At 38.9% G+C, this 67,860-nt stretch overlaps 1 long non-coding RNA gene across 1 annotated transcript; it reads left to right on the top strand.

Annotated features, from left to right (window-relative positions):
* The first annotated feature begins 25,317 nt into the window (after positions 1-25,317).
* Positions 25,318-30,324, top strand: LOC128649707 (uncharacterized). Its single transcript, XR_008400687.1, has 3 exons — positions 25,318-25,430; positions 29,215-29,315; positions 29,909-30,324. It is a non-coding gene; the product is annotated as an uncharacterized LOC128649707 (long non-coding RNA).
* Positions 30,325-67,860: the final 37,536 nt, after the last annotated feature.

Genomic DNA, 67,860 nt, shown 5'->3' with positions numbered 1-67,860 from the left:
CTAAATTCAATTATTAACCCCTAATCTGCCGACTGGAGCTCACCGCTATTCTAATAAATGTATTAACCCCTAAAGCTAAGTCTAACCCTAACACTAACACCCCCCTAAGTTAAATATAATTTACATCTAACGAAATGAATTATCTCTTATTAAATAAATTATTCCTATTTAAAGCTAAATACTTACCTGTAAAATAAATCCTAATATAGCTACAATATAAATTATAATTATATTATAGCTATTTTAGGATTAATATTTATTTTACAGGCAACTTTGTAATTATTTTAACCAGGTACAATAGCTATTAAATAGTTAAGAACTATTTAATAGCTACCTAGTTAAAATAATTACAAAATTACCTGTAAAATAAATCCTAACCTAAGTTACAATTAAACCTAACACTATACTATCATTAAATTAATTAAATACAATACCTACAATTACCTACAATTAAACCTAACACTACACTATCAATAAATAAATTAAATACAATTCCTACAAATAACTACAATGAAATAAACTAACTAAAGTACAAAAAATAAAAAAGAACTAAGTTACAAAAAATAAAAAAATATTTACAAACATAAGAAAAATATTACAACAATTTTAAACTAATTACACCTACTCTAAGCCCCCTAATAAAATAACAAAGACCCCCAAAATAAAAAATGCCCTACCCTATTGTAAATTACTACAGTTCAAAGCTCTTTTACCTTACCAGCCCTGAACAGGGCCCTTTGCGGGGCATGCCCCAAAGAATTCAGCTCTTTTGCCTGTAAAAAAATAAACATACAATCGGAATTAAGTTAGGAATATTCTGATTGGCTGATGGAATCAGCCAATCAGAATCAAGTTCAATCCGATTGGCTGATCCAATCAGCCAATCAGATTGAGCTCGCATTCAATTGGCTGTTCCGATCAGCCAATAGAATGCGAGCTCAATCTGATTGGCTGATTGGATCAGCCAATCGGATTGAACTTGATTCTGATCAGAATATTCCTACCTTAATTCCGATTGGCTGATAGAATCCTATCAGCCAATCGGAATTCGAGGGACGCCATCTTGGATGAAGTCCCTTAAAGGAACCGTCATTCGGCTAGTAGGCGTCGGGAGAAGAGGATGTTCCGCGTCGGAGGTCTGCAAGATGGATCCGGAAGAAAGAAGATTGAAGATGCCGTTGATAGAAGACTTCATCCGGATCATGGACCTCTTCAGCTCCCGCTTGGATGAAGACTTCATCCGGATCATGGACATCTTCAGCTCCCGCTTGGATGAAGACTTCAGCCGGATCATGGACCTCTTCAGCCCCCCGCTTGGGCTTGGATCAGGACATCGGAGGAGCTCTTCAGGACGGATCGGTGAACCTGGTATGGTGAAGATAAGGTGGGAAGATCTTCAGGGGCTTAGTGTTAGGTTTATTTAAGGGGGGTTTGGGTTAGATTAGGGGTATGTGGGTGGTGGATTGTAATGTTGGGGGGGGGGGTATTGTATGTTTATTTTTTTACAGGCAAAAGAGCTGAATTCTTTGGGGCATGCCCCGCAAAGGGCCCTGTTCAGGGCTGGTAAGGTAAAAGAGCTTTGAACTGTAGTAATTTAGAATAGGGTAGGGCATTTTTTATTTTGGGGGTCTTTGTTATTTTATTAGGGGGCTTAGAGTAGGTGTAATTAGTTTAAAATTGTTGTAATATTTTTCTTATGTTTGTAAATATTTTTTTATTTTTTGTAACTTAGTTCTTTTTTATTTTTTGTACTTTAGTTAGTTTATTTCATTGTAGTTATTTGTAGGAATTGTATTTAATTAATTTATTGATAGTGTAGTGTTAGGTTAATTGTAGGTAATTGTAGGTAGTTTATTTAATTAATTTATTGATAGTGTAGTGTTAGGTTTAATTGTAACTTAGGTTAGGATTTATTTTACAGGTAATTTTGTAATTATTTTAACTATTTTAGCTATTAAATAGTTCTTAACTATTTAATAGCTATTGTACCTGGTTAAAATAAATACAAAGTTACCTGTAAAATAAATATTAATCCTAAAATAGCTATAATATAATTATAATTTATATTGTAGCTATATTAGGATTTATTTTACAGGTAAGTATTTAGCTTTAAATAGGAATAATTTATTTAATAAGAGTTAATTAATTTCGTTAGATTTAAATTATATTTAACTTAGGGGGGTGTTAGTGTTAGGGTTAGACTTAGCTTTAGGGGTTAATCCAGTCGGCAGATTAGGGGTTAATGTTTGAAGTTAGGTGTCGGCGATGTTAGGGAGGGCAGATTAGGGGTTAATACTATTTATTATAGGGTTAGTGAGGCGGATTAGGGGTTAATAACTTTATAATAATAGCGGTGCGGTCCGGTCGGCAGATTAGGGGTTAATAAGTGTAGGCAGGTGAAGGCAACGTTGAGGGGGGGCAGCTAAGGGGTTAATAAATATAATATAGGAGTCGGCGGTGTTAGGGGCAGCAGATTAGGGGTACATAAGGATAACGTAGGTGGCGGCGCTTTGCGGTCGGCAGATTAGGGGTTAATTATTGTAGGTAGCTGGCTGCGACGTTGTGGGGGGCAGGTTAGGGGTTAATAAATATAATCTTAAAACGTGTGTATGGTAGACCGAGCGCTAGTATTTTACAGCCTTATGCTCACTGGCAAAAGTCCCCTAGTGGACTTGGGATGTGACTACAATTGTGTGATATAGTGAGCGCTGGGAAGCTTAAAAGGACTGTGAGGTATGGATATGTTAAAAATTGAATGTATTTATTACAGTTAATATACAATGAAAATACAATATAATACATACAAATTAAAAAGCTTCTAAAATTCTTCCTAAAATCTCTATGGATCCATGAGATATAAGTCTTAAGGATATAGTGTTACCTATATCTGTGGTGTTGGAACAAATATTACATTAGCTCCGACAACAGTCTAAGACCATAGTATTATGGTCTATAAAGTGCAGTTTAAGCACAGATATTTACAAACAGCAGATGTGATGTAAATGGACAAAGTTGGCGTAGTACAATGTCAATAATACAGATGTCAACAATACAGATGCAGTATAAAAGTATAAGTGATAGAAATACAATATAAATAAAAGTGTAGGAGCAATCCAATTGTGTATAATTGGAAATAAAATTTGTTGAAAAAATGAAGAAATTTATGTCTCTCAAATAGTTTCTTAAAAAATGTCTCTTTGGAAAATCACAGTGTTCCAAAAAAAAAAAAAAAAAATATATATATATATATATCAGAGTGTTCCACAAAAATTGCAAAAGTGTTCCACAAAAATTGTAAAAAATTATAAAAAATTGTAAAAAATTGTAAAAAATTAAAAAATTAATCCACAAATAAATATCAAAGTGTTCAAAAAATATGGTGGGTAAGTACGTTCAAAGAAATCCTAGATGATTAACTTCCAAAATAAACTCCAATAGCTGTGGTAGACGTGAAGGAGATTATAAGAATGCAGAATATAAAAAATATATAAAAATGTAGATTATAAAAATGCAGAAGAAAAAAAGTACAATAATGTGGCGGGTAGGTCCAAAGTCCTCCTCCTAATCTGTGGGTGAAATAAAGTGCAATAGTGTAATAACGTCTATATGTGGTATAATAAAATCAGAAATTTGCTCACCAGTATGTCGACGCGTTTCGGCCCTCCTAGGCCTTTCTCAAGACAATCTTGTCTTGAGAAAGGCCTAGGAGGGCTGAAACGCGTCGACATACTGGTGAGCAAATTTCTGATTTTATTATACCACATATAGACGTTATTACACTATTGCACTTTATTTCACCCACAGATTAGGAGGAGGACTTTGGACCTACCCACCACATTATTGTACTGTTTTTCTTCTGCATTTTTATAATCTACATTTTTATATATTTTTTATATTCTGCATTCTTATAATCTCCTTCACGTCTACCACAGCTATTGGAGTTTATTTTGGAAGTTAATCATCTAGGATTTCTTTGAACGTACTTACCCACCATATTTTTTGAACACTTTGATATTTATTTGTGGATTAATTTTTTAATTTTTTACAATTTTTTATAATTTTTTACAATTTTTGTGGAACACTTTTGCAATTTTTGTGGAACACTCTGATATATATATATATATATTATTTTTTTTTGGAACACTGTGATTTTCCAAAGAGACATTTTTTAAGAAACTATTTGAGAGACATAAATTTCTTCATTTTTTCAACAAATTTTATTTCCAATTATACACAATTGGATTGCTCCTACACTTTTATTTATATTGTATTTCTATCACTTATACTTTTATACTGCATCTGTATTGTTGACATCTGTATTATTGACATTGTACTACGCCAACTTTGTCCATTTACATCACATCTGCTGTTTGTAAATATCTGTGCTTAAACTGCACTTTATAGACCATAATACTATGGTCTTAGACTGTTGTCGGAGCTAATGTAATATTTGTTCCAACACCACAGATATAGGTAACACTATATCCTTAAGACTTATATCTCATGGATCCATAGAGATTTTAGGAAGAATTTTAGAAGCTTTTTAATTTGTATGTATTATATTGTATTTTCATTGTATATTAACTGTAATAAATACATTCAATTTTTAACATATCCATACCTCACAGTCCTTTTAAGCTTCCCAGCGCTCACTATATCACACAATTAAAGTTAATAAATATAATATAGGGGTCGGCAGTGTTAGGGGCAGCAGATTAGGGGTACATAAGGATAACGTAGGTGGCGGCGCTTTGTGGTCGGCAGATTAGGGGTTAATTATTGTAGGTAGCTGGCTGCGACGTTGTGGGGGGCAGGTTAGGGGTTAATAAATATAATATAGGGGTCGGCGGTGTTAGGGGCAGCAGATTAGGGGTACATAAGGATAACGTAGGTGGCGGCGCTTTGAGGTAGGCAGATTAGGGGTTAATTATTGTAGGTAGCTGGCTGCGACATTGTGGGTGGCAGGTTAGGGGTTAATAAATATAGGGGTCGGCGGTGTTAGGGGCAGCAGATTAGGGGTACATAAGTATAATGTAGGTGGCGGTCGGCAGATTAGGGGTTAAAAAAATTTAATTGAGTGGCGGCGATGTGGGGGGACCTCGATTTAGGGGTACATAGGTAGTTTATGGGTGTTAGTGTACTTTAGAGCACAGTAGTTAAGAGCTTTATAAACCGGCGTTAGCCCAGAAAGCTCTTAACTACTGACTTTTTTCCTGCGGTTGGAGTTTTGTCGTTAGATGTCTAACGCTCACTTCAGACATGACTCTAAATACCGGAGTTAGAAAGATCCCATTGAAAAGATAGGATACGCAATTTACGTAAGGGGATCTGCGGTATGGAAAAGTCGCGGCTGAAAAGTGAGCGTTAGACCCTATTTTGAGTGACTCCAAATACCGGAGGTAGCCTAAAACCAGCGTTAGGAGCCTCTAACGCTGGTTTTCACGGCTAGCGCCAAACTCCAAATCTAAGCCTAAGAAAAGGGAAGGAACCTAGAAATACCAGAGATATGAGAGATGCCTTTCATAGAAAGTAATGAAGCTCTCTGGGATAGAAAATTTCACATGGAAGAGAGAAGGTAACTGGAGAACCACTGAGACCTTTATAAAAGCTCAGTTTAAATTAATTCTAAATTAAACTGAAATATTTTCACTACAATTTAACTTGCTTTTTGTCTATATTTTAGTATATATTACTTTTCTGTTAGTTAAAATAAATGTATTTTGAATTTTGAGCAAACCTCACCTGTATACAGCTGGTGAGACAAATTAATGAGACCAGCTTTTTTAAAATGCTTAGAACATTTCACAAGACTGGTGAGAAAACCTATGAATATCAGGGCCATATAGAGAAAGACAAAACAGAGAGATATAAATGAGAGAATAAGAGATTGTGAAGAGGGGTGTGAGAAAGAGAACAGCGGGAGAGAGAGAACAGAGGGAGAGAGAGAACAGAGGGAGAAAGAGAACAGAGGGAGCGAGAGAACAGAGGGAGAGAGAGAACAGCGGGAGAAAGAGAACAGAGGGAGAAAGAGAACAGAGGGAGAGAGAGAACAGAGGGAGAGAGACAACAGAGGGAGAGAGAGAACAGCGGGAGAAAGAGAACAGAGGGAGAGAGAGAACAGAGGGAGAGAGAGAACAGAGGGAGAGAGAGAACAGAGGGAGAGAGAGAACAGAAGGAGAAAGAGAACAGAGGGAGAGAGAGAACAGAGGGAGAGAGAAAACAGAGGGAGAGAGAGAACAGAGGGAGAGAGAGAACAGAGGGAGAGAGAGAACAGAGGGAGAGAGAAAACAGAGGGAGAGAGGGAACAGAGGGGGAGAGAGAGAACAGAGGGAGAGAGAGAACAGCGGTAGAAAGAGAACAGAAGGAGAAAGAGAACAGAAGGAGAAAGAGAACAGAGGGAGAGAGAGAACAGAGGGAGTTAGAAAACAGAGGGAGAGAGAGAACAGAGGGAGAGAGAGAACAGAGGGAGAGAGAGAACAGAGGGAGAGAGAGAACAGAGGGAGAGAGAGAACAGAGGGAGGGAGAGAACAGAGGGAGAGAGAAAACATAGGGAGAGAGAGAACAGAGGGAGAGAGAGAACAGCGGGAGAGAGAGAACAGCGGGAGAAAGAGAACAGAAGTAGAAAGAGAACAGAGGGAGAGAGAGAACAGAGGGAGGGAGAGAACAGAGGGAGAGAGAGAACAGAGGGAGAGAGAGAACAGAGGGAGGGAGAGAACAGAGGGAGAGAGAGAACAGAGGGAGAGAGAAAACAGAGGGAGAGAGAGAACAGAGGGAGAGAGAGAACAGAGGAGGAAGATCAGAGAGAGAAAACAGAAGGGAGATGGGAGAGAACAGAGAAAGATGTGACAGGGAAGAGAGAAATGAGAAAGGGGAGGGAGAGATGAGAAAGGGGAAGGAGGGAGAGGTGAAATGAGATAGGGAGGGAAGAGGTAGAGAAAAAAAGAGAGGGAGAGATGGGAGAGAGGAGAGAGAGGACAGATAAAGAGAAAGAGATGAAAATATGTAAATAGTGGGAGAGAGGAGGAGAGAAAGAAGGGGGAGAGATAGGGAGCACAGTTCTTACAACAGCATCTCTGCCGTGCTCCATCTATCTATTCCCTCTTTTCGTCACTGAAACTGTGTTGTGCAAACGTGTAACCAGCACATGCAATAAATGCTGTTTACACAAAAAAAATCAATCCTTGAGAAACTTGATGCAGTTTTATCCAGACCTGGCTGCTATGGGCCCCCTAGCTTTCGAGTACCGGTGCCGCTGCACCTGCAGTAGTTTCCCCCCTGTATCTAAAGAACTTGCTAGTTTTGAAACTGCACTATAATGCTGCCTGTACTAACTGCACAACTGAACTAAGCTGTTCTTTTTACAGTCCCCCGTACCAGCTTTGAGTATTTTGCTATCTGCCTCTACCCTTGAAAAAACATTCCAAACAAGGAGAAAATAAAAAGTTTTATATTTATATAAATAAGCATTTATTTTAACTGAAAACATATACTAAAAGTAATTATGTGAAAAGTATAATTTAACACAATTTATTGGAGCAATATTTCGAATTATGTACAGTATGCAGCATCTTATAGGCACCTTTAGACTTGATGATATCTCAAAGTTTAAAATTTCAATATTTCAAATGGCCAAAATTAGCTTTACCTACCATCTTTTATCTTTGCATCAGTTAATGAGTTGATCAGTGCTTTATCAAGATAACAATACAAAGCCATCAAAACGAAGTAATAGCAATAAAACCAGTGCAACTTGAGGAATAAATAAAAAGTCCAACACGGACTTAAAGGGACTAAATTATACTTGTGTGATTTAGATAGAACATGTCATTTAAAGACACTTTTAAATTCACTTTTATTTTCAAAATTAATTTGTTCTATTGGTATCCTTTGTTGAAAAAGAATATGTACATTACATACACTGCTGGGAGATTGGTATGAATCATATAGTTATATTGACTGTTATTTCTGATTGTCAAAAACTATGGGGTTTTTAAAGAAGCTAAAACACAAAAATGCTGACATTATCTTCTAGCCAGTGCACGGCTAGGACTCTTGTGATCTTCCTCTCTGTATTTGCCATGCTGTTTCCTATTCATGGAAGTCTGCAGCCAGGAATTTTGATGTGCCACTTGCAGATTTAGATCAGCTAGGATATGCAGCCACTCCACTCTTCTCTCTGCAGCCAGGGACTGCAAAACTCTGAAGATTCTGTTTTACTTCACTGCAGTAGGTAAGGTGGTCAGAGGTGCCAGGGGAAAAAACTTGGGTAGCTTTACCTCACACAAGTTGAACCAGAATGACTTCCCTACAGGTTCTCCTCCTATAGCCCTACCAAAGGCCACACTCAGTGGCCAGTAGCCCACCACCATTACCACATATTCCTCAGCCTAACAAGACCCCACTCCCCATATAGTCCACCAGTATGGAGCCACATTAACTGCATCTCTTACAGTCCTTTCCTACAAATTGAGAGGTGAATATAATAAAAATATTCCTATCTATGCTAGCATTTATTTTTTTCTGCTTATTATCTAGGGATCAATAATAGGACAGCTAAGCATGAGCCGTAAGATCAGGTCAACAAACTATTAAAACTGCACTATAAGGCTTTGTATGACTTGTAAGTGGATAATTTATGCATATGTAGTATACAGCTCTTTTAAATGTAGAGTGCCAAGACCCTAGCACTAACAAGCGATCACCATTTCATTGGCTATTGCTTGAAAACATCACCAGCAATAATACCTTTTTTTTTACTGGGGAGTGGCCATACAGAGATGGAGACACAGCACATAAGAAGGTAACAGAGGAAGAGAAAAAAAACAACAGAAAGGAGGAACAACAGGGCAAACGTGCAAAAAATATTACGTCATTTAAATTACTGGAAAATATATTATTTAAAGGGACATTAAACACTAAATACATTTTATAAGGATAGTACTGAGGTTATTCTTCGCCTCCCTTTAGTCATGGTGCCACCATGTTGAAATCTGTCTTTCACTACATTCAAGTGCTGACCTGTTTGAAGGAGAGCTTCTGCACATAGGCAGATACCTGCACTGCAACCAAGGTTTAAAAATGCCAGCACCCATTATTAGATGGAGGAGTATGACATTTATTAAGGGCCAGATTACGAATAGAGCGCTAAATAAAAAAGCGATATTTGTGCTCCTCTGTGTAATACCAGAGCATGCTAATGTGCTGGTATTACAAGTTGTCAGCAAAGTGAATGAAAGCTTGCGTTCGCATTTCTGGAAACCATTGCACTCACGAGATTGCGCTTCCGTAGGCTCGAATGCGCAGCAAAGCATATGTACAATGAAGGGGGTAAGTAGCACAGTGATGGCAGCAAATATAAATATATACTGTATGTATATGATACCAATATTAACACACATATATATATATATGTATATAAGCATATACATACTGTATATATTTACTGTGAACACACAGTTCTCATAGACCGCAATGTAAAGGCACTTTTCAGTGCCGTTTTTTTCTAACACCCCTCTCCCACCAACTTTACCCCCAAAATACTTTCTAGTGCAGTCATTTATTAAAAAAAATAAAATACACTACACTGTATTTTGGAAGCATTTGTTGCTGTGAGCTTGCGGTAGCAATAACCAGTCACTTGTAATTTTCCCGATTGAAGGCGCGTGATAATTTAGCACTCCCCTTGTAATCTAGCTCTTAGTGTTTAGTGTCCCTTTAAGAAAGACTAAAAATGTTGATGTGCGATTAACTTTTTAGCAAGTCTGCAAGAAAAAAATACTTCTAAAATGATGACTTGTATACTGTGTTTTCCCATACTAGAATATCTAAAAGTGTAATATTTGTTGCCAGACATGGAGTGAAACATATTTGTTTAACTAACCAAGAAAAATACAAAACTTGGCAGACGATAAAGGTAAGTTCTTCTACAGTCTTCCAGACAACGACTGCTGTAAAACGTTATATTCACTTTAATGCATTGGCGAATTTTATACACAGGTTGTAGCCATATGTTTATCTGGTGCACGGGTTTTCCTTGCTCTCTTATTCTTTACTGCTTCTGCAAAAAGACTGTTCCATGAATCCAACAGTGACATTTTCCTTTTATAGAGCACAAATCTGCCAGAACAAAAAAGTATCCATCTGTTCAAAACAGTTTTATTCTTTGAGTGGAAACTGAATGTGTTTTGCACGAAGAGGTTTGAGTAATGTCAGTTGAATAAATATCAGTTCATTTATAAAATGTAATGATGAATTTTGATTTTTAACGCTGTATTATCATCTCAGACTCAGTAATGATTTAAAGGGATGTCAAACTCATAGCATATACCAGCAAATCAATGGTTTAAAATAATTTAACACTGTAATTTTATCAGCACAACGTTTTGTATATCAAGAGCAATTCAGGGATCTAGGCCAGTGGCTTTCATGTTCCTGTGACCTTTTAGTGTAGCCAGTTAGTGACATGTAAATAAGCTTGTGCTCTGAGCTAACTGATCACTGTGAGGAATAGTGCAGGCTCAGGTAAGGGCATTAAACACTTCTTGCTTTAGTCTTAGGTTAAAAAGAAAATGTTATTTCCTGTAAATATTGCACATCAAACAGTGGTTTCTGCAATTTGCAACATTTTGAAACCCTAGGTAACAGATTTTGCTTTTAGGTATCACGAAACAAAGCACAATTTTTACACTAAGTCAAATAGTATTTAATGTCCCTATAAAACTATACATTTTAAAACAACTTTCTAATTTACTTCCATATCAAAATGTGCACAGTCTTTTTATATGCACAAATGCTAAAGCACCAGCTCCTACTGAGCATGTGCAAGAGTTCACAGTGTATACGTGTATGTATTTTGTGATTGGCTGATGGCTGTCACATGATGCAGGGGGAAGGAAAATGGAACAAACTTTAAAATTTGTCAGAAAAAATCTACTACTTCAAAGCTGCTTTGGAGCCCTTGCGGGGCAGGTTCCCACATGTGAGCATGCTTCCCGCAATGTAAGAAGCAGTGGTCATTAGACAGCTGCTTCTTACACTCTCCGCCACCTCCGAGTTGAGGGAGAGATATCACCCCAAACTTCCTCGCTCAGGTTGATTGAAAGGCCCTTCCCCTTGACAATGAAGGGGCGGCATTACATGCAAGCTTGGTACGGATGATCAGGGTCAGCTGTTCATATGCCACAAAACCGTGCGGACCAGCTCTTAAGTTGAGAATCTTATCTGCACTCACTTTAATACATGGGGTTCTAAGTGCTTTTGCAATGTCTTTTTATTATGTGCTTGTTGATTATGCAGCACTGTGGTATTTAAAGGTTCTTCAATGTTACACAATAGTAATAAATGTCAAATATGCACTTATTTCTGCTCATTATTACATAACTGCTCCTGGCTTTGAACCACTGACCTTTACCTCGCTGGTCTATATTGAGTGATGATTAAGAGTGCAGCCTACCAAGCTGAAAGTTTGCCTTGAAACATTCCTGTAATAATGGACAAAAGACAATTTCACAAAAATGTTTGGGAAATGTGATCTCTTGGGTTTGAGGATAATACAAGTTGGGTGTCTGTCTACTTTCCCAGAGTTGGAATGCTTATACACAATGTCATCTGATGAAGAGGCTCCAAATAATGAGCTAGGTTCTGTAAAGCTCGCTGACAGCTCACAGACCTAGCAGAGGCAATCCTAACTGACAGATTAAAGAAAAGGGTTATCCTATAGATCAGGGATGGTCAACTGGCAGCCCAAGGGCCACATGCATGCAGCCCTTTGAACTAGCTCTTTTGTGGCCCCTGTGAAAAAGTAGAACTAAGACAATGTGCCATAGATTTTGTGGCCCCAGGAAAAAAATGGAAATAAAAATGTGTGTTTTGGGTGGCGAGATCAGCAGATAATGTGTACCTTGCAACCATACTTAAATCAGGCCTTCTGCCAATGAACATTTTTAGGATAATTATTATTATTTGTGTGTTTTACACTTATATGCAGCCCTTAAGGCTTCTAAAATATCAGAAAGTTGTCTATCACTGTTTTAGATCATTGCTATAGTACATAATAGACTGCTCTTTTACCCAGTATCTGTGTTGTAAGCTTTAACATGAGATCACATAGCGCTGCTGAAGATGCCCCTTTTGAAGGGAACAAAAAAGGAAAAAAAACAAGCATGCATTCTAATTTATAATATATTAGTCTTGTAAATATACTGTATATATAACTGTTGTTCTATTTAGTAATTTCTGTATTTACTGGCGACCTTCCCAACATGCACCTGAGAAGATACATAAATGAGTCCTGCAGAGTTAAAAAGATATAAAACAGTCTGTTTCGTGTAATAAAAAAACAGTAAATAGTGGATTATGGTTAATAGAGGTCATTGTGATATGTATTATTCATCAGTTTAAAATTATTTTACCATTTATTGATTCAATTTTGTAACTCTATTTGTGAAGGGTCTATTACTTCCTGTCACAGACCTCAAGGGGGCTGTTGTCTATAAAGGAAGACTATAGGGCCGACTTACGAAGGGCGGAATGGCCCCTGATGCCCCTGTTTCCACGCGAGCCTTCAGGCTTGCCGGAAACTGCAGTTATGAAGCAGCGGTCTTTAGACTGCTGCTCCTTAACTTGACCGCTGCCTCTGAGGCTGTGGACATCAATCAGCCCGATCGTGTACGATCAGGTTGATTGACACCACCTGCTAGCAGTCGATTAGCCGCGAATCTGCAGGGGGCGGCATTGCACAAGCAGTTCAATAGAACTGCTTGTGCAATGTTAAATACTGAAAGTGTATGCTGTCGGCATTCAGTGGCCTGGCGGACATGATACTCTACAGACTTTGATAAATCGGCCCCTATGGAGCAGCTTTTCCTTGAAGTGTTGCTAGGAGTCATCTATAATAGCTGCAGTCAGTTTATTGACCATTGCTGCAAAAATCATGTGACAGTAGAACTTTATTTCTGTAATGGTAGCTCACTTATCTAGGTGCAGACAGAGGCTACATTGACTACAATGAGAAGTGTTCGTTAGCAAGAAAACAAGTTAATTGCTAATTTTTGTTTTTAACACAATCTCTTTTTAAGTTTACTTTGATTGAAGAATACTATTAGTGGTAAGAAAAAAAATCAGTGCTGACTCATAAATAACTCTACGGGAGTAAGCACGATGTTATCTATATGACACACATGAATTAGGGCTATCTAGCTGTGAAAAACTGTCAAAACTGCACTCAGATATGAGGTGGCCTTCAAGGGCATAGAAATTAGCAAATGAGCCTACTTAGGTTTAGCTTTCAACAAAGAATACCAAGAGAACAAAGCAAATTTGATGATATAAGTAAATTAGAAAGTTGATTAAAATTGCATGCTTTATCTGAATCACAAAAGTTTAATTTTGACTAGACTGACCCTTTAACTGAAATCTTATAAGATTTCACAGTGAACATCCTTAAACTGAGGAGGGAAGTAACATAACTGTGCCTGCACATGCCAGATGCACGCTCCAATGCAAGTCCCGGGACTGGTATCCTGATTGACTGCTTAAAGGGACAATCTAGACTTAATACATAATTTTGATTACTTATTGTTACATACCAGAGAAGAATCCTGCAACTGATCCCACATGTATAAGCTTGTAAAAGTACATGAAACATTTAAATATTCATTCGGCTAGATTACGAGTTTTGCGTTAGGCTTAAAAAGCAGCATTGGCCGGTCCTAATGCTGCTTTTTAACGCCCGCTGGTATTAGGAGTCTTGCAGGTACAGGTGTACCACTCACTTTTTTGGCCAGACTTGGCAATACCGCAAATCCACTTACGTAAATTGCGTATCTTTTTTCAATGGGACTTGCATAGCGCTGGTATTACGACTCTGCCAAAAAGTGAGTGGTAGACCCTCTCCTGTCAAGACTGGTAACCAGTGGCGGCTGGTGAATTTTTAGGATGGGGGTGCACAAGACCCTCCCCCTATTAGAAAGACACACCCTTTGAAAAACCACGCCCTTTTTAAAAACACGCCCATTTAACAAGCCACACCCATTGAAAAGCCACACCCCTTTGTGAAAGTCACGCCCCTCAAATGGCCCCGCCCATTTGAACCAGCAGTGTTTTTGGTCATCGTCTTCTTGAAATATCCAGCCCCGGCCTGGGGGTAACTTCAGCTGAAGTTTGTGACTGATTCCTCAACATTATTCTCAAGTATCTGCTGATATTGAGTGGAATCCATGAGACCCTCAACAATATTCCCAGTAGTACAGGTCTTTGGAGGTGGTCTGTCGGCTGTTTTTGACCGTTCTCACCATCCTTTGCCTTTGCCTCTGGCCCTCTCTGATATTTTACTTGCCCTGACACTTCTGGCCTTAACAAGAACTGTGCCTGTGGTCTTCCATATCCTCACCATGCATTGCTCACTGTGTTCCTCATAGTGGACACAGACATCTTAAATCTATGAATGCATACTCTTCAGTACAGCCATGTTCACGTGCGACAGTGCACAAATGGAGGAGCCTACACTACCTGCTCAGTTAAATTATATAATAACATATATATATTAACCAAATGATTAATTAAAGCTGCAAAATAATAAGAATGTTGAATGTACATTTATGAAAACATATATATTCCTGGATTTAAAGAACCTTCCACTTTATAGAGAAATACAACCACATTTCAATTACTGTTGCCCCAGCCCCCAGTGTTCGATATTAGGCAATGCAGCCAAAGGCCTTGGCAACATGAAGATAAATACACCCACATTTTACTTTCTACAAAAGAAGATTATTTCTATTACACTAGTGCTTAATAATTACCTTCAACAGTAAAGATTAAAACAGAATGTTGATAACTCAAGTACAATTTTTGTAAATTAAGTCAATCCGCCTGTCTTTTTTTGAGGCAAATAAATCAATAACATTTTCGGTGAATGTAGGCATGTCATTGATCAATTGTTTTTCAATTGTGAGCATGGCTAGAGCAGTCAGTCTTTCCTCAGTCATGATGCTCCTTAGAAATGTCTTAACTCGTTTTAAAGTTGAGAAACATCTCTCAGCCTCAGCAGTTGTCACAGTTTGTAGGTCTCCGAGAAAGTACTGTCCAAGTTATTTTCTATTACAAACTGTAGAAGACTGATAGCACCATTCATATTTCGGAAATCTGGTCTTCTGTAAATTACTCCTAGTTCAGTTTTCAGGCGATCTTTCTGTAATGTGTGATAAACCGCTGATGTTTGTTCAAGAAGCTGATTTGGAAAAATTTTCTCGTAATCAGCAAATGTTTCCGCTTGGAGGAGAGAAACAGCCAAGTAGTGAGTTATAAAAGAAAATCTATCTTTTACTTGATTTGTGATAACATCGCATATCTCTTTAGCTGCCACAGTCTGAGCAATGTGAATATTTTCTCTCTTCCTTTTCCTAGATGTTTCCTCTGTTTCTGATATCGTCATGGTCACTGTGTCCATTCTATTCCTTTCGTTTTCCATTGTCTGCTGGAAAGTGTTAATATGTTTTCGAATAAGTGCCGCATCTGTTTGTGTTTTCTGAAGTTGGTTGTATAACACATCTACATGTGGCATAATATTGTGAAAAACTGTAAGCCAAAACACGAATACCGAGTCTTGTAACATACGCCGAATAGCCCCCGCTTGATTTATAGCTATTTCTTTTTTCGATGTTGACTCTATTTTTTCCATGCATTCAATTAACTGTTCCCTGTTTTCAAAAACTGTATTGACGGTTCGACTCTTGAAATTCCACCTAGTGGCAGAACCATGAGGTATCCTTCTTCTAACAGTTTCATCTAGAATAGCTATCCTTTGTGGCGAGTTACTAAAAAAGTTAGTAATGTCACTTAGATTTGAAAAAAATACTCGAACTTGTTGATTTTGACTGCTTGCTTGGCTGACAATTAAATTGAGCTGATGTGCATAGCAATGCACAAAATGTGCATTCTTGTAGGTACGTTTAATTATAGCCTGAACACCTGCATGCTGACCACTCATCACGCTTGCACCGTCGTAACTCTGCGATATCAGTTTCTCTGGGTTGTCTATAACTTTTTCCAAAGTAGCTTGAATACACGTAGCTAAAGATTCTGCATCATGTCCAGCTGGATTAGTGAATTCCCAGAATCTCTCAACTGGTTGACCGTTACCTATAATGTATCGAAAAACAACAACCAATTGGAAGGCAGATGAAGCATCAGTAGTTTCATCTGCTATCACTGCTACAAAACTTGCTTTTGAGATTTCCTTTTTCATTTGGTTCTGGCAAACAGTAAGCATACAGTCTAATAAATCGTTTTGAATTTCTTTTGACGTTCCTTTAAAAACAGTGGCACTAGCGAGATGTTCTTTTAGAGATGCATCAAGCTCTGCTGAGAAGTTTATAAGACCTCTGAAAATGCCTGGATTTAATGAATCCTCGCGTTCGTCATGTCCTCGAAGTGCAAGTTCAAATGCGCCGCAAAATAAAATACAATTAATTATTTTCGAAAGAACATAACGATTTTTCGTTACTTGCTCATTATGTTTTCTAATATTTAAACGATATGCACTGTCAAGTTGTTGTCGAATATCAACCCTTCCTAGCAAATTAAACTCTAATGTGGAGTTTAAATGTGATTGTGAACAATTATGTTTATTTATTTTTTGATTTAAATGTGATAAATCGGCGACACCAGAACTCACCCAGCTTGCTTCACCACTTTGTTTTGCAAACAGGAGACAATAAAAACAAAAGAGTCTGTTAGATAATTCACAGCCACAAATCCATGCATATTTATCATATACCTCGGGTTTGAATTCTCTTTTGAAATCTCTAGTTTTACATTTTGTCACCTGGATAAGGTTAAGCATAGGTGTTGGCCTGCGCATTTTAATTTCAATTTTTCTTTCCATGGGTAACGTTGAAAAATGTAATTGCTTTAGCTCAGACACACTGATTTTACTAAGTGCCATCTTAACTGTTAGTTTACACACAAAGAACAGTACTTTGCTGTTATAAAATATATAACTTTAACTAGGTAAGTAGCCTTGCGGCTCTTATAAAATATACAACTTGTAGGTTAGTTGTTTTGCTGTTATAATATAGATATATATATATATAACTTTGAGACAAGTAGTTTTGCTGTTATAATATATAAATAGTAGTATTGCTGTTATAAAATATAAAACATGACTTAATAGGCAAGTCAAGTTGGTAATTAGCTTTGCAGCTGTTATAAATTATACAACTTGTAGTAGGTAAGTAGCTGTGAAGCTGTTATAAAATATATAATTGTTTTAAAAACTCTGAGACTCTCTGCAAACAGCTAATAATTCTAAACTAAAATAGTGTTTTAAGTAGTATAATTACAGCAGGCAGCAGCCGTGACAGCCGTCAACTGGGAAGGTGAACTACAGTCTAAAACTAGTAGGCAAGTAGTTTTGCGGTTGTTCTAAAATATATAACTTGTAGGACTGTAGGTAAGTAGCTGTGAAGCTGTTATAAAATATATAATTGTTTTAAAAACTATGAGACTCTCTGCAAACTGCTAATAATTCTAAACTAAAATAGTGTTTTAACTTTAAGTAGTATAATTACAGCAGGCAGCAGCCGTGACAGCCGTCAACGGACAAGGTGACCTACAGTCTAAAACTAGTAGGCAAGTAGATTTTTGGTTGTTCTAAAATATATAACTTGTAGGACTGTAGGTAAGTAGCTGTGAAGCTGTTATAAAATATATAATTGTTTTATAAACTCAGAGACTCTCTGCAATCTGCTAATAATTCTAAATTAAAATAGTGTTTTAACTTTAAGTAGTATAATTACAGCAGGCAGCAGCCGTGACAGCCGTCAACGGGCAAGGTGAACTACAGTCCAGTGATGTGCGGTGACTTCAGAGGCTGGTGAGGCAGTGTCTAGGAATCGGATACGCCTTCATTCTTTAGATATCCTTTGTTGAAGAAATAGCAATTGCACATGGGCGAGCCAATATCTATATGCAGCCACCATTCAGTATCTACTGAGCATATTTAGATATGATTTTCAACAAAGGATATCTGGTTTTCTTCATTCTTTTGATATCCTTTGTTGAAAAGCATATATAAATATGCTTAGAAGCTATTGAGCATATTTAGATATGAATTACAACAAAGGATATCAAAAGAATGAAGAAAACCAGATATCCTTTGTTGAAAATCATATCTAAATACTGAGCATATTTAGATATGCTTTTCAACAAAGGATATCAAAAGAATGAAGAAAACCAGATATCCTTTGTAGAAAATCATATCTAAATATGCTCAGTAGCTACTGAGCATATTTAGATATGCTTTTCAACAAAGGATATCAAAAGAATGAAGAAAACCAGATATCCTTTGATGAAAATCATATCTAAATATGCTCACTAGCTACTGAGGATATTTAGATATGCTTTTCAACAAAGGATATCAAAAGAATGAAGAAAAACAGATATCCTTTGTTGAAATTCATATCTAAATAAGCTCAGTAGCTTCTAAGCATATTTAGATATGCTTTTCATCAAAGGATATCAAAAGAATGAAAAAAAATCAGATATTAGATGTAAATTTGAAAGTTATTTAAAATTGCATGCTCTTTCTAAATCATGAAAGAAAACATATGGGTTTCATCTCCCTTTCAATGGTGTCTTTGAAAACTGGTCAACTTAGTAAACATCTGATTTTAGTCTAAAGGATTGTAACAGAAACTCTTGCCAGATAACAAAATGCTTGCTCTGATTATGAGATCTAGAAATCCAGGCCCATTAAAATATGTTTCAAACATACTTTTTACTTCAATGCTGCAAATTATGCTTATAGATTCCTTCATTATTCAGTAAATATAAAAATGTTGTGAACCAGTGGCAGCTGGTGAACAGGGATAGGCACAGACAAAGGCTGTGGTGGACATTTCACAAAGTAAAGACCGTAGTGAAGGACAACAAGGTCACTATTTATACAAATGAAAAAATAAGAGTGCATGGTCTTACCTTCTCAGAGACAGCAATTTCTCCACTTTCTATGATGATAATGACATTTTTCTGCAAGTCCCTTTGAAATTAAAATGTAAAATTAGGCATTTCAACTAAAGCATTGTTTCTCAACTGAAGTCCTCAAGTGCCCCAAAAGACCAGGCTTTCATTATAGCCGAACCAGTGCTGCATTGGTGAAATAATCAGCTGATGGTTGATAGCAGGTTAGAAAACAATCCATCCATGGTATTACTGCTGCTAAGCTGAGCACTTCAATTGTGCACTGGTTCATCTATAATGAAAACCTGGTCTGTTGAGGCTACTTGAGGGCCACGGTTAAGAAACGTTGCACTAAAGCACCAGTTCAACTGCAATCTGTTGACCTTGAGAATAAAGCATTTTTTTAAAGTTTGATCATATATTGCAATACCAGAATATTGTATTGCAAATTAACTTTAAAGAAAAGAAAAAAACATTTTGTTATGTTTAAAATAGGTCTTTAATAACTTATATTATAAAACATCTAACAAATATTAACATATTAACAATCAAAACTTTTTTACTGTGACTGGTGTTGTTCATTTCCCTCATTTGTAGACAAGGTCAATCCTTCGATCTTTTTTAACAAAGTTTTCAATCACTTTATTAAGAAAATCTTCACAGTTCTTTTCATGCAACTGTACCAGTCTTTCTCTCTCAATAGCTAAAACGGCCAAAGAGGAAAGTCGTCCTTGACTGGTCCGATTCCTGCTATGAGTTTTTATGCGCTTTAAAGCAGAGAAGGACCTCTCAACAGAGGCCGTTGTAGCTGGTATTGTGAGAACCAGCTTCAGTAATTTCACTGCCTCTGGAACAGTCTTCATGAGATCGTTGTTGGCCAAAAAGTTTAGTAGATCTGTAGGTGATTTGCAATCATTTCTCACCATTTCTGAACTATAACATCCAATTAGATCAGATTTTAATCGAACTAAGTCAAAGTATTTGCCATATCTTGCTAGGCTCTGCAGTTTTTGGTCATCAATATGTTTGGACATTTCAAGCAATTTAGTGCAATCGACCAAACAAAGGAATTCTAGCTCAGCAAAATGGTCAAACCGAGCTTTCATTTGAACGTTTACATTGTCCATAATGTTGTAAAACAACCTTCTCCTCACATCTTTTATTGGCTGTTTACTCCTTACATTGTCTGTCAGCCCCATTCTGATACAATCCGCCTCAAATGTACCATACAAATTGTCAAACTCTTGTCTGTGATTTTCAAGAAATTTCATGGTATCGGCAATTCTCCGACAGCAGAATCCAACATCCATCACTTTACTCTGCAGCAATCGAAAGAGTGCGTCAGTTTGTATGAAAATGGCCTCATATGTCATAAGCAAGAAGCAGGTTGATGCTTTATTCAGAAAGAAGTAATATCCTTCAGACATCATCAAGGTCTCATGATCCCAACCATCTGGATTTTCTCTGAGAAACAGGAACATAGCACGTATATCACTTTGATACATGTTGACCGTCTGCACTAGTCTGGAATTTGAACTCCATCTGGTGGGTGCTGCTCTCGGTAAACGTCTCTTCACCATATCGTCCAGTAGGTGGGTGCGCTTTGTCGATTTACTGAAAAACGTAGCCATTCCCTCAAGTGTAGAAAAAAATACTTTACACTCTTCTATAGATTTTGCAGAATTAGAGAGCACCAGGTTTAACTTGTGTGCATAACAATGAATAAAAGTTGCTTCAGGTACTTTTTCTTTAATCTTTGCTTGCACCCCATTAATAGCTGATGCCATCACAGAGGCTCCGTCGTAAGTCTGAGCTACCAGCTTTTCAAGACAATTATATTTCTCCAACACTCCCAATACATAGTCGGCAATAGCTGGTGCTCGTCTGTCAACCACTTCATCAAATCCTAAGAACGCCTCCTTCACAATTATCTCACTGTTCAGCTCACTTTTAGCCACATAACGCAAAATTACAGAGATTTGTGTTATGTTTGTAACATCGGTTGTCTCGTCTACTTCCACAGCAACAAAGGGGGCTGCATTAATCTCCTTTCTTATATCATCTCTCACTATATCAGCTACTGCTTCGATTAAGTCATTCTGGATTCTATTTGAACATCCAGAAAACACAGTGGATGTTTGCAAATGTCTTGCAAAAGTTGCATCTTTCCATGCAAACATATGCAATAGCTCCACATAGTTGCCACGATTAGAGGACTTTGCACCCTCCTCGTTACCACGGAATGCTATTTCCTGTTTGCCTAGATAGAAGGTTGCTTGAATAAGGTTTTTTAAAATCTCACGGTTTTCAGTCACTTTTGCATTGTGGTTGATGATATCTAATCTCCGCTGTTCATTTAAAGCAGTATCTATCCTTCTCGCTAATCCAAAGGTTTTCCAAGCAAATTGGTTTTGAATGTGACTGGTCGATTTCTCATGTTTGTTAGTGCCCCTTGATAGATTTTTTAAATCTCCAAATCCAGCATTTGTCCAAACATTATCTGTAGTGGAGAATAAAATACACGGAAAGCAGTATAGGCGATTCTTTGTAGCACAGCCACACAGCCATTCTTTCCTTTGATACCATTCAATTTGGAATGTACGTGTCATCGTTTTGTCTTTTTGAAGTAAGTCCTTCAGCTCAGGCATTGGTCTTCCTTTATTTATTACTTCTTTTTTTGCGGGAAAGTCCAATCTTGAGAAATTTCTAAGGCTGGATATAGTGTTTTCCATTCTGCAAAAATTTGAATACTGAACAGAACACCTGGCAACAGAGAAAAAAAAAAAAAAAAAAAAAGAGAAATCAGAAGGAGAGAACTAGAGTTAATAAAAGTAAATCTAAAAATAAACATATTGTGTAAAAAACAACAAACAACTTACTTGTTTTTTTGGATAAAGAACATCTAGAAATGCTCTGTGTAGTGTAGCCCTGTCCTTATTGCGATATGGGAGCTGATATCTTTTAAACGGCAGTCAGATTCTGAATAGCTATCTACGCATGCGCAACAACACGAGGTCAAGGTCAAAAGGAATTTGAATACACCACAGTAAAAAACACTAAGATGGATAAACATATGTAGACTGTCACATAAGATAGCAGATGACATTGCTTAGTGGGAACTTACAGGTTTCAGTAGATATATTTTCACTAACGTCAAAACCGCCCAATTTTTTATTTTTTTTATTTTTTTCAAATAACCTTATTATGGGGTAAAGAAAAGCACACAAATCTAGCTTTCTATCCTCTAAACTTTATTAATACCGAAGAAGGTATCTGCCTTTAAAGGGAACAGTAAACAACTTGTTATTACAAGACATTTCTGTTTTGTTGCTAAACAATAACATCAGTCTAGTCTTAAAAAGACACAAAACACAGTCATGTATGCTCATGATTCAGACTGAGCAGCAATGCTTACTTCACAATTTATTTGATAACATTTGCTTCATTCTGTTAGTATCCTTTGTTGAAGGAACAGAAATGCACTACTAGGAGCAAGCAGAACACATCAGGTGAGCCAAGAGGTAACCGACTTAAGAGTAAAGTTTTGATTATGTGTTTAACCTCTCTGCGCGGTTTAATAGCAAATCCGCAAAACAAATACAATTTTTTAAAAGATTTGTACCTCAAGTACAAAAACAAACATCAAAAAGAATACAATCTACACCAATTCTCCAAAAATGACAGCAGCAGCCAAGATAAAAGAAAACATTTTTTACACAGTATAATTATATACAGACAAGACAATACATGACTCACATACAGTCTGGTATTAAGTTTAAAGGGACATTTCATCCCAATATTGTATCCAACTGATGATCAGTTTGCATAATTATAGCATGTTTCTGAATCTGAATTGTGCAAACTTATCAGTCCTATTTTTATTTGCTACATCTTTCATCTTTGCCATTGCACTCTCATTAGACCTGATCTACCAGACCAGTTCATCTTTCATCTTTGCCATTGCACTCTCAGACCTGACCTACCACTACCAGTTCACTTCAACAGTACATTTTGAAGTTCAGGTTAGTGACTGTACTCAGAATCAGATTATGTGCACTGGTGATATGTAGACTATTTTCTGCTGAGTACCTTTTATTTATTCACCTGATGATACACTCGTGTAGCTGCTGCTGTATCATCAGGTGAATAAAAGGTACTTAGCAGAAAATAGTATACATATTATATGATATGATATCAACAATGCACATAATCTGATTCTGAGTACAGTCACTAACCTGAACTTCTAAACGTACTGTTGAAATGAACTGGTCACTGTCGGAATACACATATGGTGACATAGAATTACAGCGGGCAACTGTGCATATTACTAAAACGTGATACAGATTAGGCAAAACAATGCACTATTTACAGTTTTACAAAGAATATTATTTACAGAAAAGCATAATCTAGCAGTCATATCCATTCCATATCAGTAATAAACAACAGTATGACATGAATCTGACCTTTTAAAAAACTGTTACAGCATGTCATTTTTATATTCACATTACAGAATTCCAATCAAACTCTAAATTGCCAGGCGTGACAGAAAAACCAACAAACCAGAAAATCTCATAGTGATAGCTAACCACACAGGGTTTTTAGAATTCTATAAATACTGTAGAGTAGATAGACACTGACACATAAACCATATAACTGTCACCTGTTGCAGCATTTATATGTGATTGATTTCATGGTATATCATTCTCTTGTAAGCAAGAAAAACAAAAAATAAAAAAACAAAAAATAAAACCAAAACACATTTCTTTTGAAAATGTCAATGATTAGGAAGAAAGTTAGAATACAAGGCATTAGGCCAAACACAAAGCAATGGTTTGTTTCTTTGCCATGCTAATTTAATTAATATTCCCATTAGCAAAATAATACAAACATGAAGCTCTTCAGAATTGAATGCAACCGGTTGGGCTCAGTAAACACGTGATGGAACAGAACAGAGAATTTAATGCCTTAAAGGGTCATGATACCCAATTTTTTTCTTTCATGATTTAGAAAGAGCATGTCATTTTAAACAACTTTCTAATTTACTTCTATTATCTAATTTGCTTCATTCTCTTGATATCACTTGCTGAAAAGCATATCTAGATTTGCTCAGTAGCTGCTGATTAGTTGCTGCACATCAAGGCCTTGTGTGATTGGCTCACACATGTACATTGCTATTTCTTCAACAAAGGATATCTAAAGAATTGAGCAAATTAGATAATAGAAGTAAATTGGAAAGTTGTTTAAAATTGCATGCCCTATCTGAATCATGAAAGTTTAATTTTGACTAGACTGTCCCTTTACCTAAGTTTCTACCTAGCTGGAGTCTGAAGTGATGCTACACTTGTGATTATGTCATTTTTACATCAAAGCTGCTTGGTAACCATATGGGCATCTATGGATTCGATCTAGACTATTGTGAGTTATGTATCTGTCACATGACACTCCATTTGCATAGTCCAGGTACCTTACTTGGCACTCTAGGAGTTACATTGAAGGAGAACTGCTCAAGTCCACCTACCCAAATATTTAATAACTCATATTCTAGTCTTTAGAACAGCACAGAACTCACACATTATTATAAAAATGTGTGAGTTCTGTCTTTTGTGCTGTTCTAAAGACTAGAATATGAGTTATTTTATTAAATATTTGGGTAGGTGGAGTTGAGCAGTTCTCCTTTAATGTAACTCCTAGAGTGCCAAGTACCTGGACTATGCAAATGGAGTGTCGTGTGACAGATACATACACAAGTGTCACTATACGATTGACAAACCACAGGGCTAGGGTGCATTTTATAACATTTTATAAATATACAGAGTTACAGGGTGATTTTTTACAAATTTGGAATCTTGTAGTTGAAAAAACAAACCCCCTTATGGGTCATGGTACCATATATCAAACAGAATTCTAGCACATATTTTTCAACATTAATTTTTTGAACAACACATAAACATTTAAATAAAGTGCAGTTTCACTTCACACTGCAAGTTAAGCAAAAGACTGATGTACAGGGTGGATCTTTTACAGATAATGTCTCAATTGTATAGTTTTTTGTTTTTAACAACTGTACGTTTGCTTCACCTCAATGGGAGTGTCACATTGTAAATAATAGCCATGTTTATCATGCATTGCATGATCTTCTGTAGGTAGAGCAGATGGGGGCTGCATGCATATTTTTTGCAGGGCCATAATGTACTTGCAGAAGTTGCAGAGCTGTATTGGTAATCATTGTTAAAGTGACTGATTAACACTATGGGGAGGGTCTATATATAAACATGCTAAACTGGCACAAATTGATTTTTATTTATTTATTTTTTTTAGCTCAAGCTCTTCTGAAAATGACTTTGCTGTTTTGTATGCTTATGGCCTCATGCGTGTATCATTATTCTCCGTAGCATGAAAAGAGCAGAACAGAACAGTCAGATAAAACACACATTGGAAGGACTACATTAACAGCACTCATGGGATTAAAGGTACATTGAACCCATTTTTTTTCTTTCATGACTCAGATGGAGAATACCATTTTAATAACTTTCTAATTTACTTCTATTATCTAATTTGCTTCATTCTCTTGATATTCTTTCCTGAAAAGTATATCTAGATAGGCTCAGTAGCTTCTGATTGGTATCTGCACTTAGCTGCCTCATGTGATTGGCTCACCCATGTGTATTGCTATTTCTTTAACAAAAGAATGAAGCAAATTAGATAATAGAAGTAAATAGGAATGTTGTTTAAAATCGTATTTTCTATCTGAATCATGAAAGTAAATTTTGTGGCTTAATGTCCCTTTAAGTAAAAAATGAGGAGGTCTCAAAATTTCAAATATACCTTGAATATGTGTGGGAACAAGGTGACCTTATTAACACTATATGAAAGGGGGGGGGGATAAATTAAAACATAACTTAATATGCAGATAAAGATTAAAACTGGAATCACTTTATTAAAAACACACTTTGGATTTCTCATTAGGTAAGTACTGTTGCATAGTAAAAGGTAATAGTGTGCTTTAGGTGCTTGGTTAAATAACATAAAACTGACGTATTGCCATTTGGGTATAGCAATTTTATGTAAATAACATGAGAATGTCTAAATAGCAGAAATGTCAATGTCAATTCTGCTATTTAGACATTCTTAGGTTATTTGTACAGGTTATTTACCTTAACTTGCTATACCCAAATGGCAATACGTCAGTTTTATGTGATTTAACCAAGCACCTAAAGCACACTATTACCTTTACTATGCAACAGTACATACCTAATGAGAAATCCTAAGTGTGTTTTTAATAAAGTGATTCCAGTTTTAATCTTTATCTGCATATTAAAAGTTATGTTTTACATTATTTTTCCCCACTTTCATACAGTGTTAATAAGGTCACCTTGTTCCCATACACATATTCAAGCCATATTAAGAATATGTATGTGGGAACAAGGTGACATTATTAACACTATATGAAAGAGGAAAAAAAACATTAAAACATTACTTTTCATATGCAGATATTATCTGCATATTATTAAAAGTTATGTTTTAATTTATTTTCCCCCATTTCATAGTGTTAATAAGGTCACCTTGTTGTTCCCACACACACATTCAAGCAGGTATATTTTGCAATTTTGCTACGTCCTTCCTTTTCCTCATCACTTGTCTTCCAAGTTCCATAGAACTTGGAAGACAAGTGATGAGGAAAAGGAAGGGAGTGGAAGAGCCTTGAAGTAGGTGATATTATGGAGGTATTGGAGGAGAGAAGTTCTTGAAGTTCTCAAGTAAATAAACTTCCAAGGAAGCTGTGTGAGGCGAGCCTGTGATCGGAATCATCAGAGATACTAAGTGCGCAACGCCGCCATGACTGTCACTGTGACAGTCATGGCGGCGTTGCGCACTTAGTAAACTAACTTAAAAAACTAAGGCAGCGGCAGCTAAGCAGCTTAAAGCTCTTAGCACTCCAGTCCTCGTGAGTGAGTCATGATCTCTAACACTGACTAAACAACAACACACAGTAACACTACTCTCACTGGGTCTGGAGGACTCTGCCTCTCTGTTACTGTACTGTTAGCCACCCCACCCACCACTCACTGGCACTGACCGACGGTCTGACCTGTCACCACCTCCTGAGTCCTGACCAGCCACTAGAGTCAACAGTCAAGCAAGCTAGCAATTTCACTGCTGCATTGATTTGAATTGATTCAGCTCAGCCCTCAGCTCACCTACCTGGCTAGTAGCTATGCTCCGGCTGGGCTCCTAGTCCTCCTGACGTCCAACTCCGGCTGACACCTGACACGACTGACTCCTGCTCCACACGACTCCACAACAGAACACAGACAGTCCACTCCGACTCCTCCTGACCGTCACCGACTCACTCCTCACACAACTGGGCTGGCCTAGGTCACGCTGAGAGGGAGAACTGCATATTAAAAGTTATGTTTTACATTATTTTTCCCCACTTTCATACAGTGTTAATAAGGTCACCTTGTTCCCACACACATATTCAAGCCATATTAAGAATATGTATGTGGGAACAAGGTGACATTATTAACACTATATGAAAGAGGAAAAAAAAATTAAAACATTACTTTTCATATGCAGATATTATCTGCATATTATTAAAAGTTATGTTTTAATTTATTTTCCCCCATTTCATAGTGTTAATAAGGTCACCTTGTTGTTCCCACACACACATTCAAGCAGGTATATTTTGCAATTTTGATGACATGAGTCTCTGATGATTCCGATCACAGGCTGAGCATATGTGTCTTAATGCAATGTAAAGCCCAAAATTAAAAACAGATGATTTAAATTGAACTCACTGATATGTATGCCGTTATATCCAGAATGTCCAACTTCAGCCTATGAGACCTCTTTTAATATAACTCCTACTACCCAATTCTGCACTTCTTCAAGAGAGACAGATTTGATTCACTAACAGCCTATCCAAAGTTCCCAGTCTCATCATCTTCCATGTTATTGCATGGAGACCATTCATTAAAGGGACATAACAAGGTTGATAGCATGCCAGACAAGGCTGTTTAGATCTACATGCAGGGCATCAGAGGAGCAGATCTAAGTACAAACACACAGAGTAAGTATTCTCTGCGCACTGTGTACACAGGCTTTGTCTATGCATTGACCAATAAAGCTTTTTTTGCTTTACAGCAGTACAGCCCTGGCAAACTATTGATGTTCAACTTACTTAGTCATTTTAAAGCTCATGCCCTTACCATTAGTTAGCGTCAGGATCACACTGTGTCTAGAGGAGATTAGAAGAATTGAGAGACTGTGAGACAGACAGCGCACACACAGTCACAGTGTCAGTGAAAGAGAGACTAAGGGAATAAGCTTTAGTTTAGACTCTGGACACAGAGACAGGTAGGTTATGGTATTATTGTATTATTTAAAAATAATAGTTTATACTGACACAGACAGGCAGCAGCCTCATCCTCTAATACATTCCTCACTCATAGGAATACTTTACTAGGAGGTTCTTTATTATAAAAGTAATTTTATAAAATGATGCATCATTTCACACAAAAAGTGACAGTCCACTTCCATGATGTTCCAACAGTTCCATCCATCATTAGGTAATGATTCCTTCCTTCTATTCAATATATTTAGTCTGTTGCACAATTTTTTTATTCTCCTTTAAAAACTTGGCATAAAAATAAAAAAGGTATTTTTATGCCAATTTTTTAAAGGAGAATAAAAAAATTGTGCAACAGACTAAATATATTGAATAGAAGGAAGGAATCATTACCTAATGATGGATGGAACTGTTGGAACATCATGGAAGTGGACTGTCACTTTTTGTGTGAAATGATGCATCATTTTATAAAATTACTTTTATAATAAAGAACCTCCTAGTAAAGTATTCCTATGAGTGAGGAATGTATTAGAGGATGAGGCTGCTGCCTGTCTGTGTCAGTATAAACTATTATTTTTAAATAATACAATAATACCATAACCTACCTGTCTCTGTGTCCAGAGTCTAAACTAAAGCTTATTCCCTTAGTCTCTCTTTCACTGACACTGTGACTGTGTGTGCGCTGTGACTGTCTGTCTCACAGTCTCTCAATTCTTCTAATCTCCTCTAGACTTGACACTCAGTCACAGTAGAGCGGCAGCGGCAGACCATGGGGGGTGATATATGACAATGGCTAATTACGAGTGCGCCTGGGCTGGGATGTCACTCAGTTCCTGTCTGACTGTAGAGCAACAATTCAGTTAGGCCAGTTTATACTCACAATAAACCACTGCTGTTACTTGCAGATTTGTTTATGGAGAGCCTTTCCCACCCATATTCACTGGAGGATCAGGAACACATGTTACACTGTCTGAGTGAGAACAGTATGGAACCAAAGACCAGCAAGGTGAGAAATGTTAAAAAAACCATAATAGTGGAAAAATGACATTCTCTTATTCATTAGAGCATGTCATTTTAAGACTATCAACCCGGCACTACTGTGTACTTAACCCCCGCCCAGTAGAAGTACAACTCAGGACCCGCAGACCATTGCTGGTCCTGAGCAGCGTTGCTGATACGATCAGTAGTGCTAGTTACACATCTGAGTCATGTGACTAGCACTGCTGATTGGATTTCTCTCATTATCTCATCTCCCTTCTCATATTTGTTCCCTGTGTTTCAGCCCTTTTCTCCAATCTTTTTTTTTTAGCACATTCCTACTACCCCTTTCAGTGTTGAGGCTCCACGCTGATGCTGCTTATCGTTGCATGGTCTTTTGTTGAAGGGCTAAGCAGTTTCAAGTAGCAGACAGCCTGTTTAGAGCTTGTGTCCATATCTATTAATTAGCCTTTGAATGAACCTTTAAAAGCTGTTAATTCTACACAAGTGACTGGAGTGATGTTGTATAGAAACACAACTTAAGTGTATGTTATTTATACTTAGGTTGCCTGTATTACTCTCTACTGTTACCATCCTTCAATCTCTTACCTCTGTCTACAGGACTCTGGGATTACTTGGGATACCTTAAGTTCAGGGGTCCACTCTTGGGACAGTCAGATAGACCCACTGAGCTTTAAAAGTGATTCTCTTCTGTTTGGTGGAGGAGACACAATTGCACCCAGTTATTTCAATGGTATGTTTAAATCACTTTGAGTCAATTGGCTAATTAATGTGTGTGTATATATATATATATTCTCTTGGGGTTAGCCTGGAGGGAGTAGTTGTGGAAAGGGGCTGAGAAACTTGGAATGATGGTGACTAGAAGGAATAATAAAGTAGTATGTAGGACGTGTAAAAGCAGGGAGAGGAGTAAGAGTGGCTTGGAGATAAGTGTGTTTGAAAGGTAAGAGGGCAATATTCAAGGAGAGAGTGGGAAGTGGGAAAGGGATAGTGAAAAGAAGTTGTAGAAATTTACAATAAATTTTAACAGTAAAGGTAACAGTATCTTAAAGTAAAGGGAAATGGGAAGTATAGAAAATGGTATGCCCAAAGAGAACAAGTTAAGCAATAAGGGTCAATAAGATAATAGCAAAACTAACAAGCATATTATAGGAGTTAGTGGTGGAAATATGATTGACTAGAGAGGGGAGGGATTGGTCTGAGCAGAGGGGTAACTGAAAGAATACAGACATTTCAGAGTAAAAGATAACAAGCTACTGTGTGGACCTGCAAAGATTAAAAAGTGCAAAAGCAGTGAAGTGTGGAAGGTGGGAGCAGATGAAACATGACATTGGACGTTTGGGTTAGGAGGGGGATAAAAGGAGAGATAGTTAGATACACAGAGAGCATATATAAATGGGGGAGGAAAAGGGAAAAACAACACAAAAGGAGAATGATAGGGAATCCTGCAGCAGCCTGCTGGCCTGGAAGCCGGAAACTGTGGCTGTGCTGCCTGGTCAATTACCGCAATTGTGGACTCTGACTCAGCTTCTTTCCATTCCAGCTTCCTTGGAAGTTTATTTACTTGAAATTCAAGAACTTCTCTCCTCCAATACCTCCATAATATCACCTACTTCAAGGCTCTTCCACTCCATTCCTTTTCCTCATCACTTGTCTTCCAAGTTTGATGAGGAAAAGGAAGGGAGTGGAAGAGCCTGAATTATGATATTATGGAGGTATTGGAGGAGAGAAATTCTTTAAGTGTTCTCGAGACTCAAGTAAATAAACTTCAAAGGAAGCTGTGTGAGGCGAGCCTGTGATCATCGGACGGAATCATCAGAGACTAAGTGCGCAACGCCGCCATGACTGTCACTGTGACAGTCATGGCGGCGTTGCGCACTTAGTAAAAGTTAACTGAAAAAACTAACTAAGCAGCTTAAAAAGCTCTTAACACTCCAGTCCAGTCCTCGTGAGCGGTGAGTGAGACAACAACAGTAAAACACACAGTCTCACTGGGTCTGGACTGGAGGACTCTGCCTCTCTGTTACAGTTACTGTGGCTGGTCAGGACTCAGGAGGAGGTGAGGGTGACAGGTCACTCAGACGACCGTCGGTCAGTGCCAGTGAGTGGTGGGTCGGGTGGCTAATAACAGGAGGAGTAGTACACTCCTGTTATTAGCCACCCGACCCACCACTCACTGGCACTGACCGACGGTCGTCTGAACTGTCACCCTCACACCTCCTGAGTCCTCCTGACCAGCCAGCCACAAGAGCAATTTCAATGACTGCTGCATTGAGCTCAGCCGACAGCCCTCACCTACCTCCTGGCTAGTAGCTACGCTCCGGCTGGGCTCCTAGTCCTCCACCTCCAGTCTCCAGTCCTCCGGCTGACAGTGACACGACACCTCCTGACTCCAACACAGAACACTCCTGCTCCGCTCCTGACCGTCACCGACCGACTCACTCCTGAGACTCCTCCAAACAACTGGGCTGGCCTAGGTCACGCTCTGAGCCTCTGAGACAGAGACTGGGAGAACTGCAGCAGCACGTCCGGTCCGTCGTCTTCAATCTCTGCTCTGACGCCGGTCGCACGTGACACTGACTGCGCATCAACCTGACCACCAATGCGGCTGCGCAACAATTTCCCGCCCGGCAACTCAGCCTAGAGACTCAGACATACTGATGCCTGATTGGCTGAGCGGCCGGGCAGGCAGGGCTCAGGGCTCCCGAGGCTAGCCTCCGGTGGGAGCAGTTATGGGCTGCATTAGAGACTGCTGCATTAGTTATTATTCCCCACTGGGTGGCAGTCTCTAAAGCAGCCCATAACATAACAGACTATTAGATTCATATTGCGCAATGGAAGGACAGCTGGCCTCTTACCTTCTTGCGCAATATGAATGCAATAGTAATTACGGAGGAAACGGAAAAAATAAAATTGTAAGAAGCATAATTTGGTGGAGGGGTGGGGGGGTAGGGGGGGTCACCTTTCATATGTTAAAAAAAAAAAATAAGAAAAAAAACAAACATTTTATTTTATTTTTTTTATTATTAAAAACTAGATGTAATTCCCACATTGGCCAGGGTAGGCACTGCCTCACCTGCCTCTAATGAATGCACGTCACTGCTACAGTCTAAAACTAGTAGGCAAGTAGATTTTTGGTTGTTCTAAAATATATAACTTGTAGGACTGTAGGTAAGTAGCTGTGAAGCTGTTATAAAATATATAATTGTTTTATAAACTCTGAGACTCTCTGCAATCTGCTAATAATTCTAAACTAAAATAGTGTTTTAACTTTAAGTAGTATAATTACAGCAGGCAGCAGCCGTGACAGCCGTCAACGGACAAGGTGACCTACAGTCTAAAACTAGTAGGCAAGTAGATTTTTGGTTGTTCTAAAATATATAACTTTTAGGACTGTAGGTAAGTAGCTGTGAAGCTGTTATAAAATATATAATTGTTTTAAAAACTCTGAGACTCTCTGCAAACTGCTAATAATTCTAAACTAAAATAGTGTTTTAACTAGTATAATTACAGCAGGCAGCAGCCGTGACAGCCGTCAACGGGCAAGGTGAACTACAGTCTAAAACTAGTAGGCAAGTAGTTTTGCGGTTGTTCTAAAATATATAACTTGTAGGACTGTAGGTAAGTAGCTGTGAAGCTGTTATAAAATATATTATTGTTTTAAAAACTCTGAGACTTTCTGCAAACTGCTAATAATTTTAAACTAAAATAGTGTTTTAAGTTTTAACTAGTATAATTACAGCAGATAGCAGCCGTGACTACTTTTATAACTTGTAGGTAAGTAGCTGTGAAGCTGTTATAAAATATATAATTGTTTATTTGTTTTAAAAACTCTGAGACTCTCTGCAAACTGCTAATAATTCTCAAATAAAATAGTGTTTTAACTAGTATAATTATAATAATTTATATTTTATAATAAATTATACAGTTAATATAGCAGCAGCAATCAATTAACTGCTTTTGTTGAAAAAAAAGAAAAAAAAACTTTTAAATTTTTTCTCAAAACTTGCAATCTACTAATGCAAAACTTGCAATATAATTAATTATCTGCTAAATACTTAAAAGATAAGAATAAAGGCAAGTTGTTTTTAAGTAGCACTCCCCTAGTCCTATAATCAAATGATTGATCTAATCTATTTAAGTATCTGGCTGCTGCCTGCTGCTAATTAAAAAAATAAAGGTCTTTTTCTACTACACTGACACAGACTGACTGACTATCTAACTGTTCAGGGGACAGGGCCCCAAAAATTATGAGAATTATAAAGGTCCACAGACTCCACACCGTCTAGCAGGAGGGGAGGCTGGAGCTATTTTTTTTTAAAAAAAATTCTGCCCAAGTGAAGTCAGTGAAAGCTGCTCCACTAACTAAAAACTCTCCCTATCTAGGCTCTCTAGAGCCTCAAAATATATTAGTATATTACACAATAGTGCTGCTGTGTAACTAAGTTCAACTGAGTCTGTAATTCAAGACAGTTGACTGTTCAACAGGTCAGACAGACAAGTAATTTTTTGGTAGTATCGATCGAATCGATATAGATATAAAGACTTTAAAGTCAAGAAAGATATTAATCGTTCAGTTAAGTACAGTTCTGCTGCAGACTACTACTTCACTCCTCTCCGCTCAACAGCAAACTCAACACTGAATTTTTCGCGCCGTTGATGCGGGGAGGAGCCGGTGATGACGTATCTGTCATCTTCATTGCAGACCGTGCAGCCTATCAGAGAGGCTGAGAGCGAGAGGGGCGGGCACAGCCAGGCTGAACTTGTCTGTTGAATCGTTCTAGAACGCCTGGCCCTGTTGTTGTTGATTGATCGGGGGAGGAGCCGGTCACCGACCGGTGATGTCATCGGTGCAGCCTATCAGAGCACAGGCTGGAATTTGTCCCTCCCCACTCGCACAGTTCAGTGTGTGCGATCAAGCTATCAATTAGAATTGCTTGAGGCTGGCCCAAATCCTGCAGACTGACGTAGGCATCACTGACAGAGCCCTATATCATGCCTATCGCACATGCGGTTTCGTATTAAAGAAACAGACACACACAATTTTTTTTTTTACTTTTTAAAAGAAAACAAGCAGAATGTTATTTTTGGGGGTTAAAAAAATAAAATATAATTTTTCCAATAGGGGGCCATTGAAAAAATTATATTTTATTCAGCATAATTTTATTCAGCATAATTTTTTTTATTTTTTTTTTCTCAGCATCTGACAGTTTATTTTTTTTTCTCATCTGACATTTTTTCTTTTTGCTCAGCAATCTGACAGGGGGGCACGTGCGCTTGTGCACAAATGGAGGAGCCTCCACTGCTGGTAACGCATTTTAAAGTCAGTAGTTAAGAGTTTTATGGTACAACGCCGTAGCATAAAACTCTTAACTAAAGTGCTAAAAAGTACACTAACACCCATAAACTACCTATTAACCCCTAAACCGAGGCCCTCCCACATCGCAAACACTAAAAGAAAATTTTTAACGCCTAATCTGCCGAACCGGACATCGCCGCCACTATAATAAATATATTAACCCCTAAACCGCTGCACTCCCGCCTCGCAAACACTAGTTAAATATTATTAACCCCTAATCTGCCGCCCCCAACATCGCCGCCACTATATTAAAGTTATTAACCCCTAAATCTAAGTCTAACCCTAACCCTAACACCCCCTAACTTAAATATAATTAAAAGAAATCTAAATAAAAATTCCTATCATTAACTAAATTATTCCTATTTAAAACTAAATACTTAGCTGTAAAATAAACCCTAAGCTAGCTACAATATAACTAATAGTTACATTGTATCTTGCTTAGCTTTTATTTTTATTTTACAGGCAAGTTTGTATTTATTTTAACTAGGTAGAATAGTTATTAAATAGTTATTAACTATTTAATAACTACCTAGCTAAAATAAATACAAAAGTACCTGTAAAATAAAACCTAACCTAAGTTACACTAACACCTAACAGTACACTATAATTAAAAAAATTACCTACATTAAATACAATTAAATAAATTAACTAAATTAAATACAGTTACCTAAATTAAATTAAATTAGGTAAAGTACAAAAAAAACAAACACTAAATTACAGAAAATAAAAAATAAATTACAGAAATTTAAACTAATTACACCTAATCTAATAGCCCTATTAAAATAAAAAAGCCCCCCAAAATAAAAAAAAACCCTAGCCTAAACTAAACTACCAATAACCCTTAAAAGGGCCTTTTGCGGGGCATTACCCCAAAGTAATCAGCTCTTTTACCTGTAAAAAAAAATACAACAACCCCCCAACAGTAAAACCTACCACCCACACAACCAACCCCCCAAATAAAAACCTAGCTAAAAAAACCTAAGCTCCCCATTGCCCTGAAAAGGGCATTTGGATGGCCATTGCCCTTAAAAGGGCAGTTAGCTCTTTTGCCGCCCAAAGTCCCTAACCTAAAAATAAAACCCACCCAATACACCCTTAAAAAACCTAACACTAATCCTCTGAAGATTGACTTACCGGGAGAAGTCTTCATCCAAGCCGGGCTGAAGTCCTCAACGAAGCCTGGAGAATTCTTCATCCAAGCCGGGCTGAAGTCCTCAACGAAGCCGGGAGAAGTCTTCATCCAAGCCGGGCAAAGTGGTCCTCCAGACGGGCAGAAGTCTTCATCCAAGCCGGGCAGAAGTCTTCATCCAGACGGCATCTTCTATCTTCATCTATCCGGCGCAGAGCGGGTCCATCTTCAAGACATCCGACGCGGAGCATCCTCTTCATCTGACGACTAACACAGAATGAAGGTACCTTTAAGTGACGTCATCCAAGATGGCGTCCCTTAGATTCCGATTGGCTGGTAGAATTCTTTCAGCCAATCGGAATTAAGGTAGAAAAAATCCTATTGGCTGATGCAATCAGCCAATAGAATTGAAGTTCAATACTATTGGCTGATCCAATCAGCCAATAGGATTGAGCTTGCATTCTATTGGCTGATTGGAACAGCCAATAGAATGCAAGCTCAATCCTATTGGATGATTGCATCAGCCAATAGTATTTTTTCTACCTTAATTCCTGTCTGGAGGACCACTTCACCCGGCTTGGATGAAGACTTCTCCCGGCTTCGTTGAGGACTTCGGCCTGGCTTGAATGAAGACTTCTCCCGGCTTCGTTGAAGACTTCGGCCTGGCTTGGATGAAGACTTCTCCCGGTAAGATCGATCTTCAGGGGGTTAGTGTGGCTGTACAGGAAATTTTGAGGTAAAATATCTTACTTTTTACATAGGGATTTCAGGTGATATTTTCTAGTCAGCTTTTTACAGCTATGCAGCATCACTTTCAAGTGGTTTAGCATTTCGGTATGATGTCCAATTAAGGTGCAGTATCTGGCTAAAAAAATATAACAATTTATTCCATACACAAGAATTATACAATATCACAAATATATAAAACAGTGCAGGGTTACATACAATTAAAACAAATAAAAACCACAATAAAAACAATGTTAAAAGTTCATAAGCCTTGCAAAATTAATTTCCAATGGCGTGTTTTCAAAAATAGCAGCAGTTTCAGAAAAGCCTGTAGTGACTCTTGTCAAAAGTATGACCAAGTTGAAATATATAGGTGCAAATTCTTACTTACACCGTAAGGAAGGTTGTTTGCAAATAGATCTGTTCTCGAAGGGCAATCTTCTTACTATAACTCCCCGTCCAAGGTGTGGGGCAATCTAAAAAGGTCCAAACCGCTACTTTGTGTTTCTATATGGTAGTTTGAATCTATCACCTGAGGTTCTGCCAATCGTGTAAAGGCGTATCAAACTACGGCAGCCCAAATAGGGCAAAAGAGCAAAGTGTTTCGGCTGGATGCCTTTCTCAAGCTCTAAACCTTCAGCGTACACTATATAAGGTGTTAAAGGGACATTTCTTAAAGTGAAGGTCAATTTAGATGAATCGGTGCCTGGTTTTTAATAATCCTATTAAAAACAAGGGCACTTTAATTCATCACTTTTTTTCTTCAAATACTTACCTTTTTAATCTTCACAACTGCTCCAGCGATTCCCCGGCCGTCGGAAGCCTCTTCATAAGTCAGAAATGACGAATCCGGCTTCCTCCAATCACGGCTCCCCCCCCCCCAGGGGAATCATGGCCTGAGGCAATGCCGTGATTGGAGGAAGCCGGATTTGTCATTTTGGACCCGCGAAGAGGGCTTGCGATGGGCGGAGGAAGCGCTGCAGCGGCTGTCAGGATTAAAAGGTAAGTATTTGAAGAAAACTAGTGAAATGTCAATTTTGATGAATTAAAGTGCCCTTGTTTTTAATAGGTTTATTAAAAACCGGACACCGGTTCATCGAAATTTACCTTTACTTTGAAGGGGCATATAAACCATATACTCTATAATTCATATGTTGATATTTTAACTCCTTTATATCTTCTACGGTAATGCCCTATTTTATACCTCAAATCTTAGCTCTTTCTTAAAGGAACATTTTGAAATATATACTTTTAGATTTTTGTTGGTATGATGTCCAATTAAGCATGCTAGCATTTTCTCTTCATGAAAATGTGACTCAGAAAAGGTAAATAATTTATCACATGTTCACTGGCAAGTCTCACGTTTCAATGTTTCCTATGTTTAGGACAGCATTGAACACCCTAACTTCTATGGCCCCCTGTTAAACTAACTACGCTGGTTTCAACACTGGGACTTGCCAGGCAACTCAGGCAGTCCCCCAGGAGCCAATCGGAGCGTTGTATTGCAACTACAAGCAGTCACTGATACAATACACAAGTAGTTTGACTAGACTGTTCCTTTAACTGAAATCTCGCAAGTTTTAATAGTGAACTTCCTTGAATTGAGGAGGGAAACAACATAACTGTGCCTGCACATGCCAGATGCACGCTCCCATGCAAGTCCCGGGACTGGTATCCTGATTGGCTGCTTAAAGGGACAGTCTAGACACAATACATCATTTTGATTACTTAATGACTACCTGTGCCTCTCTCTTTCCTCAGTGGAAAAAGTAGAGCCTACGGATTAGTGAATGAGCCACCTGTCCTCCCCTAGCCTATGCCCAACGTGTCCTCCCATGTCTCCAGGAGTGACTATGCCCTGCTTCTTGTATGTCATGACTATGCCAGGGATTGAATTTAAAACTCCTGGTCCCTAGTCTGATTTGTATCTTACTGAGCCCCCAGAAGGTTTGTGATAACTTGAATACTTTGACCACTGTTTGTTGTCCTTGTCCCTCAAGTTACCTGTCTGTCTGGCAAGCTTCTAGCAGTTAACTGATTATAAAAGCCCTAAACTAGGCCTCAGTCAGTGCTTCGATATTTTATCAGTTACTTGTGCTGATCTTGATGCTCTCTGTCATGTCTACTTCTTGGCTTCTGACTTAGCTTCCTTCCTGGCTTCCGCTTGCTTTGTTAACCCTCCTTGTATTGCTTCTAGGATTGATTTAAAAAGTATGAATTCTGATTTACTTAAACTATGCTGCATTATGTTAAACTCCATGGGGCCGATTTATCAAGGTTCCAATGCAGCTGTTTCAGCGCGAGTCTTTAGGCTCGCAGGAAACAATTGTTAAGAAGCAGCAGTCTTAAGACCGCTGCTCCCTAACTCGTCTGCCACCTCTGAGGCGGCGGGCAACAATCAGCCTGATCGATTAAGTTCGGGTTAAATTACACCCCCTGCTAGCGGCCAATTGGCCACGAATGTGCAGGGGTGGTATTGCACAAGCATTTCAACAGAAATGCTTGTGCAATGATAAAAGCTGACAGCGTATGCTGTAGGCATTTATCGATGTGCGGCGGACATGATCCGTTTCAGAGGATCATGTCCGCTCGCACATTGTTAAAGGGACAGTCTACACCAGAATTTTTATTGTTTAAAAAGATAGATAATCCCTTTATTACCCATTCCCTAGTTTTGCATAACCAACACAGTTATAATTATACACTTTTTACTTCTGTGATTACCTTGTATCTATGTCTCTGCAAACTGCCCCCTTATTTCAATTCTTTTGACAGACATCGGTTTTAGCCAATCAGAGCTGCCTCCCTGGAACTCCACATTCGTGAGCACCGTGTTTTCTATATGACACATATGAACTAACACCCTCTAGTGGTAAAAAACTGTCAAAATGCCCTGAGAGAAGAGGCGGACTTCAAGGGCTTAGAAATTAGCATATGAACCTCCTAGGTTTAGCTTTCAACTAAGAATACCAAGAGAACAAAGAAAAATTGGTGATAAAAGTAAAATGGAAAATTGTTTAAAATGACATTCTCTATCTGAATCATGAAAGTTTATTTTGGACTAGACTGTCCCTTTAAATCGGCCCCCTTGAGTATACTGTTTAAATCAATTAAAGTTCCAGACTTTGACTTGATTAATCTACATTAAATTTAACCCCTTGTGTATGATGTTTGCATGAACTAAAATGAAAGACTTAACAACCACTTTGTATTACATTTAACTCATGGTGAACGCTGCTGTTTGTTTTTTTTGTTTTTTTTTTTCAAAAAAGCTTTATTGTATAATTCAAGTTTACAATTTTTACAGCAAAATCATTGTAGCAAAGTATAACATCAATGTTCAATATAATACAATATTCTCATACATATCTTTTCACAAAGCTGTTTGAAACCTTTCTGTCCTGCACTCACGGCCTTTCTTGGCCGGCCTCTGACTATCCCTTAACCTTTTCGCTTGCCTCCTTATTCCCGGATCTGGTTACTTCTCTGTGTCTCTCAGTGAACAGAACCCTACACATTGTAATGTTGCCCTTTATTCCGGCTATGGTATATTGTCTTCATAAGTTAATTCTCTTCCATGTGCCCCCATCTGTGTCCATGTCCCCTGAGTTAATTGTATTGTCCCTACCACTCCTTCTGTCTTGGTGTCCTAGTGAATTTGTGGGTGGCTATCACATGTGTCCCTGCCCTTCGCGCCAAGTAGGGGCCAATCGGTTATTATTAGGTCCGAACTTAGGGAGATGTGTATCTATGAGCGAAAGGGGGAGGGGGGGGGTGGCTCGTCACTAATGCTTGTCCCATATTTGTAGCATTATTTCATGCGTCTCCGCTGTGCCATTCCTGATGTGGTGATACCTTTCTAGTTGCAACAGCAAGTCTACTTGCCTTGCCCACTCTTGTTGAGTGGGGGGAGTGGCAGTTTTCCATCGACGGGGGATTAGAGTTTTTGCACTGTTCAGCAGAGTCAGGAGTAGTTTCCTGCTCGCCATGCATTTAATTATCATTTGAGCACCATTCAACTATTCTTTGTAACATCAGGGCCTGCCTATATGTCAGTATATTCGGGACCCCCAGACCGCCCTCCTCCTTTGCCAGGTACATAGTTTGCTTGTTTATTCTAGGTCGCACGTCACCCCAGATATATGATTCTAGGGAACTCTGTAGTTTATTCATGAAGTCTTTCGGGAGGGGAATTGGTAGAGCTTGCATAATATAAAGTATTCTGGGAAGTACATTCATTTTGATAACGCTAATTCTGCCCAACCATGACAATTTCTTGTTTTTCCAATTGGATAAGTCTTCTATTATCATCTTTTCTAGTTGTTTGTAATTAGCTTCAAAAATGGCCTCTGGATCTGCAGATAGCTGTATTCCTAAATATTTCATTGTGACTGGCTGCCTACGTAGTGGGCATAGGGACATCAATAGGGATATTTTATCCTCTGATAGATTTATGTTTAGTACCTCCGATTTGTTTATGTTTAATAGAAAATTGGAGTATTTGCCATACTCCTGAATTATCTTTAAAGCCTGTGGCAGCGATTCCTCTGATTTTGTTAGGGTTAACAGAATGTTGTCTGCATACATGGCTATCTTGTGTTCTGTGTTATCTAAGTTAATTCCCGACACTCGGGGGTCTGCGCGGATCTTCAAGGCCAGAATAGATAATATCGGGGAAAGGGGGCAGCCCTGCCGAGTCCCATTTGTGATTTCAAAGCTCGTGGACAAGAGGCCATTGACTTTAATCTTGGCTGATGGGGCGGTGTATAGTGAAAATATAATTTCGATAAAGTGTGTGCTGAAGCCCATCTTTGACAGAGCGAACCGCAAGAACGTCCAGTTCACCCTGTCAAAGGCTTTCTCTGCATCCATAGATGTCAGTGTCATTGGGATGCGTTCCAGTTTAGTGTATTGTAATAACTGCAATACTTTCAGGGTATTATCCCTTGCCTCCCTCCCTGGGACGAATCCCACCTGATCCGAATTGATTAACCCTGGGAGAACCCTATTTATTCTTGTGGCTAGTATCTTCGCGTAAATTTTTACATCTGAGTTGAGTAGGGAGATGGGGCGAAAATTTTCAGGCCTATCTGGGGTCTTTCCCGGCTTGGGAAGAACTGTAATATGTGCCTCCAGCAGGTTCCTTGTAAACCCTCCGTCTTTTTGTAGGGTATTATAAGTGTCTGCAAGATGAGGGGCCAGTATCTGTCCAAATTTTTTATAGTATGCTATGCCTAATCCATCTGGTCCCGGGCTTTTTCCCGTGGGTGAGTTTTTTATTGCCTTTATGATTTCTGCAGGTGTTATACATGCCTCTAATCTTTCTGCCTCTTCTGTACTAATTTGGGGAATTTCTATATTATCTATATAAGATTCCAATTCATGTTCTATGTACCCGGTTTCTGGATTCATGTCAGATGGTCCTGTGTTTCCTTTTAGGTTATATAATGTCGAATAGTACTGTCTTAACGTCTCCGCGATACCCTTGCTGTCGTCATGTTTTTCCCCCTGTTTATCTACAATTCCTGTGACATATGCCCTATACTGTTTTCTCTTGAGTGCTTTTGCTAATGAGGTCCCAGGTTTGTTACTGTATTCAAAGTAGTGTTGTTTTAAATATAGAGCTTTCGTTTGGGCCTGTTTAATTTGTAAGTTTTGTAGTTCAGATCTGACCTTTTTCAGGGAAGTATATACATTTGTATCAGTTGCGTCTTGTTTATGTTACCTTTCCCAGTATGCGAGTTGTGCTTTCAATGAGTTATAATATTGTCTGGTTTGCTTATTCTGTTGTGTTTTAAGTTTTTTTATTGAGGTTCTTTTCAAAAGAAACAATCAGTAATTGTCAATGCATGTTACAAAGCAAAATAAATTGTTACAAAGCAGGTAGTTAAAACAAATCAGATAAATATACAAGATAAGTAAGTGACAAATTACCTACTTAATACCTGTAGTAAGTACTGCTCAAACAGTATACCCACCTTGACGTTTAAGCGGCCACTCTTGGACCACAAAGTTGCAATAAACCTACTGTGATGTGGGTAAACATTAATGCGGGAGGGCCACTTATGGACCCTAATTGAAGAACCTCTATTTTGTGTTTTTTCAAATCTGTCATACTATATAACTGATAACTGTAAAATAAAAGACACAATAAATATGGTGCAGATACTCATTGTACAAAGGGTAATAGCTGGTAAAACTATGCTTATTATTAACATGGGATATATCTACGGTGCTGGAGATCCCTACTATCAAATGGGCAGAGAAGGAAGGTTAAAGTACAAACATATGGACCTCAAAGGCTATATGGCATGCTGTAATTTCTTAAGAGTTGATTGCAGATAAGGTTTCTAACGCTATAACTGATAGATATACAAAAGGCACAGAAAACATGATATAAGTACTTACTATCTAGCAATAAATTGATAGAAGCAAATAATGTGTTAACAAAGACCTTAGCTATTGCTCAGGAGATCCCAAAGAACATATAAAGGAAGGGAAGATGAGGGCCAGAAGAAGTCCCTACTGGAATTATTCAGGCATAATTTGTAGCTGGCTTAATTTTACTGCTATACCGCCGGCAATGTGACATGTCTACATGTGCATTAAGGCCCACTATAGACTATTTTGACTTACTCAATAATACAGTCGGATTAAATGTAGGTGACAAGTTGCATGCCCACCCAGTGATATTACAGAATCAGATTTTGGACCCTTTTCTGAGTTGGATAGAGCTATAAATACATAAGGTCTAGCTGCAATCTGAGCCCTCTCATAACAATAGTGCACTCTCTTGTATGTCATAAGGAACACACAAATATGATTCTGAACAGTGCCACTTGAGCAGGTCCAGCCTGCACCCGAAGCCAAGACTATGTGAGAGAGGGTGTGCTGTGTAACCCAAAAGAGTCCATAACATCTAAAGTGCTATTCATATAACTTACTAGGCTGAGCATAATCAGGAAATAAAGGGATGCAGTGAATGTGTGTGGTAGATGTAGTAAGGAACTGGGGATTCAATGCAGAAGGGTGGAGACAGGGATTCAATTTACTAAACTCCTAGAGCCACTTGTTTGCTTAATATGCTAGGCTCTGGAATGTTATATGAAGATAGAATAGTGCAATAGGTTTTTTACAGAGCCCAACATGCAAATACAAACATGATATCTGTTATCTGTTCAAAGCTTAATACAAACGCAAACTTAGTATAGTAAAAAAACAGTATGGCAAAGGTCTCTATGTAACGGTTTAGGGGTAACAGCTGCTTAGTTCAAACATATATATGATTTCAGGAGACTCTAACATATGTCATGGGCTGAGAACCTTATTTGTGGATAGCCATCAGATCGAGTATGAATGTCATTATGTCCCATCTTAAGGTGCCAACATCTTCAAAAACATTACAGTCCCATAGCAAGAGACAACACGCTGCACCAGTACATAGCATTTGCGATCCCCTGTACCAACTCATAGATCACGCTTAAGTGGGAGCCTGCAGCCATATTACCTCCCGGCAATCTGCCATACTATATAACTGATAACTTATTTGTGTACAAACATCAGAACGAGTGTGAATGTCTTTATGTCCCATCTTAAGCTGCCAATATCTTCAAAGGCATTACAGTCCCATAGCAAGAGACAACAGACTGCACCAGTACATAACACTTGCGATCTCCGGCACCGACTGATAGTTCATGTTTAAGTGGAAGCCAGCAGCCATATTACCTCCCGGTCAGCAAGAAGGCCATCCCCCTGGATCCCAGGCTGTGAGAAAACAAAACTACAGCCGCATCCAAACTAGCACAGGCCAAACTAAACAACACATAAGCCCATATGAATTAATTGCGGCCGTGAAGGGGTAAGTGACAAACAGTGCCAAATTGAAACAGTCCAAATACTGCGCTACGGACTGATGAGTGCTGCGCCATTTACCCTCTCTGCTCAGCGGTTCTGCTGCTCGGAGCTCTGTCACTGCTGTAGGGTGGTCTGAAGGTAAAACAGTAGAGCGGCTCACCTCAGTCTCTGAATCACATTGAGCCTGTATCCTTTCTTCGCTAGGCTCTCTAACTCCTGTTGACATGCGAAGGGCAGAATGCCGACGCCGGGGCCCCAAAGCGCCACCACTCCCACCCTCCACACTAAGAGGTGCGGTTTGGGTGAATTCACACAGAGAGCCACTGCCACTGTTCCCAAATGCTATGCAAAGCTTATCCTCTAAGGCGGCATGATGGGCAATAAGCAGGTTGAGCAGGTCCTCCCAGAAACATAGAGGGATCTCCATAGTGAGAATTTATTAGCACCCGCTATATAGAAATAAAGAAAACTCTTTTTGTTCAGATGTAGACTGTGTCTGATTGTCGAGAATTATTGCAGTATCTTGCGAAGTAAAACTGCATCCTAACGACAGAGGCAAACTGGTGCCCTGCCGGGGGGTGAGTAAGATGTTAGGCCGCAACCTCTGAATCGTTCCGGTAGGCAGGGTATTACTTCTAGCCCGGAGATGAAATAATAATATGAAAGAGCTGGCTTAGCTGTACATTCTCAGTCACAAAATATATATGCGATGGGATGGTAAAAAGAGGAGTTACATACTGATTTGGGCTAGGAGTTGCAGGAGCTGAAAAGTTTGTGACCAGTCATGGCCGCCACCCGGAAGTTCCCCTTGTGTTTTAATTTTAATCATCACTCCTCGTATCACTGCTTTGTGCGCCTTCCATATCATGGAAGGTTTGCTCTGGTCTGTTTTATTAATTTTGAAGTATTCCTCTAATTCTTTTGTTATTTCCATAACAATTATCGGATCGCTCAGTAAAGACTCATCTAACCGCCATATATGGGGGAGAAATGGTCTCTCTTGCCATTCAAAATCGCAGACCACAGGCGCGTGGTCCGACCATGTGATAGGCATTATGTCTGAGTAGGTGATTTGTGAAAGCATAGCTGGGTCAGCTAATATGTTATCAATTCTAGAATACAGATGGTGCGGGTGTGAGTAGAATGTATAATTCCTTGCCCTTGGGTGCATCACCCGCCACGAGTCCCAAAGCTGTAATTGCTGTATTTGCGCTGCTATTGATTTCAGAACTTTTTTTTTAATATTAGAGGTACTGCTGGAAGTGTCTATTTTCGGATCTAAGGGCGTGTTAAAGTCCCCTCCCACTATCATTTCCCCTTTACCTATTTCCAGGAGTTTTTGGGTTACTGCCTTCATAGTAATATGTTGCTGCTGGTTGGGCAAGTATATATTTGCAAATGTTATGTATCTATTATATAAAAGTCCCACAACTATGATATATCGTCCTCCCTTGTCTTTCTCTACATGGGTTGCCTGAAATTGTACATTGTTGTTAATAAGGATTCCCACCCCCCCTGTCTTTGTAGGGCCCGAGGCTAGGAACTTTGTTTGATATCTGGGGCTTAATACCCTTGGTTCCCACCCCCTCTTAAAATGAGTCTCCTGTATAAATAATATATCACCTTTTTGTTTTCGTAAATCATTAAAGGCGATAGATCTCTTTCCCGGACTATTGAGGCCCTTAGCATTGATGGTGATGAGTCGTAGTTTTTGTGCTTTATTTTGTTCTTCCCTTGTCTCTCTATCTGCTATGTTATTTGTTTCATGTCCTGGGGGAGGGTATGATCTTATTGCCTTATTGATAGGCATGGCCTTGTTTCAGTTTCTTGTGGGAGATGTCAATCCCTGTACCATGAGTGCAGTATTACCAGTGGAGCGGTTAGTGCTACTTGTGTGCTGTGTATCACGTAGTGTCTCAAGTGTCTACGTTAAATTGGGGGGTGTTATCCCTTGTCCCCAGACCAGTCTTCTGATATGCATTAGTCCTATATGTAGTAAACTTGGTTGCCCTGTTTTGATTTATTTAGCTCGTTATTTATCTCTGGGTGTCCAGAGAGTGCCCGGCCGCACTGTATGTCCGCTTCAAATTCTATGGGGTGCGGTAATCTAGAGTTATCCTCAGTCTTATGGTCGTTGGTTATTATGGGCACCCCCATACCCTGTTTCGTACCACATCCGTAGCTGCCTAGTGCATGGGGTGTACCCTGTTGTCCTATTGTACCTATATGTGTATGCCTTTTCATGTCCTATTCATTGTGTCTATCGTGGCTTCACCTCAGGTGGTGTATGAGCGTGCTGTAGTGTCCCTTCTCCCGCTGTTTGTGTTTCTCAGCTAGCAGCGGTGTGTATAAAGATGCTATTAGGCAAATCAATATAATTATCCTTAAAACATGTAACAAATATCTATTTGCCAGATCAGGGCAGCGGTCTCTAACAATTGGCAGCCAGGCTCTTAAACAATGTATAGGACCAGTATCGCTTCACAAAGTATTGTATGTTACATCTATTTTTTGTCTAAGGTACCCCTGTAAGAAAATTTAGTTTGCATTAAATTCGGCAATAACATGTCTAAACCCAAACATTTCAACAGTTACTGTGTATCAAATAGAGCTTTAGCTTCCAGTAAAACTGTATTAGTCTTTCATATACAAGTCCTTTTGAGCATATCCGGGTCTCATTGAGTGATGTATAAGAGGGCCCTATGGTAGTGTCCTCATGCTGATCTTGTTCATTGGTGCGTTTATGGGTGGGATAGCATGTCACTCAATGTTCTGCTTGCAATGGTATATGAATTAACAGTGTGCTACACTGCATCTTGTCAATATAATAATCTTAAATTACTAATAACAATGTAAATTGCTCAAGCAGTGGACCAACTTGCATCGATAGGCTCTCTGACTTTGGTATCAGCCTTTCAGCTACAGTTATTATTAGTAGATATAATTTGCAGTAACTTTAGCAATGTCATTGTAAAACTTTAGCATTCTAACAGATAAGATACATATACTTATAACTTTACAACTTTGATAACTTTACCCATCCTGGTACGAGTAGCTCTTGCTGAGAGTGTCCAGGTCAGTCTGTCCGTGAGATAGATAAGTTCTATAGCACTGTCCTTTCACCGGAGACTATAGTTCTTCTTGGGTTCTATCTTTCTGTGCCTGTGGTTCTGATGGGGTGTTTCTGTCCTGTGATGACCGATCTTTAGGTGGGACAATGTTCACTTGAAGGACTTCGCAAAATTGTTCCAGATCATCTGGGCCTCTATATATAGCCGACTTGTCTCCTTTTGAAGCATGTATGCAGACTGGGAATCCCCATCTGTATTGCATACCTTTTTCTCTCAAGACCGATGTAATAAAATGGAGCTCCCTCCGTTTCTGTAGAGTTGCTGGACTCAGATCCGTAAAAACTTGTTTAGGTATTCCTGCATGGGTAAACTGTGGTTTTTGCCTTGCGTGCCACAGTATTTCTTCTTTTTCTTGATAATTAAGGAATTTTATAATCACATCCCTTGGGGGTGCTTTCGGGGAGGGTTTGGCCCTTAGGGCCCTATGTGCCCTTTCCATTATCACTTCTGCCGCAGTACTGGAGCCTTTAAGGGTTCTGAATAGATCCTTGAAAATAGAAGGTAGAGGGATAATCCGTGAAAATAGAAGGTAGAGGGATAATCCGTGAAAATAGATAGATCTGAATAGATCCTGCAAATACCCCGTTAGGGCTGAAGGTTGTACACTCTCCGGTATGCTCCTGATCCTCAAATTGTTTCTACGCCCTCTATTATCAAGATCCTCTACCTTCTCTTGAAGATTCTGGATAGTTTCCTCTTGATTATACAGGAGTTGTGATAGATGATGCATGTCTTGAGTGACAATATCATGGATTTCTTCAAGGTTTACCACTCTGTTATCTATTCTTTTAATATCCCTTTTCATCTCTTGAAACATGTTCCTCATGTCCGCCATGGCAGATTTGATGTCCTCTTTAGAGGCTAATAATTTCAGATCATCTCTTGTTATTTCCATATGTTTGTTAGGGGTGGCAGGGGTTATCAAGTCAGTCCCGTTTGGCTCTGCTGATGAGGATGGGTTCTGTGTGATTTCTAAAGGGGCTTGTACTGGCTCTTCTGCTGACTTTAAGTAATGGTCCATCATCTTTGTCCTGGGGTTAATGTCCGTTTTTAATATTTTTTTGGCCGGCATAACCCTTCTGTGTGTCTTAAAAGCTTGTACTTGAATTAGGCCTTATTATTAGTTAGTTGCTTAGACACTTTGTGGGTGCTTTTGCGTGTGCCACCAGAATTTGACCCTCAGTGTATTAGGCCTCAATCTGAGCTGCTAGCAGCCGTGAATGAAGCAGTGTCCAGGCTGGGGTACGCGCCTCGGGGAGTGAGCGTGATTTAGATGAGGTTATGATTTTACCCCTTATACCAGTTTTCAACTGCCGTGCGCCCTTTTCTGTCGCTAACCCGCCACGTGGGGTGGCTATGAATACTGTCTCTATAACCAGTGAATTATGCCTGTTACACAGCAGCACACACTGTGATGCTCCTTTGGTTTCCCAGTATATGTTGGGCCTTGGATTTTATAGTCTGTGCCGGGTCTAATGTGGTTTGTGCGCTGCAATGCTAGGCTGTGTTTTTGTCCCTGTTGCCGTGTAACATCTACAGTGCGGTGATCACCGCTGCTTACCCTCCACGTGGCGCGCTTGTGTGATCCGCTCTGCTGTCCCTGTCGGCTGCGCTTGCCTCGTGGCGATATCGGCTGTTTTGCCACTCCAGCCTTTTCTGTCCGTCTGTTGTGCCGGGTGAGTCCCCCGTGTTTTGCGACAGGTGCCGGGGTTTCTTTTATATGCACTTTCTCTGGTGGTGTGGCCTGCGCACCCTCCCGCCTCCTGCTTGTGGCCGCGTATGCTGTGGTCCTAAGGCCTCCCCGCTCCGTTGTCGATCAAACAGCTATAGGTCTCTCCGGCTGTGTATCTCCCACCGGGTTCAGCTTGTAGGTCCCGGTTTTCTCCTTGCCCGCAGTCGTGGGGATATGTATTTCTGCTCACCAGGATTTATCTGCAGTATGTTGCTGGCTATGTGGTGCCGTATGTATGAGATGCTGCACCTGGGACCTCCGGTTCACCTTATATAAGTTATTAGGGCATTAAAGCTGTTAGATAGAACTTTTTTTAGATTGCCAATTATATTTAGTTTAACTAATCTGGGGACAAGGGCCTAGGAGCTGTGCTAACAAGCTGCCATCTCGGTACGTTGCCAAGCTCCGCCCCCGCTGCTGTTTGTTTTAACTAAAGTTACAGGGGCATATCTATCAAGCTACGTATAGAGCTTGAAGCTCTGTGTTTCTGGCGAGCCTGCAGTCTAAAGTCCGCTGCTTCATAACCTGTCCGCCTGCTCTGAGCAGGTGAACAGACATCACTGCAATACGAGTACGATCAGGTTGATTGACACTCCCCTGCTGGCGCGTGAGCTGCTGGTGCAATGCTGAATACGGAGAGCGTCCCTAGTGTTAGAATATATCAACTGCAACAAATATAAACAGCAACAACTGGAAGAAACCATTATGATATAATCATTGCAGTATAGACATTAGCTTTAGAGTTTACATCTAAACCTAAACCTGTTATTTAAATGAAATAATTTTTTATTACCCACATTCCCAGTCCCAAAACATCAAGAAAAATACAGACATTAGATCCTGTAGGTACATCAAACAGTGAAAAATAATCAGTTCGTAGGAGAAAGAATTGACTCACTAGATTACTTCGTATGACAAGGGAGACTTCTAGCTACAGAGGCTCCTCATAGTCTTTATGTATGAGTTTCCAGGCGTCTGTCAGAGATTAAATACCGATCAACAGCCATAGAATTAAGCCATATCAGTCTCTATCGGTTCTCTCAACCTTCTTGTGGGATGGGGTTAGTTTTGATTAATAGTCTCCTGAGCTGTATCATTGTCCAGTTATCGTCGCAACATTTTCAATAGGAGACTTTCAAGTATGGGGGGTAATATATAAACAAAATAACCAACTTTAATCAATCTCAGTAGCACTTTTTGGAAGAGCTTGATTTTAACCAAACTGAGAATGATCAGAAACACAAGACAAGTGTTAAAATAACATGAAAGAATAACAAATAACAGTAATTGCATGAAATAACTATAGTGGTTGGTAAGTCTGCATTGTACGTTATATCTCAAAACTCCTAGCTGGAAATCGTGTGCTTCTCAACTCTTCCAACCAAATTGTCCAGCCATGAGTGCCCATCACTGTTCTAATTTCGAAGCCTCCCATTAGAGCACCTTTGTATTGCCTCCCCTCAGTCTCCCTCACCTGCACTGTAGGTCGGTTTGTTATTATTCTCTAATATCCAATAAAACCAAATTTTTTGGAATGTGGATTCCGTGTCTTGCATGAATGCTGCTGATTCATACATCCTATAAACTAGTTGGATTTTAGTCAAGACTTCTGACCAGGAGGGGATTTCTGTTTTCCAATACTTTGCTATAACTGTTCTTGTGGTGGTGCACAGAATTCTAATAAAGGTGTTAATGTCTTTGTGCAGCCTAGGAACACCTTCGTGCAGTAGTGCTTGAGCAGGTGTAAGATGTATCTGTTCGCCCAGGACCTTCCCTAGTAGTAAAGATAGTTCTCGCCATACCTTTTTAACTTTAGGGCATTCCCACCACATATGTATATAGGTTCCTACAGTTTTACAGCCCCTATAACAAAAATTAGAGCTCTCCTTCCCCATATGGGCTGTTCTTAGTGGGGTCAGATACCATCTGAAGGATGTTTTTATTACATTTTCCTTCAAGTCAGCGCTAATAAGGCCTTTACTAGCTTGATGTAATATCTCATCCCATTTGTCTAACTCAATTTCTTTGTCTATATCTGTTTCCCATTTGAGCATTAGCGTATTCTTAGAGTGTGTTCTCATTTCTTGTATGGAGATATACAGTCTAGAAATTGCTTTCTTAGGTCTAGTCGTCGCTGTGCATAATTTCTCCAGAACAGTTTGTCGGTTATGTGTCGGGTGTTTAGCTGTGTGTGTACGTACAGCTGAGGTTATCTGGAGATATAGGAACCAGTGTAGTGGGATGGGGTCTAGTTTCTGTCGTAACTGAGTGAAGGTCAGCAGCGCGCCCTGTGAGTAAAGGTCCGCTACCCTGTACAGCCCCTTGTTTTCCCATTTTTGGATCTGTTTTTTAAACTCTTCACTAACGATGTATTTTAGAGGTATTATTTTTGAGTATGAGAAAATAATTTTCTCTGATTGCTTTGATGAGGGCCATTGTTGTTTGGTGATTAGTGTGATTTTGTTCCTATAGGTATCGTGCCCAGTGAACAAGTCACTGCACCAGAGAATGCCGTCTGGTGTTTTCTGACCCGCCATCTCCGCCTCCAGGGCGGGCCAGAGGATATCTACCTGTTGTCTGCCAATGATTGAGTCTTGTGCCAATCTAGCAGCTCTGTAGTAGTCAAGTAAATTAGGGGCACCCACCCCACCCAGTTGTCTATGCTTGTTTAGAATATGATGTGGAATTCTCAGATGTTTATTGTCTCGTAAGAACCTATTTATATCTCTCTGCAGATTATCTATGTCAGCAACATTAATTTTAATTGGAAGCACCCTAAACAAGTAAAGTATCCTTGGTAGGATCGTCATCTTAATAGCGGAGAGCCTCCCGTACCAAGAAAAGCCCATCTTTTTCCATTTCCCTAGGTCAGATCTGATTGTTTTGAACAGGGGAGTATAGTTTGTTTCGTATAATTTTGAGGAATGTGATCTCAATTTTATTCCTAGATATTTTAGTCCGTCTGGTACCCATCTAAAGTCAAAGTTCGCCGTTATTAGTTTAATAGTGTGTTTTGGGATAGAGATGGGAAGTGCCTCACATTTATCTGCGTTGATTTTATAGCCTGAAATCTGAGAGAATAAATGTATTGCTTGGTATACGTAAGGCAATGTGTGAAGTGGTTTCGAGATGGTAAGTAGTACGTCATCCGCGAACAGGGTGATCTTGTGGTGCAAATTCCCAATCTCTAGGCCAAATATGTCAGTAGAGTTTCGTATGTAAGCAGCTAGTGGTTCTATGCATATTGCAAAGATTAGGGGGGAAAGAGGACAGCCTTGCCTCGTCCCATTTAGGATAGATATATTGCTCGATTGGTGTCCTATTGCTCTAACATAAGCTGTGGGTGACGAGTATAAACCCATAATGGCCTTCAAAAAATTACCTTCAAATCCCAGTTCCGAGAGCAAAGTTAGCATATATTTCCAATCCACCCTGTCAAATGCCTTCTCCGCGTCCAGTGATAGGATCAGAGAAGGCACTTTTCGGTCCTGTAGGAAATCTATCACCGATATCATCTTTCTAATGTTGTCTGGGGCTTCCCTATCCTTAATAAATCCTACTTGGTCTGGGTGGATGATGCGAGGCAAGATATGCTTCAGTCTATTGGCCAGGATTTTTGTGACTATCTTGATATCCTGATTAATAAGGGATATGGGCCTGTAACTACTACAAAGACTGGGATTTTTCCCCTGTTTTGGTATAACCACAATCTTAGCTCTAAGAAGGTCGGTAGGTATCCTGCCCCCCTCCATTATATGGTTCGCAAACACCACTAAATGGGGAACCAGAGCCTCACGAAATGCCTTATAGTATTCCCCAGGAAATCCGTCAGGTCCTGGAGCTTTACCTGGCTTGAGGTCTTTTATAGCTAAGATCACCTCAGCTCTTGTGATCTTGGCATTTAGGGCATCTCTGGTCTCGTCGTCTATCGGTGTCATTTTAGCTTTTTGCAAAAAGGAGTCAAAAACTGCCTTTGTCGTAGGATTATGGAGTACCTTTGTGCCATCATATAACTGACTATAGAATCGGGAGAATGTGTCAACAATTTCCTGAGGGTGTGTGGTTATGCGACCAGTTGATGTTTGAATGTTTGGTATAGCGAGAGATTGGCATTCATCTCTGATCTTTTTTGCCAAGTATTTGTCAGGCTTATTGGCAAAGACAAAGTAGTTTGCTTTCAATCTGTGTGCAGCTTTTACAGATTGTTCATTTAGTATGGATTGTAGAGTTTGTCTCTTGCCAATCAACTCAGTTAATATGGCCTTAGAACCATTCAACTTGTGTAACTTTTCAAGAGAAGTGATTTCAGTATTTAAGTGTGTAATAAGGGCCTCTTTCTTCTTTTTATGTAGTGCTTTCTCTTTTATTAGTATTCCTCTTACTACTGCCTTGTGTGCTGCCCAGGGTGTAATAGGGTCTTCCGTAGAGTTTACATTGATCTGCCAATATTCTTTTAAGTTATTTAAGATTCTGTCTTTGACAAGTGGGTCTTTGGTACAAAATGAGTCATATGTCCACGTCTTTGCTCTTTTCGGGTCTGAGAGATCACCCAAGGTGAGCAATGTCAAGGAATGGTCAGACCACACACATGGGTGGATGTCTATAGAGTGTACTACTGGCTGCAGAATCTGGCTAGTGAACACATAGTCTATCTTTGAGTAGCTATCATGGGCCGATGAATAATAAGTGGTACTCCCATCCCCCCCGTTTAGGTGTTTCCAGGTATCTTGTAGTGTGTGCTGGCCTAATACCTCCCAGATGTTTCTAGCCATTACTCTTTGCCTTTGTTTCTTCCTAGACTGTTGAGTGAGTGTTTGTTTAGTCAGCGCCTGGAGGTCGATGTTAAAATCCCCTGCTAATATTATTCTCATTCTAGACCAACCTGTTAACATATTGGAAAGGGTGTTAAAAAACTTATCTTGTTGTTCATTGGGCGCATATATATTACATAGGAGAATCTCAGCGGTCCCAATTTGTCCAAACACTAATAGGTATCTGCCCTCTTTGTCTGATATGGTCTCTTTGTGGATAAATGGCAATGTGGAGTGTATTAAGATAGAGACACCTCTTTTTTTTGAGTCTAACACAGAGTGAAACTGCGTTGGGTAATCTCTTGCCCAATATTTGGGAATAGTATCTTTTAAAAAATGAGTCTCCTGAAGATAGATAATATTAGCCTTCAGCCTTCTGTAATTTGACATAGCTGTCCTTCTCTTAATATCTGTGTTTAATCCTCTCGCATTGTGCGAGATCAAGACTATCCTAGGTAAAGACATTCCACTGGGTAAGATAGTTCTGTATACTATTTCTACTCTGAGACAATAGCCAACCACTGGTTCCTACGGGTATAGATGAGGTGCTCCATTTTCTCTGGGTCAGTGAACCTAACTGCCTTTCTAGGGCCCAACCTTTCTGTAATAGGTCTTCCCCTGGTAAACTTATGCTAGTCGTACAATGTTTCATGCATTTAGATGGTAAAAACATATAACAAAACAGTAACAATAACAGTTGATATTGATTAAACTTTTGAATACACATTTATCAAAAACTAATACATATTAATTGCGCTGCACAGCCTCAACAGGAGAGGCTTGCTTAACACAGTTTCATGTGAGTGAAGTGCAGAAGTCAGACCCTTAGGTCTGGTACCTGTGTGACCTCACGGTCATCGTTAGTGTCCTCCAGGAGTAGATACTCCTGAATTTGGGTCTGTAGAAAATATAGCTCAGGTCTTGGGTTTCTTCTTAGTCACTGTCCTCCATTTTTCTCTTTGGGGTTTCCCTCTGGATGAAGATGGTGCAGAGGAGGGGTGCGTTGTTTCTGTAGCTGTAATCTCAGGTGGTTCAAGATCTAGAAATTTGCAGAACTCCGGAATCTCCTCAATGGTTTTAATTGAAGTTATTTTGCCATTGCGGCTCACCTGGAGAGCAAAGGGAAAACCTCAACGGTATTGTATATTGTTCTTTCTTAGAAGGAGAGTTAGAGGTCTCATAGCATATCTTCTTTGTAGTGTTTTGACACAGAGGTCTTGAAAAAATTGGATTATGTTGCCCTGGAACTTGAATGTGGGATTCTGTCTGGCGGCTGTTAAGATTTTTTCTCTGTCAGGAAATCTAAGGAGCTTGATGATGACATCTCTCGGTGGTTGGTCTGGCTTGGGTTTAGCCCTTAGGGCCCTATGAGCTCTTTCAATTGGGTATTCAGCATCTGTTGGACTTCCAAGAATAGCGTGAAATAGCTGTTGGAGATAGTTGTGAAGGTCCTCTGCTCCTACAGTCTCAGGAATTCCCTTAAGCCTAATATTAGAGCGCCGGCTTCTGTTCTCCATATCTTCTATTTTTTCTTCTAATTCGGAGATGGTTTGGGATTGAAAGGCAAGGGATTTGGAGACTGTCGCCACTTCTTCTCCCATTTCATCTGTAGCCGATTCTAATGAGTCTACTCTGTTCCCCAGTTCCAGGATCTCAGTTTTAATTTCTGTGAGGCTGTTAGTAACTGTAGTTTGAAAGCTGTCAATTTTCCCCCACAGTTTGTCAAAGTTAGAAGTGATATCTTGTTTAGATACTAGGGCTCGTAGGTCAGCTTTAGTTACAGGAGTGAGATCCTCAGCATTATCCTCATTCTCAGATTCCATATCCTCCTCAGTGTCCGCCATGTTGTGATCTTGAGATCTAGGAGTTCTGGATGATTTAAAGAAAGCGTCTACTGGTAGGGATTTCATCCCCTTATCTCCTTTAGAGCCCTTTCTCGTAGCCATGGTAGTTGTAGTGGTAGTTTAATTGTGTTATCCTGATCTTGTGCCAGTACTGTAGTGTCTGTATCGAAGAAGCTTTTCTTGCTATTGAGACCTCTATTAGGTTGTCAGATATCTCTCATCCCCTTCACTCACACTATAATTCACCTCACTCAATTAAAATGTTCATTGATCTTCTGTATGCTGTCTGTCTCCTCTTATGAAGCATATAGGCATGTTTGTCGTGAAAAAACAGCATAAGCCAGAGAAACTGTGTACTGTTGTGAAAATAGTGGTGAAGCGTGGACTATATTGTGGCTTCCCTGTCAGACTGCACAGGCAATATTGTTTAAGTGTCTAAATCATTGCATACTTTGTTATGCTTATTGAAGCCTCACATAAAATATCCAGGATGATAAGTGCGAGTTAAATAGGCCCTCTCCCACCCTGGGGAGAGTGTCTGCACTAGACAAAGTCGGGCAAGGGAAAGAGGATATGACCTGCTGGCACTCCGTCCAGCAGGAAATGGTGGGGAGAGAGAGCCTTACAGTTTTAATATGGTGCTGCACTTATCTCGTGTTCCCCCCTCCCTCCCAGCCTGCACGGACTAAATTGATTGTATGGACAGGAGCCCAACAATCACTCTTTAAAGTACTTGGCGGCAGTGGATAGACTAAGAAGAGGTTCACTCGCCCGCCACCCAGTCCTCTGTAGCTATAGGAGTTGCGGTTTCCAGACAGGCCGCGAGGAGGGGTTTGTAGCGTCTGTATGACAGAGCCTAAAAATGGCGGATCTTCGCGCCAAGAGAAAGGAGTAAGCCCCGGGCAATCTCAGATGCTCCAGCCAGCCCGCCTGCAGGTGTAGCGTAAGTCTTTTTGTGTGAAAGATATTTTTGGCAGGTCTGGTGGAGTCTGAAGTCTCAACTTGCGGTACTGTGTCAGGGTGTTTGGTACCTTAATTGGCGCTTGCACTAGCGCAGGGTCTGAGCGGGTCCTCTCTTCGCCCCGGTCGTTGCTTGGTGCCTGTGTGCTATTCCGGAGCGGAGCCCCGACCCTCCGGAAAGCAGCATAGGCGTTATCCACTGGATCCCTGGTGTTACCGTAAGGCTGTGGGATCCGATCTGTGTGACTTGGCTTCAGAGTTTTAGCAAAGCTCTGCAAATTTCTCCCTCAGTTGTGGGTTGCAAAGTTGGATTTTCCCCCAAATTATTTGCCCCACTGCTTTTTCTGTAGTTCTCTGGGGTTATGGGGTCAGTTAGATGATCACTTGGATGGTAATTAATAGTTTTTTTAGCAATATAGTACTGGAGCTCTTAATGGAGACGTCTTCTCAGCTAGGCAGTTTGCTCCACCCCCTAAACCTGTTATTTATAGGGACATTAAACACTAAGGGCTAGATTACAAGTGCAGCGCTAAATTATCTTGCGCCAGAACAGTGCAAATTTGCCAGTTTGCTGGTGCGCAATAAATGAATCAGCCATTGCTCGTGGTAGCAATCAGGGCTTATAATTTTAAGTTTCTTAAAAAATGACACTACAACGCTGTAGCATAACACTCATAACTAAAGTGCTAAAAAGTACACTAACACCCATAAACTACCTATTAACCCCTAAACCGAGGCTCTCCCGCATCCCAAACACTAAAATTAAATTATTAACCCCTAATCTGCCGCTCCGGACATCGCCGCCACTAGAATAAACATATTAACCCCTAAACCGCCACACTCCTGCCTCGCAAACATTAGTTAAATATTATTAACCCCTAATCTGCTGTCCCTAACATCGCCGCCACCTACCTACATTTATTAATCCCTAATCTGCCGTCCCTAACGTCGCCGCCACTATATTAAATTTATTAACCCCTAAACCTAAGTCTAACCCTAACACCCCCTAACTTAAATATAATTAAAATAAATCTAAATAAAATCTACTATAAATAACTAAATAACTCCTATTTAAAACTAAATACTTACCTGTAAAATAAACCCTAAGCTAGCTACAATATAACGAATGCAAGCTCAATCCTATTGGCTGATTGGATCAGCCAATAGGATTGAAGTTCAATCCTATTGGCTGATTGCATCAGCCAATAGGATTTTTTCAACCTTAATTCCGATTGGCAGATAGAATTCTATCAGCCAATCGGAATCTAAGGGACGCCATCTTGGATGACGTCATTTAAAGGAACCTTCATTCAGCAAGAAGCCGTCGATTGAAGAGGATGCTCCGCGCCGGATGTCTTAAAGATGGAGCCGCTCCGCGTCGGAAGGATGAAGATAGAAGATGCCATCTGGGTGAAGACTTCTGGCTTTGTTGAGGACATCTTGCCGCTTAGATGAAGACTTCTCCCGGTAAGTGGATATTCGGGGGTTAGTGTTAGGATTTTTTAAGGGTGTTTTGGGTGGGTTTTATTTTTAGGTTAGGGCTTTGGGCCGCAATAGAGCTAAATGCCCTTTTAAGGGCAATGCCCATCCAAATGCCCTTTTCAAGGCAATGGGGAGCTTAGGTTAGTTTTTTAGGTTTTTATGGTTAGGGTTTTATTTGGGGGGTTAGTTGTGTGGGTGGTGGGTTTTACTGTTGGGGGGATGTTTGTATTTTTTTTTACAGGTAAAAGAGCTGATTTCTTTGGAGCAATGCCCCGCAAAAGACCCTTTTAAGGGCTATTGGTAGTTTAGTTTAGGCTAGGGTATTTTTTTATTTTGAGTGGGATTTTTTATTTTGATAGGGCTATTAGATTAGGTGTAATTAGTTTAAATATCTTGTAATTTGTTTTTTATTTTCTGTAATTTAGTGTTTGTTTGTTTTTGGTAATTTAGCTAATTGTATTTAATTTATTTAATTGTATTTAATTTAGGTAATTTATTTAATTGTAGTGTAGTGTTAGGTGTTAGGTTTTATTTTACAGGTAAATTTGTATTTATTTTAGCTAGGTAGTTATTAAATAGTTAATAACTATTTAGTAACTATTCTACCTAGTTAAAATAAATACAAACTTGCCTGTGAAATAAAAATAAACCCTAACTTAGCAACAATGTAACTATTAGTTATATTCTAGCTATCTTAGGGTTTATTTTACAGGTACGTATTTAGTTTTAAATAGGAATAATTTAGGTAATAATTGTAGGTTTTATTTAGATTTATTTTAATTATATTTAAGTTAGGGGGTGTTAGGGTTAGGGTTAGACTTAGATTTAGGGGTTAATAACTTTAATATAGTGGCGGCGACGTTGGGGGCGGCAGATTAGGGGTTAATAAATGTAGGTAGGTGGCGGCGATGTTAGGGACGGCAGATTAAGGGTTAATAATATTTAACTAGTGTTTGTGATGCGGGAGTACAGCGGTTTAGGGGTTAATATGTTTATTATAGTGGCGGCAACATTGGGGGTGGCAGATTAGGGGTCAATAACATTATGTAGGTGTCGGCGATGTTGTGGGCAGCAGATTAGGGGTTAATAAATACAATGTAGGTGGTGGCGATGTCAGGAGCGGCAGATTAGGACATAATAAGTATAAAGTAGGTGTCTGTGATGTCTGGGGCAGCAGATTAGGGGTTAATAAGTGTAAGATTAGGGGTGTTTAGACTTGGGGTTCATGTTAGGGTGTTAGGTGTAAACATACATTTTGTTTCCCCTTAGGAATCAATGGGGCTGCGTTACTGAGCTTTACGCTGCTTTATTGCAGGTGTTAGACTTTTTCTCAGCCGGCTCTCCCCATTGTTGTCTATGGGGAAATCGTGAACGTACAACCAGCTCACCGCTGACTTAAGCAGCGCTGGTATTGGAGTGCGGTATGGAGCTCAATTTTGCTCTACGCTAACTTCTTGCCTGATAACGCCGGGTTTGTAAAAACCTGTAATACCAGCGCTGCAGGTAAGTGAGCGGTGACAATAACGTGCAAGTTAGTACCGCACCCCTCATAACGCAAAACTCATAATCTAGCCATTTATTTTTTAATAAAATTACTGCACTAGGCAGTATTTTGGGGCTAAAGTTGGTGGCAGTGGGGTATTAGAAAAAAAAGGCACTGAAAAGTGCCTTTACATTGCGGTCTATGGAAACTGTGTGCTCCCAGTAAATATATATGTATATAAACATATTAACACATAAATATATATGTATATAAGCATATACATATATATTTACATTTACTGCCATCGCTGCGTGACTTACCCCCTTCGCTGGCGCTGAAGTTCTGATGGCATCAGAACAAGGCTCCCGTAGGTGTCTATGGAAGCGCGCTCTCTTGAGCGCAATGCTTCCCAGGGATATGAACGTGAGGTCACAATCGCATTGCTGTCAACTTGTAATACCAGTGCACATGTCATATCATATGACATATAAGAAATATAAGTAACAAACATAATTATATATGCGACTATGTGAAAAGAAATATCCTTAGGCTTCAAGAAATTGACAACAATTAGCAAGCGGAAGTTACAGGAATATACAGTATGAAGGGTCTTATATGCAGTTAAAGTGACACAAACCAGTCACATATTGTTTTCCAGCAAAAATATCAAAATTGTATATGTATATAATAATAATAATTATTATAATAAGTAAAGACCCATCTCTATTGACTCTAAGGGCTAGAATATGGAGAATGGAGTGATATATACACTGAGATTTAGAGTAGACCATCCTCATGCTTAATAGTGTGTGGAGGCTTCAAGAAGTATGGAATCTATAAAGGCTGTCATCAGACACAGGAGGACTTAACTAATATTATTAGCCGGTATTAAATACATATATCTACGTTCCAACCTAATATAGATAGCCCAATGCTAAAAATGATAATAAGCACAAAAGGAATGTGAGCATTGTACACTTAAAGGGACACAAAACCCATTTTTTTTCTTTCATGATTCAGATAGCGCATGCCACTTTAAGCTACTTTCTAATTTACACCTTTTATAAATTTTTCTACATTTAGCCACCAATCAGCAAGCGCTACCCAGGTGCTGAACCAAAAATGGTCTGGCTCCTATGCTTTTTCAAATAAAGATAACAAGAAAACAAAGAAAAAATTATAATAGGAGTTAATTAGAAAGTTGCTTAAAATTGCATGCTCTATCTGAATAATGAAACAAATGTGGGTTTTGTGTCCCTTTAAACTAAATGACTGTCTTGTCAAAAATATGAAGTTTGCTTATAGCTTATACAGTAAAGTAGATTATAAAATAAACAGCCAACAATGAGGACACTAATCTGAGTAGAAATAAGAACATTTTGTCAACTATCAGGAACAGGGCTACCCTATATATAACTGTTCTAAAGAGAAGGAACATTACATTAGACTTACCATACTATTGGCCAAGAAAGGATGCCCCAGCATTTGCCTCTATACCAAACATACTAGACATCAGCAAATGGTGCACAAATATCCAATATTAAATAAGCAATTAAAAAAACAATGCAGTCTACAGTAAAAGAATGAGCCGTCTAATATACTAGAGCAGAAAGGTATTCTCAATACTACTTACTAATATTAAATTACCCATATAGGGGACTACAAATCTCCCTTGAAAGAGAATACATTTGCTAGTACATAGCCATATTGTTTCTATTTAAAGTCCATTAATAGATCAAATCTTAAGATCTACAGAAGTGGAGGTACTTCCATAAAAAGGAATATTATTTAACAAATACCCTATCTATGTCAGCTCTGTTTAGAAACTCTATATGACAATATGAGGTAACACAGTATGTATGTAAGAGTCTGCTACAGTCTCCCAACATTTGTCCATATAAAGGAATTCACAGTTAACTGTAAGTAAGTTTCAGATCTGTAGATCCTCATACATTAGAAATAGTCAAGGAGAGAAAATAGTTAGTGTTGCTTTAATCACAGTCTATCCTACACCGGTCCTATTGTGTCCCCAGCCTCTTGCTCCCCAGAGAGAGTCGGATAACATTACTGCTCTTCCGTATCTGCATCCTCCTCCAGCAAAGCCTCAGGGACGACACTCTTCATATTCGTGGTTTCCACAAGAGATTGGAGTCGGTCCAATCTGTTTATAATCTTGAGCTCATTTCCTTTCAGAAGGTCTTGTAAAACTGTATAGACTACCTCCATATTCATGGTTCAAAGCAGCGTATATCATTTCAGTGGTGGAGTGAAGCTTATTACTGTTCCCTCTAATCCCAGTTTCCTAGGTTCCCAGGGGGGTTGCTGGGGTCTTTTCCTTTCTAGGCTGCAAAAGACTTAAAGGGACATAAAACCCAATTTCTTTCTTTCATGATTCAGAAATAGTATGCAATTTTAAACCACTTTCCAATTTACTTCTACTGTATAATTTGCTTCCTTCTCTTGTTATCCTTTGCTGAAAGGTTTATCTCGGTGAGCTCAGGAGCAGCAAAGAACCTAGGTTCTAGCTGCTGATTGGTAGCTGCATATAAATACTGATTGTCATTAGCTCACCCATGTGTTCAGTTAGAAACTAGTAGTGCATTGCCGATCCTTCAACAATTGATACCAAGAGAATGAAGCAAATTTGATAATGAATTAAACTAGAATATTGTTTAAAATTGTATTATCTACCTAAACCATGTAAGAACATTTTTGGGTTTCATGTCCCTTTTAAATGGTCCGGCCTGTAGAGTTCCATAGAGTAAAAATATTGCTATCAACCAAACCAGCAGTGCTTCTGTATCCGAGCTCTCAGTTTAGCAGCCATCTCCTGCCATAGCCCGGACATGCCCCATGTTAGTGATATTTTTTAAGGAGTTTAATTCATCAGTTGTAACGAAGATGCGCTTACTTTTTAATGTAGAAGCTTCCATTTTACTTCTATTTTTAAAATGAGCTTTTGTTTTCCTTTTGGTATCCTTATTTGAATAGATTGCAGCTGAGATCAAATGTAGAGGTCACAGATCAGTGGCGCTAAAAAAAAAGAAAGAAGCTAAATATATATGCGGTATTGGGCTGTATGAAAATATGGGCAGTATCAAGCTTAAAGTGAAAGTAACTTTACAGCCTCAGCATTACTACAAACCATTAATGAGCATTAGATACGTATAGTCGCTACATTTTTTTTTCTTCAAAACTATTAGTCTTTAGTAGTTATTTATATCGTTAATCTCTTACCTTTTTCAGTACTAACTCCGCCCACCCACTCATTTCCGGATTTCTCTGCTTTACACGTAAGACGGGTCCCACCCGCTCTTACGTGTACATTTGTACGCATTCTCGTGGAACGTATTCTATTGCGCATGCCCAGAAAAACATCGCTGCTGGGATACATATTGTAAGAATGAATCAGTAGATTCATTCTGTATCGTAGCAATTACAAACCGAGAATGCGCATGCGTGTCTCATGAATGCGCATATTTTGCAGTAGAAAATGTATTGAGACACGCATGCGTATTTAGCTTGGTGGGCGTGAAAGTATATGTTGGGATGCCAGTGGGGGACCAATTAAAATGGATTACAACGTATTCGTCATTAGTAAACAAAATAAATTTGAATAGCCAGGCAGAGTTACGGCGATAGAAGCGATCTGTGTAAAAGGTACTTTTAAATGATTACTAAATACGAAGTTACAAAATTGATGACTTAAATTCATACTAATTTTAGATTTGCATAGCAGACCGTGACAGTTTACTTTTCCTTTAATATATATACAGGAATGTATGGAGGAAATCCCTATCAGTGGCATTATATTGGTATCTCCCAGGCGCAGTAAACTAAACCACACCGTTATTCTATCCTTTTTTGAATAGCATACCTTACCATACCATAGACTATGGAGTAGCAATGCACTGCTGAGAGCTATCTGGTTATTGGTGGCTGCACATATTTGCCTTTTGTAATTGGTTCACCAGATGTGTTCAGTTAGTCCCTTGTAGTGCATTGCAGCTCTTCAGCCTACTGTTAATCAAAGGACACCAAGAGAACAAAGACAATTTGATAATAGAAGTAGTTTGGAAAGTTGTTTCAAGTTTAATTTTGACGTTACTGACTCTAAACAAACACAATTCCGTTTGTGTTCTCATTAAAACATTTTTAAAAGTTTAACCAGCTAAGTTAAAAAATATGGACCATGTGACATTAAACATATAGGGGCCTATTTAACAAATGTCTGTCCGACATGATCCGATCAGTGGATCATGTCCGACAGACCTCGCTGAATGCGGAGAGCAATACGCTCTTCGCATTCAGCATTGCACTAGCAGCTCTTGTGAACTGCTGGTGCAACGCCGCCCCCTGCAGATTCACGGCCAATCAGCCGCTAGCAGGGGTTGTCAATCAACCCGATCGTATTCGATCGGGTTGATTTCACGAGATCTCTGTCCACCTCCTCACAGCAGGCGGACAGGTTATGGAGCAGCGGTCTTTAGACCGCTGCTTCATAACTGGTGTTTCTGGCGAGTCTGAAGGCTCGCCAGAAACACGGAGCTTGTTAAATGGGCCCCATTTTTTTTATATAATTTAAATAGTTATAACTCATTAAAAAAAATAAAGCATTTAACATTCTAATATCACATTAAAAATATTTTAAAAACATATTTTAAAATATTTAAAAATGTATTTGTATTTTTTATTAACCCCTTAGTGACCAGACCACTTTTCCATTTGTTGGCCGTTTGGGACCAGGGCTATTTTTACATTTCTGCGGTGTTTGTGTTTAGCTGTAATTTTCCTCTTATTCATTTACTATACCCACACATATTATATACCGTTTTTCTCCCCATTAAATGGACTTTCTAAAGATACCATTATTTTCATCATATCTTATAATTTACTATAAAAAAATTTTTTAAACTATGATGAAAAAATGGAAAAACACACATTTTTTCTAACTTTGACCCCCAAAATCTGTTACACATCTACAACCACCATAAAACACAGATGCTAAATAGTTTATAAATGTTGTCCTGACTTTAGAAATACCCAATGTTTACATGTTCTTTACTTTTTTTGTAAGTTATAGGGCAATAATAAGTACAAGTAGCACTTTGCTATTTCCAATCCATTTTTTTTTTTTTAAATTAGCGATAGTTACATTGGAACACTGATATCTGTCAGGAATCCCTGAATATCCCTTGACATGTATATATTTTTAAAAAGAAGACAACCTAAGGTATTAAACTTGGGGTATTTTGACTCTTTTCATGCAACCATTTTACCACCAATCCATGCCAAAATTTGAAAGAAAAAAAAAAGTGGTGATTCTTTGACAAAATAGCAATTTAAGAATACATTTACTGAGAACGTTAAGGGTTACTGCCAAATAACACCCCAATATGTTTTCAGCAACATCTCCTGAGTACAGTGATACCACCCATGAATAGGTTTGTTGGGTTCTCAGGGGGCTAAAAGGCCTTATTTTTAGGGGGCACATTCCAGTTTTCCAACTTGGAATTTTCACTTTTGTCATCATGCACCCATGTCCTATTTGGGACATTTTCTGAAGCTGGTCAATGTAATTTATCCCCATGAAACCGTATATTTTTGAAAAGTAGACACCCTAAGGTATTTGAAATTCTGGTATGTTAACACTTTCTTTTTGGGTAGTCATTTGTTTGTGTTATTTTTCACACACATTGTACTTTAAGCATGGATTCCTAGTTCCTGTTATGAGTTACTGCAAAAAAACACCTCAATATGTGTTCAACAACATCTCTTGAGTACAGTGATATCACCCATGAATAGGTTTGTTGGGTTCTCAGGGGGCTAAAAGGCCTTTAGGCATGGATTCTTAGTTCCTGTTATTTGTTACTGCAAAAAACACCTAAAAATGTGTTCAACATCTCCTGAGTATAGTGATACCATCCATGAATAGGTTTGTTGGGTTCTTAGGTGGGCTAAAAGGCCTTATTTTTAGGGGGCGCATTCCAGTTTTCCAACTTGAAATTTTCACATTTGTCATCATGCACCCATGTCCTATTAGGGACATTTTCTGAAGCTGGCCAATGTAATTTACCCCCATGAAACCATATATTTTTGAAAAGTAGACACCCTAGGGTATTTGAAATTCTGGTATGTTAACACTTTCCATGCACTAATTCAACCACCAGTCTTTGTCAAACTTTTGGGTAGTCATTGTTTTGTGTTATTTTTCACACACGTTGTACTTTAGGCATGGATTCTTAGTTCCTGTTATGAGTTACTGCAAAAAAACACCTCCAATATGTGTTCAACAACATCTCCTGAGTACAGTGATACCACCCATGATTAGGTTTGTTGGGTTCTCAGGGGGCTAAAAGGCCTTATTTTTAGGGGGCACATTCCAGTTTTCCAACTTGGCATTTTCACATCTGTCATCATGCACCCATGTTCTATTTGGGACATTTCTGAAGTCAGCCAATGTAATTTACCCCCATCAAACCATATTTTTTTTGAAAAGTAGACACCCTAGGGTATTCGAAATGCAGGTATTGTAACATTTTCCATGCACTTATTCAACCACCAGTCTTTGTCAAACTTTTGTGTAGTAATTTTTTTGTGTTATTTTTCACACACATTGTACTTTAGGCATGGATTCTCAGTTCCTGTTATGTGTTACTTCCAAAGAATACCCCAATATTTGGTCAGCAAGATCTCCTGAGTACAGTGATATGACTGTGGATAGGTTTGTTGGGTTGTTTGGGGTTTGCAATGCCAAACCTCTGACATGTGTTTGTGATTTTTTCAAATTTAACATATCTTCTTTGACTATCTTCTTTTGGGGGGCTTTTTTACATACCGCAATTTATTTGCTTGCCCTGAACGTGCATATATTTTAGAAGTTGAGACCCCAAGGTATTGTATATGGGGTGTTTTGATGCCTTTGATGCAACTGTTTTAGCCAAAAAAATTGGAGAAAGTGTGTGGTATTTTTTCATTTTTACACACACATTGCTTTTTGGCTATGATTAAGGAGGGCCTGTTGTAAGTTATTGCAAAAAAACACTGGTTGTTTTCTGCAAGACCACCTGAGTACACCCATGCCCCCTATGCATTGGTTTGCCAGGATTTTGGGAAGGTTCTGTTACAATTTTATGACTTGTAATTTTAGTTAAAATTGAGAGTATTTCTTCTGATAGGCCTATATTTAGTTTGGGGCCTATCGCATACCCCAGTTTTATTTATTGCCATGAAAGTGTATATTTTTGAAATGTTGACACCCCAAGGTATTGTATATGGTGTGCTTTGATGCCTTTGATGCAAATGAGTTAGCCAAAAAAATTGGAGAAAGTGTATGGTGGTAATTTTTCAATTTTCATTTTACACACACATTGCTTTTTGACTATGATTTAGGAGAGACTGTTGTAATTTATTGCAAAAAAACACTCCAGGTTGTTTTCTGCAAGACCTCCTGAGTACACCTATGCCCCCCATGCATAGCATTGCCAGGATTTTGGGAAGGTTCTGTTACAATTTTATGACTTGTAATTTTAGTTATTAAAAGTGAGAGTATTTCTTCTGATTCGCCTATCTTTAGTTTGGGGCCTATCGTATACCTCAGTTTTATTTATTGTCATGAAAGTGTATATTTTTGAAATGTTGACATCCCAAGGTATTGTATATGGTGTGCTTTGATGCCTTTGAAGCAATCGTTTTAGCCAAAAAAATTGGAGAAAGTGTATGGTGTGATTTTTCAATTTTCATTTTTACACACACATTGCTTTTAGACTATGATGTAGGAGAGACTGTTGTAAGTCATTGTAAAAAAACACTCCAGATTGTTTTCTGCAAGACCTCCTGAGTACACCTATGCCCCCCATGCATAGGTTTGACAGGGGTTTTGGTAAAAAGAAACTGCCCCAATTTTAGAACTTATAAAAAATAGAGTAGTGAAATGTAAAAATCTGTCACAGTAAAAGTAAAAAAACAAAAACCCTCTAACAGTGAACATAACCAAAAAAAGAATAACAGCAAATTTGTTTTTTAAAAATGGACCATTGTA

This window comes from Bombina bombina, chromosome 2 (genome assembly GCF_027579735.1).
Source record: "Bombina bombina isolate aBomBom1 chromosome 2, aBomBom1.pri, whole genome shotgun sequence".
NCBI lineage: Eukaryota > Metazoa > Chordata > Amphibia > Anura > Bombinatoridae > Bombina > Bombina bombina.
Note: the sequence above shows the minus strand (reverse complement) of the source record. Positions and strands in the feature narration are given on the sequence as shown.